The sequence below is a fragment of the Malus sylvestris genome, chromosome 10 (genome assembly GCF_916048215.2).
Source record: "Malus sylvestris chromosome 10, drMalSylv7.2, whole genome shotgun sequence".
In the NCBI taxonomy this organism is placed as follows: domain Eukaryota; kingdom Viridiplantae; phylum Streptophyta; class Magnoliopsida; order Rosales; family Rosaceae; genus Malus; species Malus sylvestris.
Window position 1 is genome coordinate 20527694 of NC_062269.1, and position 72089 is coordinate 20599782.

Here is a 72089-nt window from a genome sequence, read left to right on the forward strand (position 1 = left end):
TGGAGAAGACCGTTGGCCAAATAGAAAAGATTGGAGCTTACGGTTGGATGATGCATTATGGGCGTATCGAATGGCTTACAAAACCCTCATTGGTATGTCTCATTTTCGACTTGTGTATGGCAAGCCTTGCCATCTTCTCGTGGAATTAGAACATAGAGCTCATTGGGCCATCAAGACCTTCAATTTGAATGTGGACCAAGCTGGAATTCATCGAAAGCTTCAATTGAGTGAACTTGATGAGATAAGGCATGAAGCTTATGAGAATGCTAGAATTTACAAAGAGAAGACCACGGCATTCCATGATAAGATGCGTCGAGGCAAGACTTTCGAAATTGGGCAGAAAGTGTTGTTGTTCAACTCCCGTCTTCGTCTATTCCCTGGTAAGTTACGTTCGAACTGGGTTGGCCCGTTTGTTGTTACTAATCTTTTTGTGCATGGTGCAGTCCAAATTAAGAGCTTGAGAACCGGGCAAGAATTCAAGGTGAATGGACATCGCTTGAAGCCGTACTACGAGCACTTTGTGGAGCATGTTGTGGAGGAGATCCCACTGCATGTCGTGGCCTCCAATGAGAGCTGAATAAGCTCTTCGTCCGGCTGCAAGACGTAAAAGAAAGCGCTCTGTGGGAGGCAACCCATGAGTACAACAAAGGAAGCCCTAGGAATCACTCCAATTCCAGATTTGCGTTCCTAAAACCCTTCTCTTTGTTGTTGTTTATAATCTGCCAGTTTATTTGTTTACTTGATGTTTATGTGTTTCCTTTTATTTGGTGTGATTTTATGCTTGAAACATTGAGGACAATGTTTGATTTAAGTGTGGGGGGGGGTAACTAAGTGTTTTTGATGCAAATTCGTGGGATTGTACCACCCATTACTTAGAGACTTGTTCCTTGTTGTTTTTAAGTGTTTTTAAGCAGTTTTGGTGTGTGTTAACATAAAACTCCGAAAATCACATAAAAATTTGAAAAAAGTGTTTTGAAAAGCCTAAAAAGAGTGTTTTGAGTCGTTTTTGTGTGTTTGTGTCTAGGGTACCTTCCAACACAATGATGAGGATTCGGTTTGTAATTGCATGGCTGTTAAAGAAAGTTATTAACATGATGAAAGTTTGAATTACTCTTTGCTTATGCTTGGTTGTGGTTATAGCTTATGAATTTACATGCAATCACAAAGGATAAAAATTAGTTTTTGTAACATGCTTGAAGGAAGGAACTCAAACAAACACTACAACCTTGTGAGACTTGAGCCTAAACGTTTATTTGGAGAGTTAAAATCTGTGCATTATTGTTTTCTAAGTCGTTGCATGATCTCATTATTCCTTGTTTGGTTACTACTTAGAAGGCGTTTCATCATTTAGTTCCAAATGCTAGAACTCATGCCCATTTCATTCAAAGCATGTTATTGATTTGCATAACACATATTCAAGATAAAGTTGTGTAGTGACCACCACCATAACCAAAAAGCCGTGAATCCCCTATGTCATTATGTTTTGTAGGTTTTAACCCCATTGAGCCTTGTTTAGCCTTCATTCTTTGTTAACCCACTTTAACCTCACCTAGCCTAGATCAGGATCATCCTTACCCTTGTTCTTGAAGCATAGTAAAGCATGATTCAAATTGAATTCCTTTTGATTTATATTTGGCAGAAAACAAGTGTGGGGGAAAGGTTTCAATTTGGGTATTTTGGGTGCCATAGAACACGGCAAGAAAAGAAAAGAAAAAAAAATGAAATTCGTGGAAAAAGAAAAAGAAAAAGAAAAGTGTGTGAAAAGAATGAAAAGGAGTTGAAAAGATGTGAAAAAGAGTCCCCAAGTATTGTTTGTTGAAGAAAGGGTCCAAAACTTTGAATTCGGCCCTAAATATTGCTTGAATCTTCCCCTTATGTCTAAAAGCGATTTCTGCATTCTAAAGTGAATTCTAAGTCTAGATTTCATTGCTTTGCTTACTATTGCTTTAAGAACGTTTGTTTTCCGTTACCATTCTTTGTTAACCAATACCCCAAGCCCCATTACAACCCTTGACTTCAATCTTGAGTGTTATGTGTTTCAATTTGTGGAGTTTGAATTTGGTATGAGCATATGGTGTCACTGGTTGTCGCGTCTAAGTAGTAGCATTCCATTCATGAGATCATATCTAAACATGTTTATTAACTCCAGAAATTGCTTTCTTTGTGATACATATATGTGAGCGTTCGTTTTCATATCTACATCAATCTTCTCACATATAACTAGTATAGGGTGTGTAGTCAGAAAATCTGAGTGAAAATAAGAGTGTATCTAGTAAGGAATTGAGCGAATTCTCTAAGGCATGTTACTACATCAAAAACATTGTTTTAATTGCTTAAATGTGAACTAGTAAGTAGTGACTATGATTAAGCATGTGCTTAAGTGTAAAGATGACTAAAATCTGTGGGGAATAACGATTTTTAACATGTCATGTGCATTGGAAATCCCTGAGGCAAATGTTGGAAGGTTTAGGTTGTGTTTTATTTGTTTTGTGTTGTTTTATTTCTTTGTTTTGCTCGAGGACTAGCAAAAGCTAAGTGTGGGGGAATTTGATAGGAGCATATTTATGCGACTTATTTGGCTTGTTCTCGTGCATTTACGTTGTGTTTCCTTAGTTATTTTAGTGTTTAAAGTCACTTTTGTGTATTTTCAGATTCCAAAGCCGAAGTGTGCAAAATGATGTAATTTGGAGCCTTTTGGAGCAAAAGGAATGGATGAATTGAAGACTTGAAGAAATTAGGATTCCTAATCAACGAAGGATTCCTAATTGAAGATGGATTCCTAATCACATGAGGATTCCTAGAAGAACAAGGATTCCTACTCCAACAAGGATTCCTACTTGAAGTAGGAAAGTTATGAAGGATGATTTTGTGAAAACATGTTCATTTAAGCAACATCTATAAGCATGCAATTAACAATTAAAGGCGGAATCATGCTTGCATGCACTTAAAAACAAAACATTAACCAAGAAATTCAAAGCCTAGTAGATTGGTGAACCAAGACTCAACTCAAATCAAAGTGAGTTGAAAAATATATACCTTTGTAGATTCCTCTTTGCATAAGCAAATGCTAATCACCCAAAGAGAGGGTCTTCATTCCTTGCATCTAAAATCTATGGATTTGGATGGAAGAATAGGTTTCTCCAAGTTCCCAAAATTGAGAACCTCTAAGTCTCCACACCAAGGAGAGATTGGAGAAGAAAATGAGTGACCTTGGAGTAGTAGTATGGCTAGATACACCCTCCAAGGGGCCGGCCTCTTTAGAGAGAAATGGAGAGACATGTTCTCTCCAATTTTCTCCAAAACAAACCCCTTAATGAATTTTAGCTATAAAGTCATATTTATACCTTAATTCATTGGAGTGGCAAACTTGTAAATAAGTCCAAGTTCACTACCCTTCTCTAAATGGCCGGCCCTAGGGTTTTGTTTGGGCTTTTGGGCCTTTGTGAATTAAGTTGTCATACAACTTAAGTCAATGGGCTTGACGTTCGAAGCCCATTGGCCCTTAAGGTCCAAAACTATCCCCGAGGTCTTTAACGAACTTATTCGTTTGATTAATTAACATATTAATTAATCCTTGCCATAAATAATTAAACCATTTAATTATTCTTACTCATCTCCATTGTTTCTTCAATCTTCACCTTACACGGTGTACGATCCATTAGGTTCTTTTTAGCGAGGCAGTGGGCGATTAAAACCATTTTACATCGATTGTGAATTGAAACTTACTTTCAATTCTCCCTTTAGTGATTACACACGTTTAGGGCTTCCACAAACCATGAGTGACACCTAGCAGCATATCATGGTTACCCAAGCTAATCAGAAGAGGTGGAGAACCTATTCAGTTTAGGATTACAAATGCAATACGGTCTTTCTCTAATCTAATACTCTTGACCACATTGTTTGGTTTGATAGTTTATTTATTCATGTCTACTATCCAATGTGATTCGTGTGCTTATATGATTACCTTGAATGTGATTTGGAACGCTTTCCTAAATCTCATTCATACTCTGATCAGAGGTTCTAAATCATATCATAGAGTATTCTCCCTCAAACGGTTTGAAGGTTAGAGATCCCTTGTTGCGCATTCACTTGCCTCCATGACTAAGTGGCTTAACCCCAACGATGCCGTGGACACCCGGATGGGGTGACTTTGACATAATCAAAGATCAAGGACTTAACCACAAGACAACTGTGATGCCTCAGGTCAAAGGACTACTTTGCATTATCCCAACCATGAGTTCTCATGTGACATGAATATGAGAACTCTTCGTTGATCGTGTTCAGTGAACTCATTCTCTATTGAGCACCTACGTACTTGTCTTGATGTTACACACACCAATGACTCGAGACTAGTCACTCTCCCTGAGAGAAGACACAGCACGTACTGATCTTAACGGACTGTCAATGCCCAATTGGCAATCCTATGATCAGGAACGTTTATGATGTGTCTACGAAAGAATGGTCTCATGAATCTAACTTCTTTAGATTGCATTCTCCCAATCACATATTCCTTGGACTTTACCGTTTAAGCATATAACATTTATATGAGACAACTCAAACAATAATCTTTGCCCTTTATAGTTAAACTAGATTAGTTTAACATGTGAAATGTCCGTAAAGTATCATCATATGATTGGTTTTAGGGCACATTTCCAACAAGTTAAGCCAAGGTTTCCTATTTTGGTTTGACCTTTCCTAATTCTAAAAGTACTCATGTTCCAGCCACTTTGAGGACTACATATGCATTTGAGGACACAAAACAAAGGCCCTAGAACTCTTAGGGACCTTTGCCGCACCTTTCCCAATCCCCCATCCCCTTGCCGTGCAAGGGATCCCTTTTTCCATTAGTTTTAGGACACTTAGACCTTTCCTAAAACCTTTGCCGCACCTTGTGAAGGTTCCTTGCCCTTTCCTTTTCCTTGCCGTGCAAGGGAGATGGTTCTTTCCTGATTTTATGCATTAAAACACATTCCTAATGTGTTTCAAGGTGTTGCCGCATATCCCTTGACTTTCCCTTAAGTTTCTGATTTGATTTTCCTATTTCTAGAAGCTTTTGACTTAATTTCTGTTGACCAAAATAGTCTAGGGTTTTTAATTTCCTAATCCCTTTAAATAAACATCCTTGTGCAGCCACAAACATCCCCATTCATCCAGAAACTCACCATTCACTCCAGAAACTGAACTCCATCTTCAACAGCCCCATTCCTTCACCATTCACCATATTTTCTGACCCAAAACCACCCTAGCCGCACTACCCATCAACCCTAAACACTTCCATACGTCCTCCATCCATTCTACATCATTCAATAACCCAAGAACCTGCCCATAGTCCCTGTGCCGCAACAAAGGAGAGGAAGAAGAAGTACTGGAAGTTTCTAGCCGTTCAACATCGAATCGTTGGAATACTTAGGTGTTCTCTTTCTTATATTTACAATGTATAAATCTGTTTTCCTTTGTTTTGTGAACATAAGGAACTAAGCCTTTTGGCTAGGGGTTATTCAATACCATGATTATGCTTGCAAGATGAATTGATTACGTCTAATTGTTATTTCATGAATTGTGAATGCAATTTGCTTAACCATTTGATTGATGACTTATTTTTGTGTGTTAATTAAGATGGCCAACTTAGTTTTCATGCAGGAATTTGAAGCTAAAACATAAGGAAGTTTCACCTAATAGTTACAACTTTATGTTTGCAAGTAGTGGAGGTCGCTTATAAACGATTGTGTTAAGTGAATTCTTGGCAAACGTTTCATGCTTTTCATAGTAACAATTGCCTCGTCAATGCTTATAGTTTTCATGAAGCTTAATGATCTTTGATTGTATCTTTATTGTGCTTGTCACGTAAGGAACTTTTAGAGCATGTTTGAGTTGTTGCATGTGCATTCCCATCCAATTCAATAACGTAAGGAAGACTTGAAGGTTAAAAAAGTGCTATCACAGTTAACCTAGGGCATTGAGATTCATAATTCATTGAAAGAAACCATTGGAAATCAAAGTTGAATGCAAGTGTATCATGTGTGGAGAAGAACCCTCTAGTTGATCTATCACCCATCAATTTACTTAACTTTGTCTTAAAATCTGTTTACTTTGTTCTTGCTTTGTCTTAATTAATTTCGTCCAAAATCAACCCCACTTTATCTCTTTGAGTCATATTACTTAGAAGTTGTCTTAGAATATGTTTTTAGGTGTTTTAGGTCATTAGAAAACCAAAATTCGTCCAAGTTGTGTTAGAGTCCCAAAACTGCCCAGAAAGTGGTTTTTAGGCAGTTTTGAGTGTTTGGTTGCTGTTTTGATTCTTTTGGTTCGTTTTAGTGTTTTAGAGTTTAGTTTTGCATTCTTTGAGTCTAGTTTCGTATTTTAAACTTTGTTTTATAGATTTGAGTCAGTTTAGAGTGTTTTAGCAATCCCTCCTAATCCCCGGTTTAAGAACGATCCCTACTTATCCATACTACAATTGTCAACAAGAGGGTTAATTTGTGTGTTTAGTTATTTTACGCATCATTCATGTATGTGTACATATTTGTAACTTATTGGAGATATTAATAAATAAGCTTTGCTTCATTTCAACGTATTATGTTAAATACACCAAAGCCTTCTTCACTAAGTTCTTTGAATTTTTCCTTTTGTTGAAGCTTGTATGTGGAAGCTTTGTGAGTGAAGCATGTAGGTTGAGGTAGTGCTCCCTTAATTTCTTGAGTGAGGAAAACTTCTCGGTTAGAGACTTGAAAAAATCCAAGTCACTGAGTGGTCATGAGACTTCTGAGTATCAAGGTACAGTAGCATATGGTAGGAGTCCCCCAAGTCTCCGGTCTAGAAAGTTGACGAATGAGGCATTTCCTTTCTAAGTGGTAGCCCAAAACTTCTCCTTCATATATATTTGTTATCAAAATTGTTAGGCCCAAAGAAGAGGAGGCCTAGGCAATTTTTTTTTCGATTTTTGTTTTCGAATTTCCGTATTTAAGATTTGTAGGTGAAGCTTTGTAGGTGAAGCTTTGAGGTTGAAGCTTTGTTGGGGATCATGAATTTATTTTGCTTCACACTATCTTGATCAAGATAGTGTGAAGCTTTTGTAGGTGAAGCTTTTGTGTTGAAGCTTTGTAGGTGAAGCTTTTGTGATGGGTGAAGCTTTTGTTGGTGGAGCTTTTGTTGGTGAAGCTTTTGTGGGTGAAGCTTTTGTAGGTGAAGCTTTTGTGGTGGGTGAAGCTTTTGTGGGTGAAGCTTTTATGGGTGAAGCTTTTATGGGTGAAGCTTTTGTGGTGGGTGAAGCTTTTGTGGTGGGTGAAGCTTTTGTAGGTGAAGCTTTTGTGGTCGGTGAAGCTTTTATGGGTGAAGCTTTTGTTGGTGAAGCTTTTATGGGTGAAGCTTTTGTGGTGGGTGAAGCTTTTGTGGGTGAAGCTATTGTGGGTGAAGCTTTTATGGGTGAAGCTTTTGTGGGTGAAGCTTTTGTAGGTGAAGCTATTGTGGGTGAAGCTTTTATGGGTGAAGCTTTTGTGTTGAAGCTTTGTAGGTGAAGCTTTGGAGTTGAAGCTTTGTAGGTGAAGCTTTGGAGTTGAAACTTTTGTTGGGTACCATGAATTGATTTTGCTTCACACTATCTTGATCAAGATAGTGTGAAGCTTTTGAGAATTTGTAGTTGTCCTCCATTGATAAGGCTTTGTTGAATTTCCCAATTTTTTTTTTTTTTTTTGGGAAACTAGAAATTTGGAAATGTGGGAGAGACAACATATACAAATTTTGCTTCCACACTGTTGAGCAAGAGATTGTGATGGAAGCCACACCTTGTAGTAGTCGAAGGTTTGGACGAACCATATAAATTGAATTCGCTTCGAACAGTCTTGATCAAGAGTGTGTGAAGCTTTCTACAAGTTGCAGTTGCCCTTCATTGATGAAGCTTTTGTTGGCACCATAAATTGGTTTTGCTTCACACTGTCTTGATCAAGAGTGTGTGAAGCTTTTGAGAATTATGGTTGCCCTCATTTGATGAAGCTCTTATTGGCACCATAAATTGGTTTTGCTTCACACTGTCTTGATCAAGAGTGTGTGAAGCTTTTGAGAATTGTGGTTGCCCTCCATTGATGAAGCTCTTGTTGGCACCATAAATTGGTTTTACTTCACACTGTCTTGATCAAGAGTGTGTGAAGCTTTTGAGAATTGTGTTTAATCTCCTTTGATGAAGCTCTTGTTGGCACCATAAATTGATTTTGCTTCACACTGTCTTGATCAAGAGTGTGTGAAGCTTTTGAGAATTGTGGTTGAACTCCTTTGATGAAGCTCTTGTTGGCACCATAAATTGGTTTTGCTTCACATTGTCTTGTTCAAGAGTGTGTGAAGCTTTTGAGAATTGTGGTTGTCCTCATTTGATGAAGCTCTTGTTGGCACCATAAATTGGTTTTGCTTCACACTGTCTTGATCAAGAGTGTGTGAAGCTTTTGAGAATTATGGTTGCCCTCCATTGATGAAGCTCTTGTTGGCACCATAAATTGGTTTTGCTTCACACTGTCTTGATCAAGAGTGTGTGAAGCTTTTGAGAATTGTGGTTGAATTTCTTTGATGAAGCTTTTGTTGGCACCATAAATTGGTTTTGCTTGATACTGTCTTGATCAAGAGTGTGTGAAGCTTTCTACGAGTTGTAGTGTTTGCATTGTTACAGAGGGGAAATGTCTAAAGCAGATGCAAAAGGGCTGGATAGCTTGATCTTCGTATGCCATGCACTGAAGTTGTTGTTGGCTTGCAATAAGACTTTGTTGGTGACTATAACTCTTGTTGGGCATAAGTGCTCCCCTAGTTGAGTTGTTAAGCTTGAGGGTTTTTGATTATTTGTGAATGCTAGGAGTTCACATGTACAAGTTGTACCACTCGTCTTCTGGTAGGTGGAATGAATAGTGAGTTGTTTTCATCACTTGGTTGGTGGTACGAAGGTGAGTTCCTTCATCACTTTTCATCACATTTCATCACCTGGTTGGTGGCACGATGATGAGTTCCTTCTTCACCTGGTTGGTGGCATGAATGGCAAGTTGCCAAATGATATTAAAGTACGGGTTGTACATTTCATCACCTGGTTGGTGGCATGAAGATGAGTTCCTTCTTCACCTGGTTGGTGGCATGAGTGGCAAGTTGCCAAATGATATTAGAGTACGGGTTGTACATTTCATCACTTTGTTGGTGGCATGAAGGAAAGTACGGGTTGTACATTTCATCACCTGGTTGATGGCATGAAGGAGAGTATGGGTTGTACATTTCATCACCTGGTTAGTGGCATGAAGATGAGTTCCTTCTTCACATTTCATCACCTGGTTAGTGAGAATAAGGGCAAGGTGTCGAGGCACATTGTAGCAAGTGTCGAATGACACAAAGTATGTTGAACCCTTTCGAAGCACAGTTGGCTTATGCATGAATGTGTTGGAATGTATGATTGAACGAATATACTGTGAAGCTGTTCATTTATTTGTATAGTCTTGTTGACATAGACTTTGTTTCATTGGAAGCATTCATGTTGAAACTTTGAACCCGAGTGTTTCATTGCTAGGAATGTAAGAGGATTAGGACCGAGTTGTCTAAATCACCTTTTTATTGAATTCATGCCAAATAGTCTTCGTTACATAGGATGCCGAACGACTGAAGCTTAACACTTGTACAATGTGAGTTTACTTGTAATAGTACTTCAAGTGATCAGCGTTCCATAGATGGCTAAGGGTCTTGCCATCAGAGTTTCTAAGCTTGTAGGAGCCAGGGCAACTGATGCCAACAACTTCAAACGGTCCATCCTAGTTTGGACTAAGTGTTCTTTTACTCGAGACACTGTCACAGAGTAATCTTTTCTTCAATACCCAGTCCCCCACTTTGAAAGAACGAGGTTTGACCCTTGAGTCATAGTAGTTGGAGATAAGCTGCTTGTAGGCGACCTTCCTCAAGTGAGCCTAGTTTCTGTGTTCCTCGACTAGATCTAAGTTGAGGGTAAGTTGTTTGTCATTTTCGCTTTGCAAGTAGTTCTGGACTCGGAACGTTGCTTGCTTAAGCTCAACTAGGACAATTACCTTTGTATCAAAGGCAAGTGAGAATGGGGTTTCTCTTGTTGATGTCCAATATGAAGTGCGGTATGGCCAAAGAACTTGGGATACAAATTCTAGCCAACAACCTTTAGCCTTGTCCAAGCTGGTTTTCAACGTTCGCTTGATTAGTTTGTTGATGGTTTCAACTTGTCCATTAGACTGGGGATGAGCTGGGGAGGCAAAACATAAATTGATGTACTTAGAGCAGAACATCCTGAACTTATTGTTGTCGAACTGTCGTCCGTTGTCAGTGACTATCGCATTGGGAATGCCGAATCTACAAAGGATGTTCTTCTATACAAAGTCTTCTATTTTTGCCTCAGTAATGGTTGCTAAGGGTTCTACTTCAACCCACTTTGTGAAGTAGTCAACTGCAACGATTGCATAACGGACCTTACCCTTCCCTGCAGACATTGGGCTGATCAAATCAAGTCCCCATTGTGCGAAAGGCCAAGGGCTGATCATAGGAGTGAGCGGCTCGGGAAGGGAGTATGAAATAGTTACGTAGCGTTGACACTTATCACATGAGCGAGATATTCTGATGGCACCTTAGTGGAGTGTTGGCCAGTAATATCCTTGGCGAAAAGCCTTATGTGCTAGGGATCGAGATCCAGCATGATCTCCGCAGACTCCTTTATGTATTTCCCGAAGGACAATTTCCGCCTCTGCGGGCGTAAGGCATCTTAGGTATGGTAGGTTAAAACCCCGCTTGTAGAGTTGGTTATTAATGATCAAGTAACGAGTAACCTTGTATCGAATCTGCTTAGCTTGGACTTTGTCATTTGGAAGGGTGCCATGAGCAAGGAATCTATAAATCGAGGTAATCCAACTATCCCCCTGTTGTAAGTTGCACATTTTCGCAGCCATGGTGCTTGGTGTTGCCAACAATTCAACCTGAATTTTTCTCCTAATCTTGTCTTCCACCGCTGAGGCAAGGTGAGCTAAAGCATCTGCATGATTGTTTGCCGCTCGAGGAATTTGGGTGATCTGGTAGTGGAAGTGCTTGAGCAATAATTGTGTTTGTGCCAGATATGCTGCCATGAAGCTATCCTTAACGTCAAAGTTGTTGGTGACCTGGTTAACCACCAATTGGGAGTCACTGAAGATATCAATTCGTTTAACCCCAAGGTGTTTGGCCAAACCTAAGCCTGCTAGGAGGGCTTCATTCGGCCTCATTGTTCGACCCCTTGAATTTAAAACGAAGAGCATACTCCATCGCCACTTTGTCAAGGGTCGTAAAGACTAGTCCTGCTCCACAATCGTGTTGGTTGGACGAACCATTAACATATAGACTCCATGATAGGGCTGTTGGTTTTATTTTCTGAGCTTCCAAGGGTAATGAAACCACTTCTTTAGGCGTAGAAACAATGTCAACATGATATGTGAAGTCAGCGGTGAAGTCTACCACTGCTTGGCCTTTCTCAGTTGGCTTTGGTTGGTAAGAGATGTCAAACTCACCCAATGCTATCGCCCATTTTATCATTCTTCCCGAAGTCTCAGGACTTTGGAGTATTTGTCGAAGATGATGATTGGTAAGCACGATGATGAAGTGTGCTTAGAAGTAAGGGCGAAGTTTTCGAGCAGCCATGACCAATGCTAGAGCCAATTTCTCAATGTTGGAATATCGTGTCTCTACATCTTGTAGGGCCTTGCTAGTGTAGTAGACAGGCCGTTCGACATTACCATCATTTCGAATGAGAACGAAACTTACTGTTGAAGCCGATACTGATAGATAGATAATGAGAGTGTCATCAACCTCAGGTTTGGAGAGCAGAGGGGCTTTACTCATGTAGTCTTTGAGGTTTTTGAATGCCTCGGCACATTCATCAGTCCATGTAATGTACTTCTTACTTTCCTTAAGTGTTTTGAAGAAATGAGCACATTAGTCTGTGACCTTAGAGATGAACCTAGTTAAGGTTGCCACCTTGCCAGTAAGGCTCTGGATGTCTTTTGAAGTTACCGGTTCCTTTATGTCAAGGATTGCTTTGATCTTCTTGGGATTAGCCTCAATGCCTCGTTGGCTTATCATGAAGCTTAAGAATTTGCCAGAGCCCACGCCGAAGGCAAATTTGTTGGGGTTCAACCTTATTTGATATCTATTCAGAATGGTGAAAGTTTCAGATAGGTTAGCGATGTGTTGGTCAACATGTTTGCTCTTGACTAGCATATCATCAACGTAAACTTCCATGATCTTCCCAATCTGTTCGGCGAACATTGAATTGACCAGTCTCTGATAAGTTGCTTCTGCATTCTTTAGGCCGAAGGGTATGACTTTATAGCAATATAGTCCCATGTTAGTAGTGATGGCTGTGTGTTCTTGGTTCAGAGGGTTAATGAGGATTTGGTTGTATCCTGAGTAAGCATCCATGAACTTCAGAAGTTCACACTCTGCAGTAGAGTCTATAAGTCTGTCTATGAGAGGAAGAGGAAAGCTATCATTCAGGCATCCTTTGTTTAGGTCGGTGTAATCGACACACATTCTCCACAAGACCTTTTGGAGCAGGAGACTTTCCTTGGTCGGATTATTCTTAAGAAGGACAACATTTGCTACCCACGTTGGATAATTGCCTTCGCGGACGAAGCCTATGCCTTTGAGTTTTTCAACTTCTGCCTTCATTGCCTCGTACCGTTCAACGTTATAAGATCTTCGTTTTTGTCTCACTGGCTTGGTTTTGGGGTCAATACTTAAGCGATGATAGATGATATCGGGAGAGATGCCTGACATGTCCTTGTATGATCAGGCGAAGACCTCAGTGTTCTCTTGCAAAAAAGAGATCAATGCCAACCGAATGGGTGGTGACAAGGTGGTGCCAATCTTCACCATGCGATCCGGATAATTTTTTGAGATAGAAACATTCTCCAACTTTTCAGCGGGTTGTGCTTGCTGGGTGAAAGAGTCATCTCGAGAATCGTCGGGTTGACTGTTGCCCCATTAAGATCCAAGTTAGCTTCGTCTGGGTTGGTCTTTATGACTTGGTCATGTATAGAAAGGGTTTCCTTAGGCACATGCAGGTGTTGTTGCTTGACCAAAGTGTTGTAACATGATCGTGCACTAAGTTGATCTCCTCTTATGTAACTATTGCCATAGGGGGTTGGAAATTTCATCAACAACATATGTTTGGATACCATGGCCTTGAGATCATTGATGCCTGTGCGTCCGAAGATGACATTGTATGTCGTTGGGTAATCAACCACCAGGAAGTTAGTGGTAATGGTAGCTGTGTAAGGGCCTGTACCAATGGTGAAAGGTAAGTGTATGCTCTCCAAAGGTTACACGATATCACCGGAGAAGCTTATTAGAGGGAAAATCGAGCGATCGAGCAAGTGTTCAGCTACATTAAGTGCCCTGAAAGCTTTAGCAAACATGATATTGATCGAAGCCCCGTGTCTACCAGGATTCGTCGTGCTTCAAAGTTGGCTATGTGAGCTTCCACGATCAGTGGGTCGTTGTGAGGGTAGATGATACATCTTTCTTCCTCAGGGTAGAAACATATTGGATCCCATTTAGGCTTTTGATACTTACCTCCCCTGATGTCTTACACATGAAACACTTGGTGGCCAGACCTTAAAGCTCGTTCACAATTTTTCATGGCCATGTTGGAAGATTTAGATATGGGTGTGTCACCACTTATGGAATATATCACATTCACCTGGCATTGGTTACGATTACCCCTTGGAGGGTGAATAAGGAATTGATCAAATTTTCCTTTACGTGCCAAAGCTTCAATATGATCACGAAGGTTGATACACTTCTCGCCGTCATGGCCGTTATGCTCATGGTAGCAGCAAAACGTGCCTGTGTTCTTCGTGGGCTTGTAATCCGAGTGCCTCGGCTTTGGCTTTGGTATCAGGTATGCTATGCTGGGGTAAATGGCCACGCATGTAGCGTTCAAACGTGTGTATGCCTCATACCTCGGGGTAGGGGCTGTCCTGACACGTGCTTGACCCACTGTGTTGACTGGTTGGGGTTGAGGATTATTATGGCGATACCTTTGGTTATCGCGGTAGTGTCCCTTACTCTTTTTACTAAAATGAGACTGGTGAGGATGGAAATCTTTCCTTTTTCCCTGAGATTGATATGTCTGTTGACTTGGCAAAGTATTAAGTAAGGCAGGGGGAGGCACCGTTGCCGTTTGGAAGGTCGAGGTCTTCTCATTTGGTTGGATCTGGCTTCCACTCCCTACTTGTTGATAAGGGGTGGCTGTGGGGGGTTTCCCTTGATATGTCTTTGCCTCGGCAAAGGCATGGTTGTATGCATGTGCCATCACCTCAGAGTAAGTCATCCAAGTGTTGGCATTGATCATGTACTTGAAGAAACAATCACGTAGGCCTGTCGTGAAGGCCTTGAGGGCGGTCTTGTCATCTGCCTCAGCGCAGCAAGAATACCCATAGTTGAAACGACCGGTATACTCTCGTAGTGACTCGTTTGGCTTCTGGAGAATAATGTACAAGTCATCTGCAGAATGCAAGCGATTGGTCTGGAAGATGTTTTGAGAGATAAACAGTTTCCTCAGTTCCTCAACTGAGTCTACTGTCTCAGTTCCTCAATTGAGTCTACTGTCTCAGGTGGAAGACCGCAATACCAGTTTAAAGCTCTGCCAGAGAAGGTGGAGGGGAAGAGAAGACATCGTTTTTTGTCGGTATGCATCTGATTTGCCATGGTGGACTCCAAGAGGTTAATGTGTTCAATTGGGTCCTCCCTTCCAATATAGAGTTGTAAACCCAGCTTTTGTTTTGTCTTCGTTTGAAGGGGGTGTCGAGGATCTTCTTTGTGAGAGGGCCAGGCCTGGGTTGGTTCCAGTCAGGTATCTTGGCCTGACGTTCGGCTTTCAACTTGTTTACTTCCTTAAGGAGCTGTAGGACAAGGGGGTCCTGAGTGGAGTCATGTACCACTGGGATTTTCTTTCGTAAGTCTCCATCGCCTCTTGGAAGTAGGAAAGTTTGAGCAAGGGCGTGTGATATTTCCTTGGACTAGTCGTACTGACTTCTAAGGCGAGTCTGTGGAATACCTCAGAGTCCCCTGTACCTTCATGTTCCTCTGGGACCTGTCGTTCATTCCCTAGATTGGCAGCTGGCCTGGGTCGTGGGAGGGGACCGAGTCTTTCAGAAACCATTGGGTCATTGATCTTTGAGCATATGTGGAGGGGATTCTCTCGACATTGCTTTAGGAAGTCTCGGCAGTTACGATAAACGGCTTTCGATCTTTCCAACCCTTTTACAAGGAGGTGTCTTCCTCCATTTCTCCTGCTTCGGGTCGAAGTAGCTGGGTTGAGAGAAGTCTCATGTTGATCAATGTTTTGATGATTAGCTCGCTCCTCATCAGGGATACCTATGTCGAAGGAAGGTGACCCTCCGTGTTTGGGGGCACCCAGATGATGGTTGATGTCTACAAGGGCAACAAGCTCGCGTGTTTGAGTACGCCTAGTTTCGTGGAGCGTCTCAAAGAGCTTCTCATACTGCTCCTGGATGACCTCATTCTTCATTGCTATCTCGTTGTTCTGAGCTTTTAGCTCATCGACTTTAGCTTGAAGAATAACCTTTTTTCCTTCCTTCTTTCGTTGCTTCGCACTAGGTGCAAGATGGGTGTCATTCTGTGTGCTGTGGCCTCCTTCGCTCCCCATGTTGGAGAGGGATGCCTGGTCAAAAAAGAGTGTACGAATGGTGGAAACCAGCTTGACAAAGCTGAAGAGAGTGGGAATAAGTGTCGTTCTCCCAGATGGTGCCAAATGTTGATGCACAAAATCAGTGGGGACTTTGGTACAATAGAAAGTGTTAAGTTTGTAACCTTCGCTAGATTGCTCCGGTCACTAGTGTGGATAAGTATGTAAATGGATAGGGACAGGGAAGCAAACACAAGATGTACGTGGTTCACCCAGATTGGCTACGTCCACGGAGTATAGAAGTTCTCATTAATTGTGAAGGGTTTACACAAGTACATAGGTTCAAGCTCGTCTTTAGTGAGTACTAGTGAATGATTTAGTACAAATGACATTAGGAAATATTGTGAGAGAATGATCTCTTTTTATAGAAGAGAGTTTCAAGTTTCATTCTGACATTGACACGTGTCGTGTTGTGATTGGCTTCTGATGTTGACACGTGTCGTGCTATGATTGGCTTCTGATGTCGACACGTGTCGCACTGTGATTGGCCTCCTGGTTGGAGGGAAATTCTTCTGGGTCCTTGACAGTATAATGTTGATCGGTGCTCAGTAGTTTCAAGATTGGTCAAGTATGGTACAAACATAATTTTTCTATCATTGATTAAGTACACGATATCACGTGACGGTATACACATGGGTACAAACACAAATAAAACTTTAAAAAATATGGGCACAAAAAGAAACTAATATATGGGTACAAATTAAAAATGAAAAGAAAATTGGTACAAATTAAAAATAGGTACAAACTAAAAATAAAAATATATGATAAAAAATTTAGCCATAAATATAAATATACTAATTGTAACATTTTTAACACTAAAAGAATATATTTAAAAATAAAAATATTTTATTATTCAAATAATTAATGATGTTATTAATACTCAAGGACCTTGATCAAAAATTAAAAATGAATAGATTTTAATCAATAGAGTAACAAAAAAAAGGATGTGAACCTAATTTCTCCAAAATAAAAATAAATGGATATAATTTAACATTTAAATCTTCAAATAAAATTTAAAAGTAATTGATCAAGCGTTTTTTAAATTAATGTGAAATAATGTAAGTAAGTTTTTCTCTATCAGTCGATCTGCTTATTGATTATAGCACTTGGCCTTTGATTGCAGTCTGCAGCTAGAAACCATTTCAGAGAATAGTCAAAGTAGCTTATGCATGGTATATTGGTCGTTGGAGGAAATATAAACCATTTCACAAGCAATTTAAAGGAGCCATTCTTAAGAAATGTGAGTTCTTTAATGTTGATGGGCATGCATTATTTGTAGATCAGTTGCAGCTTTTATGATAGTGTTTGTCTAAAGAAATGAAGACATCCAGTTGCAGCTTTTAAGATAGTGTTTGCCTAAATAAATGAAGACATCCACTGACGTATTGAACTACTTGAAGACGGTGCGTTGTTTCCCAACTGCAAGTATTACAGATAAAATTTTGTTAACTGTACCTGTTATTGTTGCCTTTGTGGAAAAGAGTTTCTCAAAGTTAAAAGTTATTAAAATCATATTTGTGATCAACCGGTTGCATGAAAGATTAAATGGACTTGCTTTGATATTAACTGAAAGTGGCTTTTTAGACAAAATTAATATGAAGGTTAAATTGGTGATTTTGCAACAAAGAATACATGAAGAATTATCTTTAAGTAAAACTTCAATGCTGGACTTTTTGAAGCTTTTGTTCATTTGATTTCTCAAGATTGAATTGATTGTTGATTATTTAGTAATGTGGTTATTTTTGTAGCTTTTCTTTACATTTAATATATTTGAAAAATGATAATTAGTGTGACTGTAAAAGTGTGTTTCAGTTTTGTTCAATTTTTATGGAAGACTGTCTGAAGAATGGCTCCTTTATAAATTTCACACAAGGCATCTCGAATCTTAGGGACGGCCCTGATGAGGTATATGGTTGCCCATTTCTTCTAGTCTCTCTACTTTGGTGCAAGTAAGTTTTTATTCATTTCGAGTGCATTTTCAGCAGTATCTGAATAATATAATTATGTTATAGTATCAGACAGTCGGATAATAGATCATGTCCTATCATGTGAAATCTGCAAAATGATTAAGCTTTGAATTAGCTTTACTATCCTAATATGTAGAAACAAAAAGGTAATTAACATAAAACGAATACAGCACAGAGCTTTTGTTTGCTAAGTGCCTTCGCTATCCCTGGAAGCGAATGCCTACCCCGGGCTATGTATGATAACATTCAAAACTGACACAGAAATATCCATAAAATACATAAAAACTAATTCGCTTAAGCCGCCATTGTCGTAGTACTTAAGCTCCGTCTCAAGCTTCTTCACACCAGGCAGTACGGCAATGACCTGAGATCCTTCAGGTCCTTCTCAAACGAATACATAGATCTCAGTCACGAAACGGAGCGTTTTTATCTGTAATCTGGCCAAGTTGGTTAATGTTGATGGCCTGAGCTCGATGTAATAAAAGGAAAATGAAAAACATAGAACAATACAGAAAATATTAGCATGAATTCTGCACAAAGATGCCACGCATAAATCGAGAAATACATAGATTAGCATAAAGGAATTGAGATTTTATTTTTATTGAATATATATTACGTTTCTTTAGGGTTTAGACTTTAGAGCTTTGTCTAGCAATAAAAGATGACATAAACGAGTTCAGTCCACAACGCAGGTTTTTGTCTGCTCAACTCTTCCACACTATCCTTGAAGCAAATCGGATGCGATGACAGTCAAATTTATGGTCTATAAACCTTCAAAAGAAAACCACAATAAACTTTCGGCGAACCACAATAAAATTTCAACGTTCCAGCGATTCTTCGAGGGGTCAGGGTCCTTGTCAAGCTTCTTACTGTACGCAGGCGTACCAACTATTAACACTACACTATGAATCGAAGAAGAAGAGCAAAATAATACCAAGTTGTAAAGAAATATATATATATATATATATATAGAGAGAGAGAGAGAGAGAGAATGAATAAGGATTTGTATATTTCAGAATGAAATCGATACAAGTCTGAGAGAGAAGCTTTCTATTTATACATGCTCGTTTTTGTCTTGGTAAGTTTCTAACAAACTAATAACCACCTTATAGCTTCTTACAATCCCAACTATCTAATTGACAGATTAGCTGATGTGGATTGTTGATGTGGTATGTTGCTTATGTGTATATCATTCAACATCCCCCCTCAATCTCAACTGGGTTTCCTAGTTTGAGATTGAAAGAATGCTTGAGAAATGATGGACTATGCAGCCCCTTAGTTAGAATATCAGCAGTTTGTTCTTCAGTTGACAAGTATTGAACTTGGAGATCTCATTGTTGAACTTTCTCCCTTACAAAATGATAATCTGTGTCTAAGTGCTTAATCCTGGAGTGAAACACTGGATTTGCACTTATAGCAATGGCCAATTTGTTGTCACAATAGATCACAGGAGAAGAATTCAATACTACAGCCATATCTTTTAGCACACTTCTGATCCATGCTATATCAGCAGCTGTATGAGCTAAGGCCTTATATTCAGCTTTGGTAGAACTTCTTGACACAGAATCCTGTTTCTTTGATTGCCAAGAAACTGGATTGCATCCAATATAGACTACATATCCAGTGACAGACCTTCTGGTATTTAAATCTGCAGCCCAATCTGCATCACTGAATGCATGAATCCCCACTTCTGTATTAGCTAAGAATGTGATTCCATGATGCATAGTTCCTTTTAAAAACCGTAATATCCTTTTAACTGCCCCAAAATGAACCTCACTTGGTTTAGCCATGAATTGACATACAGTGTTTACTGCATATGCAATATCTAGCCTTGTAAATGTTAGATATTGCAGTGATCCAACAATACTTCTATATAAAGTGGGATTTGATAATGGCAACATACCACATCAGCAAGGTTGTTATCCACATAAGCTAATCTGTCAGCTAGATAGTTGGGATTGTAGGAAGCTATAAGGTGGTTATTAGTTTGTTAGAAACTTACCAAGACAGAAATGAGCATGTATAAATAGAAAGCTTCTCTCTCAGACTTGTATCGATTTCATTCTGAAATATACAAATCCTTATCCATTCTCTCTCTCTCTCTTTCTCTCTCTCTATACTTCTTTACAACTTGGTATTATTTTTCTCTTCTTCTTCGATTCATAGTGTAGTGTTAATATGGTATCAGAGCCCACGGTTGCGGGCCCGTGCAAGCCAATGAGCTTGTCACCAAGAAGGAAACAAGTCTGAACTCTTAACAAAGAGACGACCGCTGAGTTCCATTGAAAACAAGTGGGCCCAACGTGAGCCGACCTCTAAGTTTCAATTACCGATGTGGATCTCCACGTGTGAACCACTAAATGAGGTTACACATGAGGGGGAGTGTTAAAGTCCCACATCGGTGGGTGCAAGAAAACCAAAGGGGTTTAAATAGATTATCCCACTCTAACTAATACCGAGGCCTTTTGTGGTAAAACCTCACACCTGAGGATTTTGCAGGTGGTTAGTTGGAGACAATATCGGTGTCGTTAGAGTGGGGCCGACCCGACGATCCAAAAAATCCAACACCAACAACCTTTGTTTTACTAGACCAGAAGAGTGGTCTTTGCCACAAGAGGAGTGGAAGTTGGTTTGCAGGAGACCATGCGTCAAAATTTTAGAGAAAATCATGAACATATTTAAGTTGGTGAATATGAAGCCCAGTAAAGTCACGAATAACTTGTAAACCTAAGAAATAACTGAGAGGGTCCAAATCCTTGATGTCAAACTGTTAAACGATACATGAGTTCACCTCGCACCACCCACATGATTGTTGCCAGCAGATTCTTTGGTTTATCAAGGGCTACCTTGATTTCAGCATCACTTTGCACCATCCTTCTTTCACATCCTTGTCCGCCTACCTCGATGGATTGGACGGGTTGTCTAGACAGTCGGCATTCTACCTCCATCTAACTTGTCTACCTTGGCTCTAATCTTATAGCCTGGTATTCCAAGAAATAGGCAACCGTATTTAGGTCTAGTGCCGAGTATATTTTATTTTCTCATGTTTGTGCTAAAGTCGACATGGCTTTGTTTTCTTTTTGGGAAGCTTGGTGTTCTTGTACATTCTTTTTTTCTTTCTTAAATTATGATAATTTGGGTGCCACCTATTTAGCTGTTAATCCCGTTCATCATGCTCGTTTGCGCCTTATTGAACTTAATTGTTACTTTTGGCGTGAAAAGGTGGCTCTTGGAAGTTATCAGATTTGCTATATTTTGTATACTGATCATTTTGCTGATCTCCTCACCAAGCCTTTTCTCAAGACCCGCCATTAGTTACTTAGCTCCAAACTTGTTCGATCAGACTCGTCCAGTTAACTCTGGATTCTTCTCCATCATTATTGTTAATTATATAGTATGTAAGTGATATTTGTAATTAGTGTATGATTTCTACCTTAATATTAATGCATGCAATTATCTAACCATTAATACAAGGAGTCATATTTCTACATACATAACCCACACTACTCCTTTATAAAAGAAAAATGATCTTGACGTGGGAAACAAATTGTATCATGTTGAAATAATATGTATAGGAGACACGAGAAAAAGTAGCATCAAATAATTGGATAAAGATAAGTGACGGATACTTGGAAGAGACGTTCCTATACTTTTTTAACAATGAAAGAAACGTATCACTAAAGAAATAGTTTGTTGAATATTTATTATTGTCTCAAAAATTGAAGAGTGGATAAATAAGACACCTACAATTATTGAGTAAGATGATGCAACTGTAATATTGTTAGAGTATATAGCCAAATAGATATGGCAGTTAGGATTGTTGCTAAGTGTTAGATTTAGGTAATCTTCTATATAACTGTATCATTGTAACCATTGAATCAATCAAGAAAATACAAATGAAATTCACACATTCTCTCTCTCTATCTCTCTATAAACATTCTCTGTTTTCTTCTTCTTCTTCCTTTGCGACCTCTCTATTCTCTTTCTGCATATTGCTTAACATGGTATCAATCACCCAAATAGCTTCGACCGCTTCTTTGATTTTGGTTTTCTGTGCTTCCGCTTCATCTCTCATCTCTCTGTGATTTTCTGGGCGTTTCTCTTCCTTCCTAGGTCCTTCACTTCGGTTGGCTGGTTCTTGCACACCAAGTGTTTGGTTTTATTCCTCAGTGAAAATTCTTCACAATGGTTACTGCTTCTCAACTGCAAATCTTGCAGTCTCCGATTTCTGGGTTGATTTCTTCTGTCTCATCCTCTGTGTCGGTTAAGTTGGGTGCTTCCAATTATCTTCAATGGCATTTTCAGATGCAATTGCTACTCGAAGGTTATGGGATCATGAATTTTGTGGATGGTTCGAGTTTATGTCCTCCTCAATTCTCGTTTACCTCTTCTAGTGATTCTGACATTTCATTACTGGATATAATTCAAGAGTTGAGTCTGATGATTACAAAGTATGGAAGATGCATGATAGGGCACTTATGCATCTCATTACTGCAACCCTATCCTCTTCTGCAATTTCTTGTGCTATTGGTAGCACAAGTGCACGGGATTTATGGGTTAGGCTTCAAGATCAATTCTCTGTCGTGAGTAGGATTGCAATCTTTCAAATGAAATCAAATCTTTATACCATCAAGAAAGGCACTGATTCTATGACTCAGTACCTGTAAAGAATCAAGGAAGCAAGAGTTTTTCTTGCTGCTGCTGGAGTCACATTTGCAGACGAGGACATTGTTATTCTTGCTCTTAATGGCTTGCCATCTGAGTACAACACCTTTAGATGTGTGATCCGTGGTAGAGAAAATGTTATTTCTTTCAAAGATTTTCGATTCCAATTGCTTGTAGAGGAAGTTCTTGTTCAAAACAATTCCTCAATACCATTCCTCTCTACTATGGTGGCACAGGATCAAGGACAGGGTTCCAAAGTCTCAATACCTGCCAATTATGGTCATGGATCATCTGCGTCAAATGGCTCTACGCAAAATCTGGGTTTTCAAGGCAATGATCATTCTAGTTTATATGCCAGTTCTGGATGCAATGAAGGCACTGGACATAATCAATTCTTTTACTCAAAATCAAAGGACACATGCAAGTTTCAGTATAATCAAGGCCAAAGGTATTCTAATCCTAAACATGTTGTACATGATTTCACTTCACAGTTTAACAATGGAGCTTCTTATTCTACAATCACTTGCCAATTGTGTGCTAAACAAGGTCATAATGCAGCTAATTGTATTTACAGAATCACTGATTCACCTGAGCCATGTCAAATCTGTAATAGAAGGAACCATAGTGCTGTCCCTTGCTTGTACAGAAATATGACCTATTCATTTACACCTCCATCTCCATATCCTAGTTCTCTACCACCTGAAATCACCACACATCAAATTTGTTCACAGAATGATCATTTTGATGCTGATTGTCTCTCAGCTTCTAGTAATGTAGTTGTGGGATTTGTTGGATATCCAAATGTGGGAAACAGCTTATCTGAGTAGCATAAATCAGACTTCTCTGAGTGTAGATGATGAAGGTAAAGACGAGCTAGAGCTTGATCAGGTCCTCGAAGACTTCAATTCATTTGATTTAGCTAATGGGCTGGCTACCACGAAGAAAGTCACTGTCAGACAGCCCCATGCGCCCCATAAACAACACAAACATCATGAACCTCTTTTACAGAGCAATTCTAATGTTGAAATTCATACAGCTTATGATTGCGAGTCTGGTTTTCTTTCTCACTTCATTGTTTTAGAAGATGACATGTGTTTAGATGATGCAGAAAAACAAGTTTTGGAATGCATTGATAAGGAAAGCGCAGACTCTCAGTTGATTTCAGTGGGTTTACAGTTGTGTATTCAAGTGATATTTCCAGTTCTTAACTCTGACAACAAGGCGAAAATTGGTGTTCATACTCAAACTGTTGTACATGAGTTCCGAGGATTTTATGTACTTCGGTTATGCAAAAGTGGAAGTATATTTGATATTCAATTAGGCTACCATATGAGAATTTCTGATAAGGGTGGGGGCACCAAGTCTACACTGATTTGGTTACTATGGTATACACAGTATAATGGTAAAATACAAGGATTGTTCAACCACAAGCTTCAAGAAGGATCCCACTTGATCAGGTCTGGAGATGATACATGGGAAAACTTGGAATATTTTGCTCTAGCTATTACAATTGTAGTTATTGCTGTTCCAAAAGGTTTGCTTTTGGCTATGACATTGAGTCTTGCTTTTGCCATTAAGAATATAGCCAAATAGATAAGGCACTAGTCAGGCATTTGGCATTATCAGCAGTGAAGAGATACTCTACTCTCTAATTGAAACAATCTCATGCTTGAACCACCATGAGCTTGCGGGGGGATGTTAGAGTATATAGCCAAATAGATATGGCAGTTAGGATTGTTGCTAAGTGTTAGATTCAGGTAATCTTCTATATAACTGTATCATTGTAACCATTGAATCAATCAAGAAAATACAAATGAAATTCATACATTCTCTCTCTCTCTCTCTCTCTCTCTCTCTCTCTCTCTATAAACCTTCTCTGTTTTCTTCTTCTTTTTCCTCTGCGACCTCTATATTCTCTTTTTGCATATTGCTTAACAAATATCACAGTCACACCTACAATGATTTGTTTAATCTTATATAGTTTTCTACTCATTAGAAGTCTTGGTAGATCAATCTTAAAAGATAGTTTTTATTTTCAAAAGCATGCATAATTGAGGCTCCAAGTATATTTGTTTAAGTAAAGGCAAGACGTTGCCACCTACCAAGAATTTCATGTTATTGGCCTGAAGCCCAAAAGAAACGGATCTGCTAAAAAAATGCTCTCTCAGGTCTGAAGTTTGTAGGTTCTCAATTACTTGAAAAGGCAAACTAGAAGCCAACAGGTGAGAGAATTATGTATCGTTTTCTTTTGGAAGTTTATAGTCACATGATTTGATCTTACACGCCACAGATGCCGTGGATTTTGTTATATATTGTGGTCCTATAATCCCTTTCATTTTTAATGAAAATGGAAAATGAGGTCTGAATCTAGATTTTGCTTTGAAGTCACTCAATCATACAGGTGAGTGTGTGTGTGTGTGTATGGGTCCTTTATTTAAAGGGACCTCCATTTTTTGAAAAAATTAGAATTAGTTGTGGAAGCCACTCTATATCGAATTTCAATGATGCGAACCACCTATTTTTTAAGTTGCACTTGATGCGGAATATATAAGCACACAAATTAAACCTTCTTTTTATCAATTGTAGCAAAGTATGTAAGTAGGGATCGTTCTAGGCCGGGGATTAGGAGGGATTGCTAAAACACTTAAAACTGACTCAAAAACGTAAAACAAAGTTTAAAACACTAAACTAGACTCAAAGAAAGCAAAACTAAACTATAAAACACTAAAACAACTCAAAAGACTCAAAACAGCCCAAAAACACTCAAATCTGCCTAAAAACACAAACTGGGCAGATTTGGACTCTAAACACAATTTTGGACGAATTTTTGGGTTTTCTTGACTCAAAACTCTTAAAAACACAATCTAAAACATATTCTAACTAGTTAGACACTCTAAAGTAAAAGGGGGGGGGGGTTTGGTTTTGGACGAAATTGAAGTAAAATAAAACAAGAAAAACTTAAACAGATTTTAACGAAATTTGGTGAATTAGATGGATGATGGGCTAGCTAGGAGGTTCTTCTCCACACATGTCACACTTGCATACAAAACGATTTCCAATTGCTTTCAATAAATTATGAATTCTCAACGCCCCAGATTAACCGTGAATTGCACTAATTAACCCTCAGATTTTCCTAAAGTTATTGAATTGGATGATTGCAAATGACAACCCAAAGCATTCCCCACAAGTTCCTTACATGAATTGCATAATAGAGATACAAGCAAGAATCATTAAGTTCTATGAAAATCATAAGAATTGACGAGGCACTTGTTACTATGAGTTGCATGAAACTTATGCCAAGAATTTACTTAACGCGATTGTGATTAGCAACCTTTACTACTCATGAATATAAGTTCATAACAATTAGGTGAAACTCCCTTATACCCTAGCATCAGATTTATGCATGAAAATTAAGCGTGCACTCTCAACCAACACACACAAATCAGTTTTAATTCATATAGATAACCAAATTGAATTCACAACTTATGAAACGCAACTGAAAGTAATCAAATTATATAGCAAGCATGAACATGGTTTCGAATCCCCCCCTAGCCAAGGGGGGTTTAGTTCCTCATACGCACAAAGCAAAGATAAATAAATTTAGACATTGAAATCCAAAGAAAGAGAACACCTAGACGCTCCAACTTGGACAGCAGGTGCATCCACGAAGTCCCCCTTCCTACTTGCTGCGGCACAAAGCTTGGGGACAGGTTTTTGGGGTTATGAATGGTGTAGAATGGATGGGGGATGATATGGTAGTGTTTAGGATGGATGGAAGGTGCGGCAAAGAACAAGGATGTGTTTCTGGTGTGAATGATGAATTATGAAGGGTAGTCTTTTGGCCAAGGCTAAAAATTAAGTATATATAGGCACATAAAACCCTAGGGAAATCAGGTTAGGACTTGGACTTAGCAAAAAATAAGGATTAGGGCCCAAGAAATCAGAATCCAAAGGAGAAAAGGGCTAAGGGGTGCGGCTGATATGATAAGGCTTCTAGAAAGCCTTGCAAGGCAAGGAAAAAGGGTTCTAGAATGGCTTAGGTGCGGCAATGATAGGGAAGTGCTCTAGAACCTTCCTTTGTGTCCAAAAATGCTTAGGTAACTTTCAATGTTGCTGAAACTTAAGGCCATTTAGGTTTAGGAAAGATCAACCCAAAATAGGAAACTTTAGGCTTAACTTTCCTACTTCAAGTAGGAAACCTTATTTGAGTAGTAATCCTCATTCTTTTAGGAATCCATCTTTAACTAGGAATCCATCTTTAACTAGGACTCCTCCGTTGATTAGGAATCCTTCTTCAATTAGGACTCCTTCGTTGATTAGGAATCCTTCTTCAATTATGTCCATTCCTTTCGTTCCAAGCATGTGATATCACTTCCAAGCTCAATTGTGCTCCAAAATGCACTACTTTGCATACTTTGCCCTTAAAACCTGAAAACACAAGAAAATGACTTAAAAGACTAACTTAACTAAGAAAACACAACGTAAATGCACAAGAACAAGCTCACTAAGTCGCATAAATATGCTCCTATCAGCACTTCCTAGATCATTCTTGTAAAATATTAGCCAAATTGAAAATGTTTGAGACATGTAATTGAGTTCAAAGAAATTAACAAACATTATGTTCTAAGAAACATTGAAATTTCATCAATGCCAATAAAATGAGTAAATGGTTTTAGATTGAATTGATTATTTGGAAAGATGATTTATGAATGAATAATTTAAAAATAGATTGTTCGGATTATTGAAGTTCGATGTGGAGTGAATCTCACAATTAATCCCAATTTTTTGAAAAGAAATGAGAATTCCTTTCCTTAGAGAATATTACAACTGTTAACTTGCTTATGAAATGAATATTACACATTTGCTATATCATTTGGGGGAGTATTTTTTTTATTATTGGTAACTAGTGAACTGAGTTTGTTGTCACTTACTTTTGAATTTGATATTGAAAATAAAAATATATATGGGTGCGATTTAACCTTAAATCTTGAAATAAAATCCACAGATAAATGATCACACATATTTTAAGTTAATGTAAAATATTATGAAACGAGTGTAAATAAGTTTTTCTTTATCGGTAGATGTGTTTATTGATTATTATTATTATTATTATTAATTTTTTATTTTTGGATGTCAAGATGTGCTTATTGATTACAGCACTTGGCCTTCTGTAGCAGTCCGCAGCTAGAAACCATTTCTGAGAACAATCAAAGTAGATTATGCATGTTATATTGGTCGGCTGGAGGACATATAAACCATTTCCTAGAACAGATATAGTGTTGTAATCATTTCGAGTAGGGATTATGCTAAAGAGATTAAAATTTTAAACTAATAATGTGGTTTTTTTTAAATTTTTTTGAAAAAACAATGTTATCTACATTAAAGGGGAAGGGAATAATGTCGTTGTTGATGATTTAATTATACTTAAGTGTTGATTAAAGTTCTTATTTTTTAAGAAAAACTAACAAAAAGTTCAAAAAAACTTAAGTTTTAATGAAAAATGACAAATAAAGGTGTAGTGAATAGTATCAGGGAAAGGTAAAAATGTGATTTTTAGTTAAAAGTGAACAGTACCGAGAATGTTTCGTTAAAACTCCCTATTTTCTATTGATGACAAATCATTTGGTGTGCAAATTTGTTTTAAAATTTAGTCTTCCTAGCATTATACACTAGTACAAAAAACAGTATGCGCAACGCAGGTACCGTTGTCGTGCAAAGTCAAAAAGCGTTGCCTGAAAATTAGCCCAACAAAACCTTCGTCGTGCATCAACCGTCGTGCAAGGGCAGTGAAAGCAGTTTTGTGCTACGCGATCTGTGTGTCGCACAAAGTTTTGGCGCCAAATCAAGACTTTTATTGCTTTTTCCCAACATTGTGTGACAAAGGTGTATGTTCGTTGCGTAAAACTGTTTTGCGCGACGAAGGTTGGGGTCGCGCAAAACTGTTTTGCATGATGCCAGCTTTCATCGCGTAAAGTTCCATTGTGCAAAATGTCTTTGCGTGACGTTTTGTTGTCACCGTTGCGCAAACATACTTTGTGCGATTTGTCGCGCAAGTATGTTTTTGTACTAATGATAAAAAATAAGCACGTTAATCAATATTTAAGTAATAATTCAATTATCAATAACTATATTATTTTAAAAAATAATTAGTATCCCTGATATTACACATTATTATATCATAATGTGACTGAAAAAAATAAAATTCAAGTAGGACTGACAATTGCCTCTTTTCCAACTTTTCTACTTAGAAAAAAATTACAAATTGTATATTATATGAGGCCTCATCCACCGCAAACATTGTCTTCATAACTTTCTTAAGAAATGTGAGTTCTTTGATGTTGATAGGGATGCGTTATTTGTAGAATTGAAACTTTTCAGAGAGGATTTGCTTAAAGAAATGAAAAGATTTATTGACGCACTAAACTACTTGAAGAAAATGCGTTGTTTCTCGACTGTAAGCATTGCATGCAGAATTTTGTTAATTATAGTTATCGTTGCGTATGTGGAAATGAGTTTCTCAAAGTTAAAAAAATATTAAAATCATACTTGTGATCAACCAGCTTGAAAGGTTAAATGAGCTTGCTTTGATATTAACTGAAAGTGGCTTTTTAGACAAGATTAATTATGAAGGTTTAATTGGTGATTTTGTGGCAAAGAAAGTAAAAAGAACCATCCTTAAGTGAAACTTCAATGCTTTAACTTTTAAGCTTTTGTTCATTTGATTTCTCAAGATTGAACTGATTGTTGATTATATTGTAAATATAGTTATTTTGGTGGTTTTTTTTTTCATTTAATATATCTGGTAACTGATAATAAGTGTGAGCGTAAAAGTGTGTTTCAGTTTTAGTCATTGTTTTTTATCATTAATACTTATTCAATTTTTTCGGAAGACTGTCTGAAGAGGTATACGACCTTCTTCTAATTTCTCTACTTTGGTGCAGAAAAGTTTTTCTCCATTTCAAGTGCTTTTTCAGTATTTCACTAATATAATTTCTTATGTATCAGACAGTCGGACAATCGATCGTGTCCTATCATGTGAAATCTGCAAAATGATTAAGCTTTGAATTAACTTTACTATCCCAATTTGTAGAAACAAAATGGTAATTAAAATAAGACGAATACAGCACAGAGCTTTTGTCTGCTAAGTGCCTTCACCATCCATGGAAGCGAATGCTAACCCCGGGCTATGTATGATAACACCCAAAACAGACCCAGAAATATCCATAAAATACTTAAAAACAAATTCGCTTAGGCCGCCATTGTTGAAGTACTTAAGCTCTCCTTCTCAAGTTCTTCACACCAGGCAGTACGGCAATGACCTGAGATCCTTCAGCTCCTTCTCAAATGAATACATCGATCTCAGTCATGAAACGGAGCGCTTGTATTTGTAATATGGGCAAGTTGGTTAATGTTGATGACCTGAGATCAATGTAATAAAAGGAAAATGAAATGCATAGAACGATATGGAGAATATTAGCATGAATTCTGCGCAAAGCGCCACGGATAAATCGAGAAATACATAGATTAGCATAAAGGAATTGAGATTTTATTTTTATTGAATATATATTACGTTTCTTCAGGGTTTAGACTTAGAGCCTTTTGTATAGCAACAAAAGATGACATAAACGAGTCTATCACACAACAGTGTTTTGTCTGCTCAACTCTTCCACACTATCCTTGAAGCAAATCGGATGCGATGACAGTCAAATTGTCTAGAAACCTTCAAAAAAAAGAAAACGACAATAAACTTTCGGCCAAAAACAATAAAATTTCAATGATCCAGCGGTTCTTCGAGGGGTTAGGGTCCTTGTCAAGCTTCTTACTGGACACAGACATGCCAGCAACCTTTGTGAAGGCCTCACCACACTTAGCAGCAAGGTGAGCGATTTGAGAGGCAAGAAATGGGACATGCCCATTTCTAAGCTGGCCAGCGTGGCTGATGACGATGACCTGAGATCGAAGTAAAGGGAAAAATGAAATGTACGTAGATTATTTTAGAGGAATTAAATTTCGATTTCATGTGGTGTTATGGTGAAGGAGATGGGCATCATCTTGGATGGTGGGAAATACGTGAACAATTATTTGGATTCTTACATGTTAGAAGTCATCTCTCATTGGGAACGGAAAAACAGGGAAAAAAAAATATAAGCGGACATACATCTACTGTCAAATTGTTATTAGGGTATGAGGAGGAATGGCTCCATGTAAGGAGCCGAGCATATTTCATATGGCAGGAGGAGGCGTGTTGGGAAAAGGAGGAGTAAAAGCAAAGGTGGAATTTTACTTTCCCTAAATTGAGTTCAGTTGAGGAAAGATACACAACTTAAGGTGTTATTGGAATGCGGACACATATCAGGCGTTTGATTGATGAACTAGGACTGGATTGGGCTATTTATTACCAATCTCATCATGGACCAAACATGGAGTTAGTCAACAACGGAATAAGCTGGGATTAAAAGTTTCCTATGTGGGCTTATTTTAGGCCATTTAAAACAAGGGGTCTAAATGGAATCAACCTAACCCAAGGCTATACTTACATTTAGTCCAAGCCAAGACAATTCTATGTATCAAACATTCCGTTCCAGTACTTCCATGGACTCTAAGATTCCAGTACTATGTTTTGTTTAGTACTTGTGAAGATTGTTTGTGGTTATACATTACCATGAACGAAAAAGAAGTTTTCCTCCTAAGCAATGGTCTTCACCTGGATTGATTGGGATGCCATTGGAGTAACGCGGGAAGGAGGGACATCCGAGACCACCAAGACCCAATCTCCTTCTTTCACCAATCCTTTTGATTTTATGAGATGGATGGTGCTTGAGATGTTAGACTCCATATCATCCGATAGATTGGCAAGAAGAGGGATCACTCCCCACTGCAAATTAAGAGCCATACGGGTGCTTTCATCATTTGTGAAAGCAAATACGGGAGGGTTTGGTCTGTTTCGTGACAAGAGCGATGCCATGTGCCCGTGCTTGGTGTACACAAAGATTGCATCCACAGCAAGGTTGTTAGCTGCACATACAGAAAACGTTGACTAATTGTAACTTATGTGCACAAATACATAATATTTAGACTCTGAAAATTCTTCCTTGATTGGTTTCTACTTTCATAGATTCAAAAAAGTGAACATCATTTGTATTTTTTTCAATATCATGCCCTTATTATTTCTCGGATTCAACAATCAATTACCGATACAATTCTGACAAGTTGGTACGAAGTTTTTAACGTTTTAATAACGTAAACCAGCATAGCAGAAAATTCAATGTTCTTCAGCAGGACTATTAATTTATTATAAATCAAAGTCGCTCGTTAGTTGGCTTTCACAAGAGATTTAAATTTAGGAAAAAAGATGATGTGGAAGAAAAGTGAAAGTACCCATTTCAACAGCAGAATTGCATATCTGCTCAGCAATGCGGTCAGGCAACAAGACTCCTAGTTGGCGCTGAAGGAGAGAACCTTGCCGGTTTTCCACATGACTCCATGTTTCCATTCTACTGCTGGTCGTTTGAAGGACAGAAAGAGCCTTCTCTCCAAATAATCCAATTGCGGATTCCCCAGCTAACATCAACGCGTCTGCATATTGTCAAACAGCTTCAGAAACATCTGCAACCTTTTGAGAAAGTAACCATTATAATGTGATTAATTCTCTCTTGCGGCTCCCCATGCAACAACAATAATCATCATAATTACGGTAGTTCTAGGAGCACCCTAATCGTACCTCAGCACGCGTTGGAGTTGGATACTCGATCATTGACTCAAGAAACTGAGAAGCTACAATTACTGGCTTGTTTAGCCGCCTGCAGAGATTGGTTATTTCTTCTTGGACTGTTGGAATCTGTTCAAGTGGGACCTCAACTCCAAGGTCAACTCGCGCAATCATAATTCCATCCGAAGCCTCTACGATTTCTTCCAAATTCTGAAGGGATTCCAAGCTCTCAATCTTAGCCAAAACTCTTAGGGTGCGTTTGTTGCGCTGGACTGTCTCGGACTGGACTAGCTGCCGGGACTAAGCTGGACTGGCTTAGACTGGACTAAGCTGGACTAACTTAGTGAAGCGTTTGGTGCAGTCTCGGACTAAGAAGCAGGATAAGAAAAACAGTACTGTTCACCAGATTTGTGTTTGCTTAGACTAGGACTACAAATTTTTGCCATTGTGTAATAGAGTAATGCTACAAATCTCATGATATGAGTTAATTGGAGCATATTTTTGCCATGTATATTATGAATCTTAAAAAAAATTGACAATTGTTTTGTTTCTATTACCTGCTAATAGAATTGGGTTTAATTTGCAAATGTAGCTTGATTTAAACTCTATCACCCAACAGAAGAAAAATCATAGTGGCCAATACATGCAACTTCAACAAATACAAGTACATAAGATCTCCATAATTTAGAAAATCCTAGTTAACATTAGTTAACATTAGCCAAAATAGATCTCCATAATTTACAAAATGGCTAGTTAACATAAGCCAAAATACTAGTGCAAAGCTAAGTTATAAGTCATAACATAAGATTGTATGATTAATAAAATACATCCATGTTAACGTTAATAAAATACATCCATGTTAACATTAGCCAAAATCCTCATCCGCTTGCGTTGTCGCTTAAAAGCCTTTGGACGAACACTTTCTTGAGTTCCGGTTTGATTGCCCTGAACACTCCGACATTTTTTGGTTTATCCAAAATAAGAGACAATGCATCAATTTGATCCATAGGAGAGAGACCCATTGCTTCAAGTTCATTAGCTATGTCAGTATGATCTGCAGTACCTTGAACTAAAGCTTCAGTTACCATTTGCATCCTCTTCCCACTTTCAACATAAAAATCTTTCAGTCCACTGATAATTGCCTCAGTTCCATCACTTGAACTTCCCACAGCTCTTTTCCTCTTTCTTTGGCTATTTTCAGATGGGGTGCTTTGTTGGCTTTGTTGGTTCATTGAAGAAACAAAATTTTCACCTCCAATATCACTTTCACCAACATGATCATGACTTTGTTCCTCCACCATTTGAGCAGGGGTTTCGGCTACATTACCCGTAGCCCGATCTTTTCCAAATATATATGCAAATCTATCAAACAGTGGAAAATGTTTGCTTCTCCATCCATCGGCTTCTTTATTTCTCTAAGATTATATCAACATAGCAAAACTAAAATTTAGCATGCGTAACAAATATAGCAGCAATAATATAACTAATGCATAAATAAAATAGGATATGAACCTGCACATAAGTTTGCCATGCGTCATCACTGTCAACTTCAACGCACTTTTTGACATCATTCCATGCAAATCCACTTGTGTTTATCATGTCAACGACCATACTATATGTTTTTTTCCATTTCTTAAACTTGGACTTAATATGTGGATTTGCCTTTATATTTGAATGAGGACATAAAACATTGACAGCTTTTGCTATTTCAACCAAAGTACCTTGTTTGAAAGCACCGGTGTCACACCGTTGCTTCCGAGCAACAAAATCCTCAAGAACTCCTAGTAATACTTCTTCCTCAAATGCTTCTCATTTACGCCTTCTTCCTTTTGGCTCTTGAGTAGCATTCAAAAAATTTTCGTTATCCATACCTAAACAAAAAATATTTTAATGAAGGAAAATACCATACAAATAATCAATTTGCATAATATCCAATCAACTTGCATAATATCCAATTAATTTGCATACCATCCAATCATTGTGCTAATATCTAACAAATGCATGATAAAAAGGAATACTAAAATAAAATGTTATCATTAACACATATAGCTAGTTCGGTTGCTGGTTCCTAATTGCTCTCCACTCATTATACATTTTCTGAGCCATATCATTCCTCATTGCAGTCCACTGGTCCGATGTTTGAACACTACCAACATATTCACCTTCTTCTGTATTTTGTCCATCTTCTATTATTGGCAAATTCTCCATTGGATCTACAGACATCTCTTGCCTAATAAGATTGTGTAGTAGGCAATAAGCGGTAATTATTCGACCTTGTGTCCTTATCGGATAGAAAGATGGACTCCTTAGTATCGACCACCTTCCTTTTAGCAAGCCAAAACAGCGTTCAATTACATTCCTTGCCTTAGAATGCTTCATGTTAAAATATTCTTCCTTATTAGAAGGTGTTCGTCCCTCCCATTCAGATAAATGATAAGGTATTCCTCTATAAGGTGCAAGGAATCCTTCACCATTTGTATAACCACCATCTACAAGGTAATAATAACCTAATGAAAAAAATAAAAATAGACCTTATTAGTGTTTTGTAGTTGACAAACAGAACTAAACCTAACTTACAAAGTTGAGACTAAGTAATAGTCTTACCCGCTGGTACCTTAAAACCATTAGGCCTACTAATTGCATCATGTAGCACTCTAGAGTCTGATGCGGAACCCTCCCACCCCGGAAACACATATATGAACTGCATATCTCCTGAACACACACCTAACACATTAGTTGCGACTCGACCCTTTCTTGTTCGGTATCTTGGTTTGTCAATTTCAGGTACATGCACATCAATGTGTGTTCCATCCAATGCTCCCAAGCAATTCTTAAAAATAAAAAATAAAAAAGTTGTTGTTAATTTATACAAAGGGAATGAAGAGTTAAAACTTAGGGAAAATGAAAAAAAATTCTCATCATACCTTAAAACATCGCCACTTAGGATCTGTAGAATCAATAGGCACAGGCTGGGGGACTTTTAGTATGATACCTTGTAATCGCAAAATTCCTTGCAATACGCTATTGAAATACCTACTTATAGTCTCTCCCGACCTATAAAATCTACCGCCAACACTACGATTCTTAGTATGATGTGCTAATATTTGTAAAGTCATACACACATGTTCCTCTACAGACACCAAACCATCAGTTTTTACCCTCCCATCTTGACGAAGTAAGTCGCATAATATGCCAAAAGTCCTTCTATCAATTCTCAATTCGTTGACACATTCAGTATCAGTATTCCCTATTATACCATTCAGATAACACAAACTAATCTCTCGTCTAATAAGTGAATGGTTAGTCAATGTGGGTCGTTCAACATGTCTCTGTTTGCCACGTAGCATCATCACCACAAGAATCGTACAAATACAAATTGTCTCCAAATAAGACATCTCTAACAATAAGATCAATAAAAGTTTCCTTCGATCCATATCTATCCAAACAAAAAAAAAAACAAAAAACAAATTAAGGACATCTATAAACATCTATAAACATGTGTCTAAGAACACTAGTATGAGGATTGCTGTCATTGCTAGGCATTGCATGTGAAGAGGGAAATTAAAGGACACCTTTAATGCAGTAGCCTTAGCCTTAGCCTTAGCCTTAGCCTTCTGTTTATGCTCCTCTTCTCTGCAACCAACAACCACAAAAAATTGCAATTCAGCATCAACCCCACACAATACAAAACATTCACATTGTAATATCATGGTTATAAACCAAGTACATACACACACACTCATGGACAAATGTGCAAAATACACATACATACTCACACTAACACACACACGGACATACACACTCTCACACACTGACAAAGACTCACACACACCCTGCATACATACATACACACACACACACACACACTGCACACACACACACACTGCATACACACTCACACACACACTGCACACACACACACACACACTGCATACACACACACACTGCACACACACACACACTGCGCACACACACACACTGCATACACACTCACACACACACTGCACACACACACACACACTGCACACACACTGCGCACACACACACACACTGCACACACACACACACACTGCGCACACACACACACACACACACACACTGCATACATACTGCATACATACACACACACACTGCATACATACTGTGTTTTTATACTCTGTTTTTATACTCACACACACACACACACACTCACTGCATACACACACACTGCACACACACTCACACTCACACACACTCACACTCACACTTACACTCACACTCACTCACACTCACACTCACTCACACTCACACATACACACACACTGCACACATACTGCATACATACACACACACACACACACTGCACACACACTCACACTCACACTCACTCACACTTACACTGACTCACACTCACACATACACACACACTGCACACATACTGCATACATACACACACACACACTGCATACACACACACACTGCACACACACTCACACTCACACACACTCACACTCACACTTACACTCACACTCACCCACAAACACAGTCACACAAACACACACACGGGGACAGAATGCAACACACTAACACACACACACTGCATACATACACACACACTGCACACACACACACACACTGCATACATACTGCATACATACACACACACACTGCATACACACTCACACACACTGCACACACACACACACTGCATACATACACACACACTGCATACATACTGCATACATACACACACACACACTACACACACACACACACTGCATACATACACACACACACACACACTGCACACACACACACACACACTGCATACATACTGCATACATACACACACACACACACACTGCACACACACACACACACTGCATACATACACACACACACACTGCACACACACACACTGCATACATACACACACACACACACACACTGCACACACACACACACACTGCATACATACTGCATACATACACACACACACACTGCATACACACTCACACACACACTGCACACACACACACACACACTGCATACATACACACACACTGCATACATACTGCATACATACACACACACACACACTGCACACACACACACTGCATACATACACACACACACACTGCACACACACACACACACACACACACACACACACTGCATACATACTGCATACATACACACACACACACTGCATACACACTCACACACACACTGAACACACACACACACACACTGCACACACACACACACACATTGCATACACACACACACACTGCACACACACTCACACTCACACACACTCACACTCACACTTACACTCACACTCACACACAAACACAGTCACACACACACACACACGGGGACAGAGTGCAACACACTCTTACCCTCACACACACACTCTGTTTTTATACTCACACACACACACACACACACACACACACTGCATACATACTCACACACACACACACTGCACACACACACACACACACTGCATACATACTGCATACATACACACACACACACTGCATACATACACACACACTGCACACACACACATTTTACACACACAACTCACACACAGGTTACACACACAACTCACACACACACACTGCAAATAACACAGGTTACACACACACACACACGGATAGATTACACACACATTTTACACACACAACTCACACACACACACAGATATTACACAGGTTACACACAGATTACACACACACACACACACACAAACACACTCACACACACACAAACACACAGACAAATTACACACGGTACACACAAACACACACACAGAGAGCACACACCTGAGACTAATCTCAATTTCATCTTATGAAAACCCCAAATTCTAATCTCAATTTCACCTAAATATCAAAACCCTAATTTGTTCAATTGCAAATCCACTTGTATATTATGAATTTCTCAAACCCAAAACAACAAAATCAAATAAACCTCAGTTAATATCACAAACAAATCCACACAAATCGACGAAAAAAATCCAAGATTCGAAGCTTACCAACTTGAGGCAGATGACAGCGACCAGATGCAAGGACGACGATGAGCGTGAGGACGATGTCGGAGCACGGCAAGGACGACGACGAGGGCAGACGCAGAGATGAGGACGATGTGGGATGTGAGATGTGGGAAGACGCGGTTTCTCTGGCTTACGAGTCCGCCCGAAATTGGGATCCCTTGTGAAGAACGGCTAAGCCCCCCCTTAGTCCTAGCGAATCCCACCTAAGCTCATTAAAGCTAATCCCGGTGCCCACCAAACACTGGACTATAGTCTAGTCCAGTCCAGTCCCAGCGAATCCTGTCAAACAAACGTGCCCTTATGGATCTGCAAAGGGAAATCAGAAATCTAAGTTTTCATGTTGATATTCCAAATGATAATTGCAAGAGGTGCTGATATAATTAGTGGCTTCTAAAAAGAACGGTAAGGATTTATATCTGATGGAAAGACTGCTTGACTCAAATCGTTATTTGCTTGAGAATCTGACGCCATTATCATATTGTTCAAAGAATCCATCACATCATGAAAGGAAGAAAATTTCCAATGAAATAATAAAATGTTGAACCATAATTGTCTACTGCCTTACTTGGCTGATTTGGTGAAGAGATAATTCTTCAAATGCTTCACAGATTCCGCATTGTTTATAAATGACATGGCAATAAAATCAATGCCTTCAGAGATTACGAATTCAATGTCGGACCAATCCTGCAGACGAAAGCAGAATGAACATCCGCATCAAAATGTATTGTTTAAGATCTAAGAATGTAAGTAAACATGAACAAATAAACTTAACAGAGAAATTTACTTTCATTAAGAAAGGCCAGACCAGACAATTCGAAAAAAGGAAATGTAAGAACATTGTACAGATACCTTAGTAGACAGAGTTGGGAGCTCATAGTTCCTCTCCACAAGCTTCCCATCTCTCCAGAAGCTGAATTTGGCACGAGGCAGGAATTGACCGGGGTCTGTGCACTTACAACGCAGGTCGCTTCCTAATTTTTCTATGACTTCAAAGCGTGCCATTCCACCATCAATAACAAGTTCACCACCCACTTTGATACCTGCCACAAAAATTACATGGAAATCATCAATGCAAAATGCATTTTCCACTCCAATAAAACTGCAATTGTACAATTCGCAATTATGCCACTGACCATCAGAAAAACCTTCATAATTTGCTTGCACTGTGAATGGAAGAGAACCCTCAAAATTTTCATTTGTAAATAGCCAGACTGAATCCTCCTGATAATCCAACAAAAATACAATTCAATCAAATTAACTTCTTTTTTTTTCTTCGGATAAAAATTATGAAAGGGCAACTCTCCTAACCTGAACTTTAAGAGAGGATGGATCACCATGATCAACAACATGAATCTGAGTGCCTTCGGTATCGATCATAACTGAAACAGAAAACCCCTTTTCCTCATTCAATCTCTTGATCTTCCTAATGACGTCGCGGTGCCACTCCCGCGTGTTATGACACATATTGAGCCTTGCCACATTCATCCCTCCCAAAACCAACTTCTCCAAATCCTCCAAAGAAGAACAAGCCGGCCCAATTGTGCACACAAGCTTGGTCTTCCTCAATCCCAAAAACCCCTTCTCCCTCAACTCCCTCTCCGACACCGCATCAAGATCCAAACTCTTCAAAATTTTCAAACTCTCCGCCGCCTCTAAATCCACCTGCACTCTGTTACCAACTTTCCCTTTCAATTTATTCCCATTACAAGACAACCCATGATGCAAAACTGGCACCCCAAAAACCTTTTTCTCTAAATTGGCACTTGGGTTCTTAGCTTTGATACCAAAACACGTCTGGATCGAATGGCCCGCGACCGCCATGGATTCGATGAACAGATTGAATGTGAAATGAACTTTCTTGATCAAATACCAGAAAGAAAAACAAGATAAGAAGAAAGACTGAATCTTTGTGAGTAATGGAATAAAGAGTTGCGAGGAATCAAGTTTTTGTGATGAATATTGAGGATTATCGGATCGAAAACTCCGTACAGGTTTAGACTTTGTTCGGAGATTACAAGAAGAAGAGGAGGCAGAGGCAGAGGAGGAATTAGGCTACACAGTGTGTAAGAATATTCGTCAAGAAAGAGGAGAACATGGGATCAAAGACAAAGAGAGAGTTAGGTTTTTGATTTTCAGGCATTAAATATTTGAACAATGGGGACCAAATGAAAAGAGCGGTAGGGACTCACTACTGGGTGTCCTAATTTTAACGGTCAACTACCCTTCCCGAGTTGGGTAGGGGTTAAGTTGTGTTTAATAATTAATTCATCGGGGGTAGAATCTCACGTGAAGAAAACAAGAAACATAATTTGTGCGCATAAGTAGTTTGCGCTTATTGTATTGCTAATTAGTTTTATAGTGAAATTTTAACTCTTTTTCAGGGGAAATCAATGTATAATTTTAATGGTTTTAGCGATTTGTTTGTACCATACTTAGGGTCTTCGTATTTAGATCTCGTATAAATACTCGGGGGACTCAAATGTAATTATGTAATAAATGAAGGGGCAAATATGTAATAAGTGAGGAGCCCTTATTCTATAAAAGGACTCCTCACTCTCCTTATTTGAGGAGGCCAAGTTTTAGGCTATGGGAAGAGAGCACACAGAAAATAGGCTAGAGAGTACACTGCCTCTAGCCTTCTTGTATATTCGCCATTCAGAGTGAAACAATATCAACATCAGTGTGGACGTAGCCCAAACATTGAGGTGAACCACGATACATCTTGTGTTCTTTACCTTCTTGCAGATTCACGGTCGGATTTACATTGTTCCAAGACCCCTCCGGTTTTGTGCATCAACATTTGGCGCCGTCTGTGGGAAACGAAACGAAAAGCTATGTCGGTCCTTTCTCAATTTTTCACCTCCGCCGTGGATCTGCAAAACCCAAGAGACAACCAAAACTCTTTCTGCCTTGCTCTTGCTTCTGATCTCTTTCACCTCTTCAAACAAAACACCACAAGCTCTCTCTCTGCAATTAAAAAGAAAAAGACCTTTTGGTCACTCCCATGGCGGTTCTGAACCGTGTTCTGAGATCACAACAACCGGGAAGTTTCTTCTCGCTCCGGAGCTTCCGCTCATCTTCTTCTCGCTCCGGAGCTTCCGCTCCTATTCTTCTCGCTTCGGAGCTTCCGTTTCTTGTCTTTATTGGAAACAACAAATCTATGGAGAACTCGACAGCGACTATGAGATCTATATGTTTAAGGGACATGGGGACATATATGACCCCTACTGCAAGCCAGAAACCTTCAAGAACTACCACCCCTATTCGAGCAACAACTCCAGCCGCGCGCAGCCCTATATCTTCGGGGTCATTTACTCCGGTGTGGCCGTGCCAGCATGGGAGGCAGGGCGCTCATCAGGGGTATCAAGTATCAACTGATGGGGGAAGAAGTAGTCATGATCAGACCAGTCCTTGTGGGAGAAGGAGTAGCACAGCGAAACGTTATGCAGAAGAATCAAATGCTTGCAAGAATTTGTCTGAGAATCTGAGTTCAGATCAAGGTACTATGGAGGAGGTTTTCACCGACTTCAAGGGCTTTCGAGTCGGCTTGATCAAAGCTCTCACCACTGATGTTGAACGTTTTTCCCAGCAATGCGATTCTGAAAAGGAGAATCTTTGTTTGTATGGATTCCCGAATGAAGAATGAGAGATTAATCTACCTGCTAAAGAAGTTCATCCAGAGCTCCCGGAACCTGCTTTGGGCACCAACTTTGCCCGAGATGGAATGCAAGAAAGGGACTGATTGTCTCTGGTAGCTGTGCACAGCGACTCATGGTTGCTTTCAGTGGCTTTCTACTTTAGTGCTAGATTCGGTTTTGACAAGATTGAAAGCGCAGAGACAAAGACAGAGAGAGATGTGCGGTGGAAAAGTGAAAAGAAAAAGCAAAAGCAAGTCTGCAGGTGAGTATGTCTGGAAGTGGAGAGACAGAGAGAGGTACGGTGGAAAAGAGAAAGTAAAAGCAAAAGCAAAAGCTCAAAATCCCTTCAATTGTGCAAATGCTATCCCACTATCCAACCATCTGCCATACCCACATTCTGCAACAGTTTTTTTGAATGATGTGATTTACTTTTCTTATCTTTTGCAGACATCTGTATAAACCCACCAGAATGTAATCATAAGTAAAGAAAGAAGGCAGCATGCCAAAAAAAAAAAAAAAAGGGCAAGCCCAAAATAATGGGTTGGATTGTTATTTGAAAGGCAAAGGCCCATATGCCCAAAAGAGCCAGACCCTATGACTTCAAACTCCAACCTCCATCCCTCCACTTAAAGGTTCACCTTCTATTATCATCAACCAGGTGATCAAAAGTACGTCTAGTATTTCAAAATTATTCGGCAGCCTGCCGCTATTATCACCAACTAGGTGATCAAAAGTACGTCCAGTACTCCAAACTTATACATGAGCATCACTCATGTCAATCATACATAAACATTCGTGAACATCACTCATGTCAACATTCATGAGCATCACTCATGTCAACATCCATGAGCATCACTCATGTCAATCAGCTTCGAAAGCTTTATTTACAAAAGCTCCGACTTCAAAGCTTCATTTACAAAACCTCCAGCTTCAAAGCTTCACTTTCAAAGCTTCACCTACAAAGCTTCAGTGCATGGTATACAAAGACCGCCTCTGAACAACCGCCACTTCGGCCCATACATGGATTAAATTTGAAGTCTCCAGCCAACAGACTCTATTGATTGAAGATTTGGGGAACTACACTATATACCATCTATTGGGCTTCCACAACTGGGGCTCAAGAAAAATACTTGGGGGCTTAGCCTATTATTTATGTACTGAGGAGCGAACCCTTATTCTATAAAATGGACCCCCTCACCTTCATTAGAGAGAGACTCTTAGCCCATCAATTATGTATTGAGGAGCGAGCCCTTATTCTCTAAAAGGGACTCCCTCACCATCATTAGAGAGCATTGCCGCCTGCTGAGGAACCACCTCACGGCGAGCATCACTCATAACCCATCACTTATGTATTGAGGAGCGATCCCTTATTCTATAAAAGGGACTCATTCACCATCATTAAAGAGCATCGCCGCCTGTTGAGCAACCACCTCCCCGCGAGCATCACTCATAACCCATCATTTATGTATTGAGAAGCGAGCCCTTATTCAATAAAAGGACCCCCTCACCATCATTAGAGAGCATCGCCGCCTGCTGAGCAACCACCTCACTGCGAGCATCACTCCTAACCCATCACTTATGTATTGAGGAGCAAGCCCTTATTCTATAAAAAAGACCCCTCACCATCATTAGAGAGCATCGCCGCCTGGTGAGAAACCGCCTCGCCGCGAGCATCACTCCTAGCCTATCATTCATGTATTGAGGAGCGATCCCTTATTCTATAAAAGGGACTCCCCCACCTTCAATGCCACAAGTCGAGCCAACCAAGGTAACATGAGCCACAAGCCGAGCAGCCGCGCAACATATGCTACTTCTACTTGAGCATCATTTCACATTGAGCACCGCCCTATATTGAGTATTCAGTTCTAGACGACATCTAGTTACTTCGGCCCACACATGGATTAAATTTTAAGTCTGCAGCCAAAAGACTCTCTTGACTGAAGACTTGGGGGACTACTGTTTGTACCATACTTAGGGCCTCCGTATTTAGATCTCGTATAAATAATCGGGGGACTCAAATGTAATTATGTAATAAATGAAGGGGTAAATATGTAATAAGTGAGGAGCCCTTATTCTATAAAAGGACTTCTCACTCTCTTCATTTGAGGAGGCAAAGTTTTAGGCTATGGGAAGAGAGCACACAGAAAATAGGCTAGAGAGCACACTGCCTCTAGCCTTCTTGTATATTCGCCATTCAAAGTGAAACAATATCAACATCAGTGTGGATGTAACCCAAACATTGGGGTGAACCACGATACATCTTGTGTTCTTTACCTTTTTGCAGATTCACGGTCAGATTTACGTTGTTCCAAGACCCTTCCGGTTTTGTGCATCAACACGATTCATCATATGCTTGCAATGTGTTAAAAAATTATAACAACTTTCGAATAGGTATTTACCATGTGATGTCATAAGAACTATCTGAAAGCAGAACAGAGAACATATTGATAGATAGCAAAGAGACCTTGCCTTGTCTTCTTTGGATTTTTGTTTTGGAGAAAATCCATGCCACAGATTCATAACCAATACATAGGTATTGTACGTACATGGTGTTCAAAACTATATCTTGTAAAAGTAAAAGGAATAAGTGACATAACCTCTCAGTTTGTTTCCTAAACAAGGAACATAAGGGTTCCAACCAATCTAAGACCACTCCGATGAGTTAAAACCGAAGACCATCGGCAAAGCATGGAGTGACAACTCCACATTTGTCCTCCTCCACTATTACGTTGTAATGGAAAAGGACAGGGGGCACACATACTATATGGCATAAGAAGAAAAATTTCACGAATCTGAATGACTTCTGCATCACATGGTGGTTATGGATCCGGATTCCCACACATGAAGAAGGCCCATTCGATAGGTGAACAACCTTGGTCTAAACCATGGTACCGTTCCAAGAGATAATGTCAAACTCCGTCCTTAAATTGTCGTATTTTATATTATCGAACATATGCAATTACCAAATTGCCCTTAAGGTATAAATATATTTGTCACGCTGGTGCGCGGCTATTAGCAAGCGAGTGTCTTAAGTATGTCACTTCTTCTCTTTGGTGCTTAACTACGTTTCTTACATGCGCTTGCTTCATCACCACCTGCTGCAATCTGGAAGACGTCTCGATCGGAGGAACTCGATGAAGAATAGGACCCCATGAGGTGCCAAACCCGACCCGATCCTTGGCCACATAATTTGTTGCCTTTCCGTCCGCCCCCGTCCATCTGTAAGTGTAGGGACACCTCTGGATTAGGTGTTAGCTCCTCGATTGGCGTGTTTGTTGCTGCTGGGAGAGGTTGGCAAGGTAGTCGTCCTTCTTTTGCGACATAGAAGCTTACAAAAAAAACAAGAGAAACTAATTAAGATTATATATCATAATTTAAACCATTTTTTAGTGTAATGAAATTTGAATTTAAAACGTATAACGAAATACTTACATAAATGTTGTCTACAACCTAGTTGCCATAATTACCATGCGTATCCCCCAAAACATCCATTTATGGGAAATGCAAACCCTTCACCCGCCATTACTCGACCCTATATGACAGAGGTTGAGAACCGAAGAGATGAAGGTGCGGCTTCCTTTCCCATTTACCTTCATTCGCTGCTGATTTACGCTGTAAATAAAAAAAATGAATTAAACTCAAATAAACTAAAATAAAAAAAAACACAAAAAAATGAACTAAAATTAAAATATAATAAAACTTGACTTCCAAAAATTTTCTCTCTGAAAATGAGTGCACAACCACAACCACTTTCCTATCCATTCCAAAAATTCCTCGGGTGGATCAGCAGGTGCTGCATCAGGAGACTCACAAGTCTTGTAGTAGCAGTGCAGCTTGTACTTCCATTCCTTGTATCGCTCCCTTCACATGTAGTTTATGTATTAGGTAGTCCCCGGGTCCTGCATGTTGATCTCGAAGTTGGCTTGAAAAAGAAAAATAAAAACCAAATATATTAGTTTAAAACCACAATAAATAAGTAAAAGTAAAAAAATATTAAATTAAGAAAGTTCTACACTTATCAAAATCTGTCTCATTATCTACACTTATACCTGGGGGGTGTGCGTCCTCCACGAACATGGGACACTTGGTGGAGGTGATAGCATCGTTTATCACTCGATCACCGAGGACTCGGGTTGTAATTGACCTGGATCTGAGCATGTAATATTCGGGTGACCCGATTGGTCACCAACCCTTTACAAATCCCCCGCAGTTTGATTTTCGTCTTGGTGGGGAGTTCTCCGTCTCCTACCTACTAAGCGACAGCCTAATTGACCTCCACGTACACCATCAACATGGTAGGTTGGGGCTGGGGCTGCCACAAACTCGTATCATCTGTGGCTATAAGGCCACCTGGTAGATCAAGCCACCTGTTCCGATGACGCATAACTACTAGGGTCGGTCACCGATTCAGCAGTGGCCACTTAGGTGGTGTTGGGGAACGGTCGCCTTGACCTGAATGGGAGGCAGAGCAGCGTCCACTGGTGATCAAGTACGGTGACATCTGTGGAAAATAATAATAATAATTTCACTTATTTCCTACAATTTCACATATTTCTACAATTTTACCAAATTTTCATATTTCCTACAATTTTCACATATTTCATATTTTCCCATTCATGTAGTAACTTCATTGCTACTACATGAATGCAAAGACTTACAGTGGAGGTTAGTCAAGAGAGAGATTTGAGAGAGAGAGAGTAGAGAGACATAGAGCAAGAGAGACCGTCACGAGGAACAGGAAAGAAGAAGGCTCTTGGTGTCATAACATTATAAGCTTTAGTTCGACGAAATGGTTCATCGGGCAAAGGTTTTTAAAAATCATGTTATGTGTTAAAAACCTTAAAATTTCATCAGGGAACCTCCAAGTGTTCGTCAGGCAAAGATTGCCTAAATATTTAATTTTGATAAAAAAAAATTGGTGGGAAATAAATTCTTCCCAACAAAGTTTTGAAATATTTTTTCGGACAACCTTTTTTTCTAGGGGAAATTTTATTTTTAGAAAAATTTGGATGTTTGACTAACGGATTTAGTAATGTAGCCCGACAAATCTATTTATGTTTGCCCAACGATCTACACCTAATTCGTCGTGCAAAGTTGAAAATTATTTTTTCCCTTCCTTTTTAATTTAATTTCAAGGAGTTAAAAGATCATAGAATTTGATGATCATGTCAGTTCAGTGTGTGTGGTTCCCCTCTTAAATACTGTCCTTCACCAAATTATTAAAATCAAATGTCCTATAGTCGTTAAATTGTGATTATTTGTTTCTAACCGTTGAAGGATTTCGTCTCATTACCTAATCTCCAAATGTTTGTTTTTGGGGATTTTGGCGTATGAGATCTCAGAACATATGCAAACAAGTTTGACAGTTGGATCATTGAAACTAGTTTCGTAGAATGCGTATCCCGTCAAAACAATATATTTTACAAATACTAGTTTATTCTATACTTCCATTAAGTAGAACATAAGCTTTTGTTGTATCCGCTATGATCGGGTTCATGTATTGCATTCTTCTAGGGTCAAGGATTGTTTTTGTAAAAAAATCATCAAAATCGGGGCTGAAATAAACGTTATATTATGATTTTTCATTTCTAATAGTCGAAGGATTTCGTCTCGTTACCTAATCTATGAGCGTTTGTTTTTGGTGATTATTGGTGTATCAAATCTCGAAGTATATATAAACAAGTTTGATGGTTGGATCATGGAAACTAGTTTCGTAGAATGCGTATCTCATCAAAACAATAGATTCAACAAGCACTTAGAGCTTATTCTACTTTGATTAAGTAGAACGTAAGCTTTTGTTATATCCATTAGTGTAAATATTTTGAAGGGAGCGTTAACGAAAAGGGCTTGGGCTAACTTTTATTTAATGAAAAACCATCTTAAACTATTATTTTAATAAAAAGGGCTTAAGTTTTAATCATAAGGACAAAACCCAAGCCCTTAAAAAACAAAAAATGCGGGCTCAACTAAAAGCCCAACCTGCATGACATTTATTATCCCAAAAATCACCCTAACAGAAATAACCCAAGCCCATTAAAACATAACGGTTACTACATTCAATCCACCACTTCACCGCCATTAATTGCACCAACCACCCCTACAATTCAAATTCCTTTCCACAAAACCTAATTCCAACTTCAAACTCCAAATTTCAAACCAAAATCTACGACATGCCGAGAGCTACAAATTCTGACGAGCAACAAGTTCCTAACGAGCAACAATGACAGAAGAACAACAAATTCTGGCCGAACAACAAGTTCCCAACGATCAACAAGTTCCTGACGATCAACAACTTCGGATTGAACAAGCAGCTCCTAAGGAGCAACTAGTTGCCTCCAAAAAAAAGGTACTAAACTGAAATCCTTGTTTGCATGTTCTTGATTCCATATAATCTATCAATTTTAAATTAGAAACTGCATTTTGATAACTAATCAATTGTTTCCGTAACTGAAATTCTATGTGTTCACTACTATTTTTCAATTTCATGTTTAGTTTAGGATAGTTCAAGAAATATTGTGTGTTATTTTTGCCTCAAATCCACAGTTAGTTTGGGTCATATTGTTTTAGAGCAATAAAAAGTGTATATTTTCTTAGATCTCATAAAAATCGAGGGTTATTTTTCATCAATTTCACAAAATAGTTAGGCTATTACGCTTAAACTCCAGAAATAATTTTCGGTTTTGATCCCTTTCCATATAAACTGTGTGGGTATATACATAAACAGTTCTTAATTGTTATTTCTCATAAATATTGTGTGGGTATATACATAAACATTTCTTAATTGTTATTTCTCATAAATACTGGAGTTTCCTCAAAATTTGTACGAACTTGCAGTAGATAAGCAAGTACATTTGGGCCAAAGTAGTAAGGGACTATCTGTTCAAGATGCTTGGAAAAGCAAATAAGAAAAAGATGGAGGAAGGAGAAGAACCAACCATTAGTGGATGCACCATCCTTGTTTTGGTAAGTAACCAACATAGTTAATAAAAATAACATGAATTGTTTCTTACAAAGTTTTGCACAAACTAACATCACTTACTTAATTCATATAGTACTGGATATGTCTTCACACAAATTTAGTGGAGACAATAAAAGGACAAGAAAACATTATTCCGGCGATCGCAAGATGAGACACATGCATGATCTACAAAGTAATCAAGGATATCTCAGTGGAACAAATCAAGGTAATCACCAATAATCAATATATTTCACTTTGAAAATAGTATTTCCAACACAAAAATAATTACTTATCATATAAAATGACACCTATCTAATGTGACTGTTTGCAGATTAAGGATGACATTCCTTCTCAACAGCCACATGAAGAATCTACAGAGAAATGACTGCAAAAAAAGAAGGCGAATAAAAGAAAGCAACCTGATACTCAAGAAGATGAATCAAACAACGAAGATGAATTACACAGAGATGACATACCACAAAAGGTACAACACAATATCCAAACAAAAAACTATTATATATGACCAAATAACATCTATAAACAATTAACTGATTCTCCAAAAAAAATGGTTCATTCAATGTGTCTGTCATACTCTTCCATAAATAACCGTGACTTATTATGTGTTTGTTAATAAATAGTTTGAGTAATTATGTTGTAGTTGACACACCCCGACCGAAATCAAGGCATGTTGGCCGTCATGTGAGGGTGACGTAGCCATGTGCACAGTGCGGAAGCAATTAAGATAAGAAATATACAAATAATTAAAACCGAATGTACTAGAGTGCACTAGAAAGCAGGAAGTGATAGGAGTTAGTTACAAAAGTAAATACTCCTAATTAGAGCATATTAAGTCTAGGTGTAGTCCAGTAGGACAAGTATTAATTATACAGTACCAGGAATATCCTACTATTACTTAGATATGTCAGAACCGCCGAAGTTCTCGAACCCAGCAACAACAAGCTTACCTAAAACCTGGAAGGGCACAAAACAGAAAACGTGAGTGGGCAAAAACAAATGTTTTACAAAACCATTTCATTTATCAACATATCTAACCCCTCACTGTAAAACATGTATAATTTTCCCCAGAATCAAGATATAAGCATATACATAAATATATATGTAAATATAACTTCAAATCATGCTTCACATAATCATATTCATATGTATGCCATGCCAAGATATAACAAAGTAAGCAATTCAGGTAAGAATAATTTCATAGAAATATAACATGTTAGCCGGAACCCCTATGGTAGTATGTATGGCTGAATTCATAATTCAAAAGTCAATCTAGCCGGAGTCACTATAATGACCTATACGGCAACATACTGCACAAGAGTTGGAACCAAAGGAAAAGGTCTGTACAACAATAATGGGTGTAATATAATTATGCTCAATACTACTCTCACATAATAGCTGGGTGATAAATCTCTAGTCACCTACGAGTCGGAACCATAAATAAGGTCTGTACGACAACACTGTGCACATAAATTGGATCCAATATGAGCATATGATGCGGGAGGTGACATAATAAACAAGCCTGTGCCATAACTCTGGCTAAATCACAATCACCCTAGGTGCAGTTTTATAAGCTCAACATTATTCAATCATATATCACATCATTGACAATTTGTTGGAAATGTGCCCTAAAACCAATCATATGATGATACTTTACCGACATTTCACATGTTAAACTAATCTAGTTTAATATCAAGGGCAAAGATTATTGTTTTAAGCCGTCTCATATAAATGTTATATGCTTAAACGATAAGTCCAAGGAATATGTGATTGGGAGAATGCAATCTAAAGAAGTTAGATTCATGAGACCATTCTTTCGTAGACACATCCTAAACGTTCCTGATCATAGGATTGCCAATTGGGCATTGACAGTCCGTTAAGATCAGTACGTGCTGTGTCTTCTCTCAAGGAGAGTGACTAGTCTCGAGTCATTGGTGTGTGTGACATCAAGACAAGTACGTAGGTGCTCAATAGAGAATGAGTTCACTGAACACAATCAACGAAGAGTTCTCATATTCAAGTCACATGAGAACTCATGGTTGGGATAATGCAAAGTAGTCCTTTGACCTGAGGCATCATAGTTGTCTTGTGGTTAAGTCCTTGATCTTTGATTATGTCAAAAGTCACTCCAAAAGGAGGGTGTCCACGACATAGTTGGGGTTAAGCCACTTAGCCATGGAGGCAAGTGAATGCGCAACAAGGGATCTCTAACCTTCAAACTGTTTGAGGGAGAATACTCTATGATATGATTAAGAATCTCTGGCCAGAGTATGAATGAGATTTAGGAAGTCGTTCCAAATCACATTCAAGGTAATCATATAAGCACATGAATCACATTGGATAGTAGACATGAATAAACTATCAAACCAAACAATGTGGTCAAGAGTATTGTATTAGAGAAAGACCGTATTGCATTTGTAATCCCAAACTGAATAGGTTCTTCACCTCTTCTGATTAGCTTGGGTAACCATGATATGCTGCTAGGTGTCAGTCATGGTTTGTGGAAGCCCTAAATGTGTGTAATCACTAAAGGGAGAATTGAAAGCAAGTTTCAATTCACAATCGATTTGAAAGAGTTCTAATCGCCCACTGCCTCGCTAAAAGGAACCTAATGGATCGTACACCGTGTAAGGTGGAGATTGAAGAAATAATGGAGATGAGTAAGAATGATTAAATGGTTTAATTATTTATTTATGGCAAGGATTAATTAATATGTTAATTAGTCAAACGAATAAAGTTCGTTAAAAGACCACGGGTTAGTTTTGGGCCTCAAGGCCCAATGGGCTTCGAACATCAAGTCCATTGACTTAAGTTGTATGACAACTTAATTCACAAAGGCCCAAAAGCCCAAACAAAACCCATGGCCGGCCATTTAGAGGAAGGGTAGTGAACTTGCTTTAATTACAAGTTTGCCACTCAAATGAATAAAGGTATACATATGACTTTATAGCCAAAATTCATTTAGGGTTTTGTTTTGGAGAAAATTGGAGAGAACATGTCTCTCCATTTCTCTCTAAAGAGGCCGGCCCCTTGGAGGGTGTATCTAGCCATACTAACTACTCCAAGGTCACTCATTTCTTCTCCAATCTAACCTTGGTGAAGATACTTAGAGGTTCTCAATTTTGGGAACTTGGAGAAACCTTTTCATCCATCCAAATCCATAGATTTTAGATGCAAGGAATGAAGGCCCTCTCTTTGGGTGATTAGCCTTTGCTTATGCAAAGAGGAATCTACAAAGGTATGATTTCAACTCACTTTGTTTTGAGTTGAGTTTTGGTTCACCAATCTACTAGGCTTTGAATTTCATGGGTAATGTATTGTTTTTGAGTGCATGCAAGCATGATTCCGCCTTTAATTGTTAATTGCATGCTATATGATGTTGCTCAAATGAACATGTTTTCCCAAAATAATCTTTCAAGTGGTATCAGAGCCTAGGTCTAGTAGTTGGTGAATCCTTTTGGGTTTTGTGGTTCATAGTTTGTGATTTAAAAGTTGTAATATGTTACAAGCTTTATTCTTGTTTCTTTGAATGTAAATTTTGTTAGAAAATTTGCCATCTCAAATGTTGTAGATGTAGTTCATATGAGCATGAATATTGGAGCTAAAATTTGGTGCCATGATTTTGGGATAATTCGGCCAAATACATAGGGTGAAATTTTGGGTTCTTGTTTGACTTGTTAAAAGTGTTTTCAAGTGACTTTTGGAACTCCTATGTACCCTAGTTTGGTTAGATGTTATTTCCCTAAAGTTTGAATGGTTTTGGAATGTTTTTGGATGAAAAATGTTCATGGAAAATTTTTGGGTTTTTCATGAATGTTCTTCATTGTTCTTGACATTTTTGCCAAGAACAAAAAGGTTTGTGTTTTGATTCAAAGTTTTGGTTTATTTCATAAAGTTTATGTTTTATGTTTTTCAAATGTTTAAATGTTTTAGATATTTGTTTAAATGGTGATAGAAATAATGGTGGGTGTGAAAGGATTAATTCCCTTTCACACACACCACTTGTGCACTTGCATGCTTTATGTCAAAACTCACAAATCAACACACACATCACTCACACTCCTCTCCAAAACCGGCCATCCCCTAGTGGGGATACTTTTGGGGCCTTTTATGCAATTACATAAAGTTTTGATACTTTTGTGTATTTGCACTTTGGCCCAAAAGTTTACGTTTTTACGTTTAGGTCCAAAAACGCTAAAGGACGAATTGTTTTGCTCCTTTAATGAAGTTTTTGCATTGTTTAAATTTTGGGTTCTAGTGTAATTACATGAAGTAGTGGACTTTTGTGTTCTTACAAAGTGACCCCAAAAGTTTATGTTTTTGCAATATTGCCCAAAGGTTGTGGTAATTGCATTTTGGCCCAAATTAGGTTGAGAACAAAATTGTTTTGTCTCTTTAAATGAGAATTGGATTTTCATTTCATTTAGCTCCATTTAAATCAATTTTATGGATACAAAAACCAAATGAAAATGTTGCATTCAATTTAATTAGTTAAAGTGTTAATTAATTAAAGGGTGATTATGAACCTAAGCCTAATATAATTGAGCTATGTGAAAGGCCGTTTCAAATTTGTTTGAACCATGGGAATGTGTAGATTAGATTTTTGGTTGTAATTTGATTTGATCAAATGTTGTAAAAGGGCTTAAGCTCTTCTTTACTTTAAAGTAATTTGTTTTATGCAAATGTTGTAATGAGCATAAGCTCACCTTTACTTTGAAGTACTTGTTTCTTGCTTTATTTGATATGCATGAAAATGAAGTAGTTGGGTCCAACGCCCCTAAGACAACACGCCTTAATGTGATTAAACGCGTAACTAAAATCAATCACCATCTCTAGACCAAGATTCAACACCAGGCTCGTGTTGAATCTAAACAAAGGTTCATAGTCATCCTAAGGCCCTAAGGAAACTATATAGTCCATCAAATGAATGCAAAGGTTATGTTAGTAGTATCATATACTCTTGCTTTAAAAACGTTTTATAAGCATAGTGGGAGTATTATATACAACTAAAAACAATCATATGGACCAATAGTTGTAATAGGACCAAAATTGTTTTAATAGAGATTAAAATGTATGTTTATATGTGATGAGACCTAAAACCCTCAACCAAACCATTATTAAGTTGATAAGCATGAGAGTGCTTTGAACACTCTTTCGTGGCCTTCCACCGTGGTAGGCTCCGATCGTATGTGACTCGTACACCGGCTTCACCCTATAATGGGGGAGTACAAAGTGCGTGCTTACACTCAGGAGGAGTTCTATATACATACATGATGAAGTGAGGTAGGCAACGAGTTTAGCCAACATGATATAATTCTGAGGCTATGCTTGAACCCCTACACGAACTAGGCATGGTGGGAATGACTTAACTAAGTGCAATGACGCCAACATGATATAATTCTGAGGCATCATTCTCTAGAGGCTAAATTAGATGGGTACTTGCAAGAGATGCAAATGAGTAAGCGTACTCTCTCATTATTATTAACGCTAGCCAATATGATATAATTCTGAGGTGGGCTTGGTAATAGTGAGTCTCCCCTACCCTACTAAGAGTTTCCTCCAAAAACTCTCGGATTCCAATGAGGGATATGGAATTTGCCAAAAATAGTGGGTGGTGCTATTTGATTTAAAGACCCGAATCAAATGGCTTAAAATCAATCAATTTATATTCGTTATGTATTTGTTTACCAATATATTTGCAAACGCTATCCAACACTTGACAAATAAAAGCCGAAAGCTTTAGTTTCCGGACTTGTTACTACAAAACCATAGATTGTCTTTAATGGCTTGTAAATGTACCTAAGTAGTCTCATCCTCACAATCTTCCTATTGATAATGTATCATTAGAAGAATATGTTAGAAAAAGTCTATCATAAAGAGGACAACACTTTTAAAGTCATAATTCTTCAATTACAAATCGTTGTATGAAGAAATAAGAGTTGGTTTGAACAACCCTTAGTCAATGCAAACACTAATGCTTGTTTCTTTGTTAAATGAACAAAGAACTTGGGAAGAAAGCACAAAGGCATGGACACTTAATGTGCCATGATTCTTCACTTACAATTTGTTGTATGAAGAAATAAGAGTTGCCTTGTACAACTCTTGAAAGTTTGTAATTATGTTTAGAACATAATGGTTGGTTGACAAAAATAGTCCATTAACAATGGACTTATGATGATTTTGAATCATTGAGTGTTGAAGTGATAAACCACTTAACGAGATGGAAACTAGGCAAGGACTTCACCTAAGTGTCCCTATCCTAATGGTTCACTAAGTTTATTGTAAACTATGTAGTGAACAATAACCACATGCTCTCCAAAATGTTTGATGTGTATAACACAATTGAAATAAGTTTCAAGAAAGATAGTGGGAGTTTAGGGACCATGACTATTGTAGTCAAAGGAGAAGTCAAATGAAGAAGATATAATTAACTCCAAGGGAACAAACTTTCTTTATGAAAGGATGGACATTGGAAGGGGTATTTGTAAGAAATGTCTTGCAGGTGTCAAGAACACACCTTTCGAAGGTGTTGTAAATTGTTCTTGAATAGTTCAAAACAGTTGGTTCTTCTACTTGAATGCTTGATTCCGCATTAGTAACTATGTTTTACAATCGTTGTAAAAGTGTGACTAATAAGAAGTAGAAGATATATGAGAGAAGAAAAGGTGCTTCACATTCGGAACGTGAATAAAATATAGATCTCTGCGAAAGCAGATAGTACTTACTTCCTCATATGAACTACCAAAGAAATTGGAAAAACCAAAGATAGTCTTTACATTCCAATTTTAAGGAACTTAATTCCGTCACTATAGTAGAGATGGATGAATGCTTTGTTTGACAAAACATTGTTCTTTATTAATCAATGATTGGATTATAGTAATCTAATTGATTGTCTCTATAGTAGAGATGATATGGTAGTGTTAACTGTTTAGAATATAATGATGCTTAAAACCCAAAAGGTTGCAAAGTAGTGACTAATCCCAACTAAAGTTGTGATACCTCTAAAACATAAATTACGAGTTGGTCATAGATGGATGCTTTGGATCGTTAGATCCGGATCCAATACCTTCTTGTTAAAATTGTATAGAGGCGAAATGTTCGAATCTTTATTCTTTTGGAAAGAAGAAAGAATCACAAAGTTGTTGAGGTTAATTCACTTAGATGTTAGTGGCACTTGTCCACAAACATAATACTACTCATGTTATATGACATTCACCGAAGATCACTCTCGGTTGGACTATAGTTTATTTTGAATAAACACAAGTCCGAATACTTTGCAAAAGTTTTCAAAGAATTCAAGAAATGTAAGTTGATGAGTAAGATGTCTAAAGTATTTACCTCCTTAGATTTGATCCAAGGAAAAGAAACACTTTAGATGAGTCTCCTTGAAAGATATCAAGGAAAGAAGCATCATAAGATAATAAATTTCTCCATTAAGGAGAAGAACGAACTTGAATAAGATTTAGTTCGTTAGATGTTATCTATTACCCATATATAGGATATATACTTCTAAAACAATATGATTGTCAATTAGAAGATCTTCCAAATTTTTCATGACTCCATAAGATGTAGTTGGAAAGAAAGACAAATCTTAAGCATGTTAAGATTTGGGGTTGTGAGCTAATAAGCAATATTTGTTTGATAACAATCTTGTGGGATATCCTTAAATTAACTTTTGGATATCACTTCTATAAACCAATTAACAAATGTTGTTTTGTTGGGTAGTTCATTGTAATCCTACAATGTGATTTGCCTAAAAGCAAATGAACGAGAGATAGAATTCAAAGAATGGGTTCTTTGAGAGACAAGAAAGTAATCAACAAATATAACAACCTAGTTCCTATACCAAAGGCTCCAAGGTAGTCGAGAAGGATTTATAAACCGTCTCAGTTGAATGGTTTGAACTTTATGACTATGTCATAGAGTTACACATCTTAATTCGAAAGAAATAAGAATGAAAATCCTTATGACTACATTGAGTGTATATATGATATATACTCAAGGAAATGGTAAAGTACCATTTGACCCGAAATAATGAAACCTTTATAAGCTAATTGGTAGCTTAAGGTGACTACAATCAAAGAGAATGGTTGACTTTGAAGAAACCATCTTTGAGATAGTCTAGGTTTCAATTAATTCAAAGATTGCTAGCTACAACTAAATTGTGATTCAATGTTTGGACATTATATGGGTTTCCGAAACCATTATTAAGATAGTCTTGATAATATATGTCTAAAACTATAAATCACAAGACATGTAAGTTGTAGAGATCCATCCATCATGGATCTTAGCAAGCTAGTGGGAGCTATAAGCATCTTATGAGAAAAGGATCAAATCGTTTGATTTCTCATAAAGATGTAAATGAATCTTTTGTTTACTAGGTTTACAAAAGATTAGTGGGAGTTAATAATGTTCCTAAAATTTAAAATATATATATGATATATTAATTTTGGAAATGAAAAGAATACTTCTCCATTAAAGTTATGACTTTAATACATTATATGAAGATAGAATGTATATGGAAGTTAATCATGTTCCTAAAATTTAAATATATATATGATATATTAATTTTGGAAATGAAAAGAATACTTCTTCGTTAAAGTTATGACTTTAAAACATTATATGAAGATAGAATGTATATGGGAGACATAGTCTATGAACAAGGGATGGAAATCTATATTGATAGATTTTAGGATATAATTGGATTATATCATACCCTAATAATAGACAAAATATGCTAGGAAGTTTCTCATATGATGATAAACTTCAATTAGGAGGACAACTCTAGTGAGACTAAGAAGTTGCTCTTCTCAAAGAGAACGTACTCTTTGACTCCCAAAGAAATAATGCGTAAATATAATCCTTTATGCATACGCAAAAAGGTGATTTATGTATTTCATATTGTATGAAAAACATTGATATGAGTTGTACCTAGAACGGTACAAGACGATATCAGTGCAAGCCCAGGATCAGAACCATGGCAACTGTCAGGTGAGTCCTTAAGTATTTAAGAAATACTAAAGGATAGATTCCTCAAAGATTGAGGAAGAATTAGAGTAACGTAATGGAAGCATAAATGTATTAGATTATGAATCTAATCCATCATTGGATGTTTCTTCATTATGAATGAAGAGATAAACGGATATCTCTTTATTATGACTAAAGAGATATTTGGATGGAAACATTAAAGTAATGACTTTAGTGTGTTCCATTATGAATGCAAAATATATTGCCGTATAGAAGTTTACAACAATGTTGTTTGGATGGGAAAGTTCATTTATGAACTCTCTATTCGGTTCCAACCAGAAAGTGTATCTAGTGTACTGACACTATGACACTAATGGGGCGATAGCTCAAGCCAGGGAATCAAGGTCTCATCAAGGTCCGAACATAAATGAGAGACTGAACCACATGATTGAGAATCATGTATAATGGTGACGTCGTTATTCTCAAGGTTGCTTCTATGGATAACATATAGATATCCATTGTCTAGGCCTACTATTCAGCCATTTATGAAATGACTACAGAAGAGGTATCATCACTGACGACTAAGCTGATTAGCTCTAGTGCAAGTGGGAGATTGTTGGAAATGTGCCCTAAAACCAATCATATGATGATACTTTACCGACATTTCACATGTTAAACTAATCTAGTTTAATATCAAGGGCAAAGATTATTGTTTTAAGCCGTCTCATATAAATGTTATATGCTTAAACGATAAGTCCAAGGAATATGTGATTGGGAGAATGCAATCTAAAGAAGTTAGATTCATGAGACCATTCTTTCGTAGACACATCCTAAACGTTCCTGATCATAGGATTGCCAATTGGGCATTGACAGTCCGTTAAGATCAGTACGTGCTATGTCTTCTCTCAGGGAGAGTGACTAGTCTCGAGTCATTGGTGTGTGTGACATCAAGACAAGTACGTAGGTGCTCAATAGAGAATGAGTTCACTGAACACGATCAACGAAGAGTTCTCATATTCATGTCACATGAGAACTCATGGTTGGGATAATGCAAAGTAGTCCTTTGACCTGAGGCATCATAGTTGTCTTGTGGTTAAGTCCTTGATCTTTGATTATGTCAAAAGTCACTCCAAAATGAGGGTGTCCACTGCATAGTTGGGGTTAAGCCACTTAGCCATGGAGGCAAGTGAATGCGCAACAAGGGTTCTCTAACCTTCAAACTGTTTGAGGGAGAATACTCTATGATATGATTAAGAATCTCTGGCCAGAGTATGAATGAGATTTAGGAAGTCGTTCCAAATCACATTCAAGGTAATCATATAAGCACACGAATCATATTGGATAGTAGACATAAATAAACTATCAAACCAAACAATGTGGTCAAGAGTATTGTATTAGAGAAAGACCGTATTGCATTTGTAATCCTAAACTGAATAGGTTCTTCACCTCTTCTGATTAGCTTGGGTAACCATGATATGCTGCTAGGTGTCACTCATGGTTTGTGGAAGCCCTAAACGTGTGTAATCACTAAAGGGAGAATTGAAAGTAAGTTTCAATTCACAATCGATTTGAAAGAGTTCTAATCGCCCACTGCCTCGCTAAAAGGAACCTAATGGATCGTACACCGTGTAAGGTGGAGATTGAAGAAATAATGGAGATGAGTAAGAATGATTAAATGGTTTAATTATTTATTTATGGCAAGGATTAATTAATATGTTAATTAGTCAAACGAATAAAGTTCGTTAAAAGACCACGGGTTAGTTTTGGGCCTCAAGGCCCAATAGGCTTCGAACGTCAAGTCCATTGACTTAAGTTGAATGACAACTTAATTCACAAAGGCCCAAAAGCCCAAACAAAACCCATGGCCGGCCATTTAGATGAAGGGTAGTGAACTTGCTTTAATTACAAGTTTGCCACTCAAATGAATAAAGGTATAAATATGACTTTATAGCCAAAATTCATTTAGGGTTTTGTTTTGGAGAAAATTGGAGAGAACATGTCTCTCCATTTCTCTCTAAAGAGGCCGGCCCCTTGGAGGGTGTATCTAGCCATACTAACTACTCCAAGGTCACTCATTTCTTCTCCAATCTAACCTTGGTGAAGATACTTAGAGGTTCTCAATTTTGGGAACTTGGAGAAACCTTTTCATCCATCCAAATCCATAGATTTTAGATGCAAGGAATGAAGGCCCTCTCTTTGGGTGATTAGCCTTTGCTTATGCAAAGAGGAATCTACAAAGGTATGATTTCAACTCACTTTGTTTTGAGTTGAGTTTTGGTTCACCAATCTACTAGGCTTTGAATTTCATGGGTAATGTTTTGTTTTTGAGTGCATGCAAGCATGATTCCGCCTTTAATTGTTAATTGCATGCTATATGATGTTGCTCAAATGAACATGTTTTCACAAAATAATCCTTCACAATTCACATAACCATAACTCACATGAGCTTACCTAAGTCCACAGCACCACATTTATATATATAAAGCATCATATACCAATTCATATACGAATTATACTTATATGCATGGCATTTACGGCATACTTTCATTTAAACACATATTTCTGGGAAAATATCAAGTATATAAATATATACTGAAAACCAAAAGCCCATTCACTGGTATGTCGAAGGGTTGTAGCCCCCAAGTCACCCTTGAACGAACTCGTCCTCGGGATAAGTCTTACCTATATGCGAATTAACTATAAAAACGTTATTTTAGAGCACATACACAAAACTAGCTAATAACTTCTCACACGTAGCTCGTATATGAATATATCACAGTGACCAACACAACCTCAGGATCATCCCCAAATTTTTAGAATAATTTTTCATCCACCCACGTGCCACCATGCGCCGGCGAGTGCACGGCAAGACGTGCGGCCACACGCAGGAAACCCTAATGGAAACAGTAATGGTAGTTAGGGAATATTCCGCTAAATCCTAATAGATTCTGTTAAACTTAAGTGACAGCGTCAGAATACTCCATCAAAATTGACGGAATATTCCGTTGTCTTTAACCTCAAACTCCGACGACGGTCGCCGTCGCCGGAAAACTGGGAATTTTTCAAATCGCTATATCTCACTCATTTTTCATCCATTTCCTAGGAAATTTGCACCAACATGAAGCTTACAACTTGAAGAACATTTCCTTACCAATTTGAAGCTCCAAAAGTCATGGAATCTCGCCGAGAAATTCCACAAAATCCGGCCAAGCTTGAAACTCACGATCCCGACGTCCAATTTCACCCAACGAACCACTCTGAGCTTCCTTAGGACCTCCTAAAGCTTCCTATGTCCTTAAAATTCCCTAAAATCAACATTTTACGTGAGCATGAATAGTACCTCAAATCGGGGTTCGGATTTCACGAGTTTTCAAAGGAGTTCTTACCTGAAAATGGTACCATTCAACTTGTATGGTTCTCACGAACACAATGGTGTGCTTCGCACCCTCGATCTTCACATTTTCGATGGGTTTTGGGTGTAGTCCATACAAGAGAGAAGAGAGAGAGAGTAAGTCTGTGAGAGAGAGAGTACGGGAAGGAAGAGAGAGGATGTGTGTGTGTGGCCTAGGATTGGTCAACAACCAAAATACATAATAACCTAATCCTAATTGGTTCCATACAATTAAGATTTAAGAATATTGACCCAAAAACAACACTTAAACCACATCACACAATTTAACGTCCATGGGCATTTTCGTCAATTTACGTCAACAAAAATTATTTTCCGAGACGGGCTGTGACAATCTCCTCACTTTATTAAATTTCGTCCTTGAAATTACACACAACCAATACATCTACTAATAATCATAAAATAAGCATGGATACATCTCTTTCATCAGATCTTCTGTCTCCCAAGTAGCTTCTTTCACTGAATGATTTCTCCACAATACTTTCACCAAGCGCACGGTCTTATTCCTTAGTTCCTTATCCTTCCAATCCAAAAGAGTCACTGGTTTCTCATCATAAGTCAAATCCGGATTAATTTCCTAAGGTTGAGGAGGAATCACATGTGAAGGATCTGAAACATAATGTCGAAGCATCGAAACATGAAACACATCGTGCACTTTGGACAACTTTGGAGGCAACCCAAGCCTGTAAGCAACCTCACCGACTCGCTCGGTGATCATATATGGTCCAATGTACCTAGGACTCAACTTTCATTTCTTTCCAAATCGTACAACACCTTTCCAAGATGATAGCTTCAGAAATACCCAATCACCTACATTATACTTCCAATCAGTGGCATGCTTGTCTGCTAAGCTCTTTTGTCGATCCTGGGCTGCTTTCAGGTTAGACTTAATTACCTGAACATTTTGAGTAGTCTCATCCACAATCTTAGGGCCCACTAAAACTCTTTCGCCAACCTCTGACTAACATAGAGGCGTACGACAAGATTTCCAGTAAAGTGCCTCGAATGGTGCCATACCAATACTCGAATGATAACTGTTGTTGTAGGCGAACTCTATCAAATCCAAACAATCATGCCAATTATCTCCAAACTGCAGCACTGACGATCTCAACATATCCTCTAATGTCTGAATAGTCATATCAGATTGTCCATCTGTCTGAGGGTGATAAGTCGTACTATAAAGTAATCTCATACCAAGAGCTTCCTGAAATGCTACCCAGAACTTGGAAGTAAATCTAGGATCCCGATCCGAGATAATAGTAACTGGCACGCCATGGTACTTCACAATTTGTGATATGAATAACTTAGCTAATCGGCTTAATGAATACTTCTCCCTCACTGGAATGAAATGTGTTGACTTAGTAAGCCGATCAACTATCACCCAAATGTCGTCATAACCATTCTATGTATGAGGAAGCTTGTACACAAAATCCGTAATAATATTTTCCCATTTCCACTGTGGAACGGGAAGTGGCTACATCAACCCAAACGGCTTCTTCCTTTCAGCTTTAACCTGTTGACAAATGATACACCTACTCACATATTTGGTAATTTCTCTTTTCATACCCGGCCAATAATAACATGGTCTAATGGTGTGATACATCTTAGTGCCTCCTAGATGCATTGCATATGCCGAAATATGTGCTTCATCCAAAATTTCTTTCTTTAACTCTGCATTATTCGGCATATACATTCTGCTTTCCTGCATAAGCATACCATCAGTTTCTCGAATACTGAAATCTTTCTTTTTGCCTTGATTCCTTGCTTGAATTATTTCCTGGGTCTCTTCATCATTCATCTGGGCCTTGAGCACATGATCAATTAAAATTGGCCTAACTTGAAAATTAACAAGTGAGGCTTCCTCTCAATCTTCCACTCCTAACTCCACTCTAGTGGACCTCAAATCTACTAGAAGAGGAACATGACAATCATAGATGGCATTAAGTCTGGCTGGAGTCTTTCTACTAAGTGCATCTGCCACTGCATTTGCACGACCAGGGTGATACTAAATCGTGCAATCATAATCACTAAATAACTCAATCCACCTCCGCTGCCGAAGATCAAGTTCTCTCTGAGTAAAAAGATACTGAAGACTCTTATGATCTGTGAAGATCTTACATTTCTCGCCATACAGATAATGTCTCCAAATCTTCAAAGCGAAGATGATAGCTGCTAACTCCAAATCATGAGTAGGGTAATTCTTTTCATGAGGTTTCAACTGTCTCGAAGCATAAGCAATCACCCGACCATGTTGCATCAATACATAACCCAAACCATTCAAAGAAGCATTACTATAAACCTTAAAATTTCCGCTATCATCTGGGAGTGCTAGAACAGGTGCATGAGTGAGATAATAATTCAACTGCAGAAAACTTTGCTCACAAATGTTATCCCACTCAAACTTAACATCCTTTCGAGTCAACCTCGTCAATGGCAAAGCAATCACTGAAAAATCCTTAACGAACCGTCTATAATAGCCTATTACGCCAAGAAAACTCCACACCTCGGTGATGGTTGGAGGTTGCTCCCAATTCTCTACATCTGCCACTTTCTGAGAATCCACTTGAATGCCTTTAGCAGAAATGACATGTCCTAAAAATGCCACTTGATTAAACCAAAATTCACATTTGCTAAATTTGGCATATAACTGGTATTCCCTCAAACTACTCAACACCAATTTCAGATGTTTAACATGCTTAGCCTTAGACTTAGAATATACAGAATATCGTCAATAAAGACAATAACAAGCCTGTCCAAATATGGCTGGAATACTTGATTCATTAAATCCATAAAAGCTGCTGGTACATTAGTTAACCTAAACGGCATCACAAGAAACTCATAATGACCATATCGAGTCCTGAATGCGGTTTTAGGGACATCTTCATTTTTAATCTTCAACTGGCAGCAATCTGACCTCAAGTCAATCTTAGAAAATACACAGGCACCTCTGAGTTGATCAAATAAGTCATCTATACGAGGTAACGGATAACGGTTCTTAATGGTTACCCAATTCAATTGCCTGTAATCAATGCACAACCTCAAAGTTCCACCTTTCTTTCTCGCAAATAAAATTGGAGCTCCCTAAGGTGAAGTACTAGGCTGAATAAAACCTTTATCCACTAACTCTTGCAACTGAACTTTCAATTCCCTTAATTCAGCAGGAGCCATTCTATAAGGAGTCAAAGATATAGGATTCGTTCCTGAAAGCAGATCAATAACAAACTCCACATCTCTATCTGGCGGCAATCCAGGCAAATCCTCTGGGAATACGTCTCGAAAGTATCTGATCACATGTACTTCCTCCACACTACTAGGAGCATTATCATTCAACACAAGATGTGCCAAATATCCCTGATAACCTTTCGACAACAATCTTTTGGCTTTCATGGCAGAAATAATACCATGCCTCACCCCACTAGGCTTTCCTATAAATGTAACTTTAGGTAATCAAGGACAATGAAATATGACTGTCTTTCCATAACAATCTATCTTGGCACGATTATAGTGCAACCAATCAGTGCCCAAAATCACATCAAAATCCACAATATCCAATGGCATAAGATTAGCCGGCATAACAACATCCTCTACTATCACTGGACATCCTGGATATACCCGATCCACAAAACATCGATCCCCTCTAGGCATAGAAAACTCTAAATTATATCTTAGAGCTGTAGGATGAGGTTGTGTCACTTGAGCAAATGTATGAGAGATAACAGAATGCGTAGCACCACAATAAATCAATACTCTAGCAAAATGACCAAGAATATTTAATGTACCCATGATTAAATCAGGATTGTTCTAAGCATCTTGCAGTGTCATGTTATGAATACGCCTCTGGTTCTGTTGTCGTCCACCACGTCCCTGTGTCGGTTGACCAGACTGCCTCGAAGATCCTGCACTATCAGCAATAATCTCGACCTGCTGAGACTGTCCTCCTTGGTACCATTGTGATCAACCGGCTGAACGTGGCTGATAATGATAGGCACCTCATTGTCCAGTCTGGGCATATCCACTAGATCCTGAAGCTTGCTGGGTCGGTGCATGTGGTGGAAAGGAAGATTGATGGGGTCTTTGCTGATTCTGAGGGCATTGAGCAGCCCTATGACCCATTTGTCCACAAGTGTAGTGATGCGAATTTTAACTTAACACACAAATTAAACCATTTTGTTGTCAAATTGTAGTATAAATGCAAGTAGGGATCGTTCTAAACCGGGGATTAAGAGGGCTTGCTAAAACCTCTAAACTGACTTAAAAACATATAAACAAAGTTAAAAACACTAAACTAGACTCAAAGAACTTAAAACAAACTCAAAGGACTCAAAACAAGCTAAAAACGCTCAAATCTGCCTACAAACACAAACTGGGCAGATTTGGACTCTAACACACTTTTAGGACACCTAAAAACACAAATCAAAACAGATTTTGACTAATAAAACACTTTAAAGTAAAGGGGGTTTTGGTTTTAACGAATTTGAAAACAAAACAAGTAAATTAAAAAAGTAATGAAATCTGCACGAGTTTGAGTAAATTGAATGGATAGAAGGCTAGCTAGGAGGTTCTTCTCCACACATGACATACTTGCACATAAACCAATTTCCAGTTGTCCTTTCGATCAATCATGAAACTCAACACCCCAGGTTAATTAAGTCCGCTTAAATTAACCTTCATGTTCTCCTTAAGTTATTGAATTGGATGAGAAATCACATACAACAATTTAAGCATTCTTCAAAAGTTCTTTACGTGAACAGCACAATAAAGATATAATCAAAGATCATTAAGCATTATGAAAACTATAAGTATTGATGAGGCACTCGTTACTATGATAAGTATGAAACTCTTGCCAAGAATTTATTTAACGTGATCGTTTATAAGTGACCTCCACTACTTGTGAATATAAGTTTGTAACTATTAGGTGAAACTCCCTTATACTCTAGCATCATATTCATGCATGCAAACTAAGTGTGCACTCTTAATAAACATACACGAATAAGTTATCAATCAAACAGTTAAACAAATTGAATTCACAACTTAGGAAATCACAACTGAAGGTAATCAAATCATATGGCAAGCATGAACATGGTTTCGAATTCCCCCCTAGCTAAGGGGGGTTTAGTTCCTCATACTTACAAAGAAAAGATAAAAAAATTTAGACATTGAAAACAAAAGAATGAAAACACCTAAAAACGCTCCAACAATCCAACTTGAATGGCAAGCACGTCTAAGGGTCCTCATTCTCTTTGTTGCGGCACAAGGTGTGGTTTGATGGATGAGTGGTAAATTATGGTGGTGGATGGATATAGGTGAGTTATGGTGAAGGGTGGATGGGTGGATTTTGTTCTCCCTTGTTATGGTGAATGGTGGATGTATTTATAGGCTAGGGAGAGGACCACCATCTAATTAAGGTGGTAGTGATAAGTGTTGTGGTAATGAGTGGATGTAATGGGTGTGGTGGATGAGTGTTTGGTAATAAGTGGATGTAATGGGTGTAGTGGATGAATGTTTGGTAATGAGTGGATGTAATGGTTGTAGTGGGTGGATGTTTGGTAATGAGTGGATGTAATGGGTGTAGTAGATGAGTGTTTGGTAATAAGTGGATGTAATGGGTGTAGTGGGTGAGTGTTTGGTAATGAGTGGATGTAATGGGTGTAGTGGATGAATGTTTGGTAATGAGTGGAAGTAATGGGTGTAGTGGATGGATGTTTGAAGTTGTAGGTCAACACACTTGCACACACACATGCTGATTTCTAGCCTTTAAATCTTCAAAAATGTCCATCCTCATGTCTCCATGCTTGCACTATCCAATCTTGGCCCAAAAATGCTCCAAAATGCTCCAAATAGCACTTTGTTGCTAACTTTGTTATTTAAACCTACAAACACACGAAAATAGCTTAAAGTACTAAAATAACTAGAATTAAACTAAGTAAATGCCAAGAAACAAGCTAACTAAGTTGCATAAATATGCTCCTATCATGTAGCATCTACCGCTGCCTCTCTTACAATTCCCAAAATGCCTATTATTACACCTGCGACATAAAGGAGCATATGAACTACCAAAGTTTCTCTGCCTCTGAAATCTAGAGCCTCCAATAAATCTACCACCTCTCCTCTGCATATTAGAACTCAGTCCTCCGCTAGAAGAGCTGGAACTGCCACCGCTTCTCTTAAAATTCTGGGTCTTACGAGGTCCCTGAGAAGCTTGCCCTTTTCCCTTATCATCTCGCCTCTGGTTCCCATTATTTTCTTCCTCATCCTCACTTTCACTGGGCATGTTCTCTGAGTCCTCAATCCATGGTAAAATCTCATAAAACTCCTGGTAAGTGACACAAGAAGTCAATGTCACTATGGAACGCCATTTCTTCTTAGTACCCAATCTGAAGTGACGAAGCATCTCAACCGGATTAACAGCAACCTCCGGATCATATCACGACAAATCAGTAAACATCCTGTAATACTCATTAGCTGACATCTTTCATTGCTTTAAATGAGTAAACTCTTGTTTCTTACGATCAATGTACTCAGGAGGAATGAACCTTTTTCCTAAACAACTTTTTAAATACTTCCCAGTTTGCAATCTCCGTTGGGGTTAACTGGTAATACTCCTGTCTCTATCAAGATGCAGGCTATTTTCCCAAAAACCAGGTAGTCGTCTCGACCCACCTATCAGGAGGAAGGTTCTCCTGACTCTACATCACAAGAAAGGTTTTCTCGATATGATTAAGCCATTTTTCTACCCCCTCATGTCCTTCAATTCCCATGAAGTGATTCAGCTTCAGGTTATACACAGTTTAAAGAGGTGTCATTTGAGGAGCACGGAATGCAGACTGAATGACAGTAACTACAGCGTCCCCTAATTGAGCAATATCAGGGAAACTAGGCTCTGCTGAGTGACGGGACTCTTTACGAGGCGGCATAGTTCAGACATAAGACATCACAAGGATTAGAATATTCAAGAACTATACAAGACTGCTAAACCTAGGCTCTGATACCAAACTGACATACCCCGACCGAGATCAAGGCATGCTGGTTGTCACGTGAGGGTGAGTAGCCATGTGCACAGTGCGGAAGCAATTAAGATAAGAAATATACAAATAATTAAAACCGAATCTACTAGACTCCACCAAAAAACAGGAAGTGATAGAAGTTAGTTACAAAAGTAAATACTCCTAATCAGAGCATAATAAGTCTAGGTGCAGTCCAGTAGGACAAGTACTAATTATACAGTACCAAGAATGTCCTACTATTATTTAGATATGTCAGAACCGTCAAAGTCTTCGAACCCAGCAACAACAAGCTTATTTAAAACCTGAAGGGGCGCAAAACATAAAACGTGAGTTGGCAAAAACAAATGTTTTACAAAACCATTTCATTTATCAACATATCTAACTCCTCCCTATAAAACATGTATAATTTTTCCCAGAATCAAGATATAAGCATATACATAAATATATATGTAAATATAACTTCAAATCATGCTTCACATAATCATATTCATATGTATGCCATGCCAAGATATAACAGAGTAAGCAATTCAGGTAAGAATAATTTCATAGAAATATAACATGTTAGCTGGAATCCCTGTGGTAGTCTATACGGCTAAATTCATAGCTCAAAAGTCCATCTAGCCGGAGTCACTACAATGATCTATACGGCAACATACTGCACAAGAGTCGGAAGCAAAGGAAAAGGTCTGTACGACAATAATGGGTGTAATATAATTATGCTCAATACTACTCTCACATAATAGCTGGGCGATAAATTGCTAGTCACCTACGAGTCAGAACCATAATAAGGTCTGTACGACAAGACTCTGCACCTAAATTGGATCCAATATGAGCATATGGTGTGGGAGGTGACATAATAAACAGGCATGTGCCCTAACTTTGGCTAAATCACAATCACCCTAAGTGCAGTTTTATGAGCTAAACATTATTCAATCATATATCACATCATTGACAATCCACATAACCAAACATAACTCACCTGAGCATCCACATCACCACATTTATACATATAAAGCATCATATATCAATTCATATACGAATTATACTTATATGCATGCCATTTACGGCATACTTTCATTTAAACACATATTTCTGGGAAAATATCAATTATATAAATATATACTGAAAACCAAAAGCCCACTCATTGGTATGTTGAAGGGTAGTAGCCCCTGAGTCGGCCTTGAATGTGCTCGTCCTCGGGATAAGTCTCACCTATATGCGAATTAACTATAAAAACGTTATTTTAGAGCACATACAGAAAAATAACTAATAACTTCGCATACGTAGCTCAAATTGGGTATATCAATATACCACAGTGATCTACACAACCTCAGGATCATCCCCAAATTTTTAGAATAATTTTTCATCCACCCATGAGCCGCCACGTGCCGGCGAGTGCACGGCAAGACGCGCGGCTACGCTCAGGAAACCCTAACGAAAACAGTAACGACAGTTAGGGAATATTCCGCTAAATCCTAATAGATTCTGCTAAACTTAACTGACGGAGTCAGAATATTCCGTCAGAATTGACAGAATATTCGGTCGTCTTCAACCTCAAACTCCGGCGACGGCGACCGTCGCCGGAAAAGTGGGAATTTTTCAAATCGCTATATCTCACTCATTTTTCATCCATTTCCTACGAAATTTGCACCAAAATGAAGCTTACAACTTGAAGAACATTTCCTTACCAATTTGAAGCTCCAAAAGTCATGGAATCTCACCAGAGAAATTCTACAAAATCCGGCCAAACTTGAAACTTACGATCCCGATGTCCAATTTCACCCAACGAACCACTCCGGGCTTCCTTAGGACCTCCTAAAGCTTCCTATGTCCTTAAAATTCCCTAAAAATCAACATTTTACGTGAACATGAATAGTACCTCAAATCGGGGTTCGGATTTCACGGGGTTTCAAAGGAGTTCTTACCTGAAAATGGTACAATTCAACTCCTATGGTCCTCACGAACACAATGGTGTGCTTCACACCCTCGATCTTCATACTTTCGATGGGTTTTGGGTGTAGTCCGTACAAGAGAGAAGAGAGAGAGAGTAAGTCCGAGAGAGAGAGAGTACGGGAAAGAAGAGAGAGGATGTGTGTGTGGCCTAGGATTAGTCAACAACCAAAATACATAATAACCTAATCCTAATTGGTTCCAAAAAATTAGGATTTAAGAATATTGACCCAAAAACAACACTTAAACCACATCACACAATTTAACGTCCATGAGCATTTTCGTCAATTTACGTCAACAAAAATTATTTTCTGGGACGGGCTGTGATAGTAGTACCATAAATAGAGTGTCTACTTAATAAACAATCTTAGTTAATTTCATAAATAGTGTGTATATTTCATAAATAGTGATGGTTAATTTCATAAATAGTGTATATATTTCATAAACAGTGTTGGTTATTATCATAAATAGTGTGTACATTTCATAAACAGTGTTGGTTAATTTCATAAATAGTGTGTATTTCATTAAAAAGTGTGCTCAATTTCCAGAAAAAAATATTGGACATTTTGTGAAAATTAACAGAATATGTAATGTTATTGTGCACAGGCTGGTTTTGAAATTCATTTTGCTCAACCACAAGGACAATCTTCAAAGGAAAAAATGCATAAAATGAGAGCAAAGAAATGCAAGACAACTTATGTCAAAATTGATAAGGTTCAATCTGAAAAATGAAGAAGGACAAAACATGGAGAAAATAACTGGGCTTGATCAGAATGCAATCAACAAAGATGAAGGAAATGATCAGAATGTGAACAAGCACACAAACCAAACTAATGAACCAGATAATATCAGCATCAACGAAGCCCAAACAGAATTCGAAAAACTTTTTTCTAAGGAAATGATCAAGCTTAATGCCATTGTCCAAAAACACATCATTGGCATGGATATAGTTATAAGTGAAGAGTTGTTCGATGAGTTCAAGAAAGCTAGCAGCATTGCTGAAAAAAAGTATATAACCTTCAGGGAAATGATGGCGTATGCGATGGATGCATCAAACAGAGAATGCCTGGTACTCAGCCAAACAATCAAAATGTTGAACAGTGAAGTTGAAAAGCTTCTCCGAAAAGTAGAGATTAATTAGAAGAATATCAATGCACTTAACACCGAAATGTTAAAGATGCAGACGAAGACCAATGCAAATAATCTGAATATCAATGACTATCTAAAACATATTATGAGCTTGAAAAAGAAGCTCAATCAAATGCGGCTGAAATGGAAGTTGAAAAAACACCGATAACGGCACCAATTATACCAATAGTGAAGCGTGTTCAGAATGATGTCAATGAAGGAAAACAATTTGTCATTGAGAGAAAGGGAAAGACGAGAACATTGATCCGGAATGTACGTTCCAGGAATGATCGCAAACAGAATCTTGATAGAGGATTCGAATATGGTCACCCAAAAAAAAAAACAAAAGAAGATTAAATACAAGTTTGTAGTGAGTAACAGTGAGAGTTCATCGGTCATGCAATGACAAGATCAAACTTTGGACCCTGTCAATGAAAAAGAGAAGGAATATGATAACCCTAAAGGTGAATCACCTTTAAAGACAAAAGTTCAAGCCACAAAAGTTGAAGAAACAAAAGGTGAATTACCTCCCAAGGCTTGTATGAAATCCGATTTGAAGGCTATCATTGGAGAACCACATAAGAAGCCTAAAAAGAAGGAAACTAAGAAGATAACAAAAAGGGGGACAAAAAGTAAATGCCCTTCTAGTACAAGGGCATACAAGCTGCTGGACCAATAGACAAAAAAAAAAAAAAAAATCAAGGAGTACTACAGACAATGTCAACTATAAGTTTACATTACTGACAATTTTTTTGTATATAACATTTAAAATTATGTACTTCATAAATATGTATATGTATAATGTTTTTTGTTTTATCTCTTACACAGGAACTACTTTTGGTTGATGCCAAAGACCAAAGAGTGATGACGAATACCTTGACCAATGTTTGAGGACAGTATTGAAAGAAAATGTGGACAAGGTTGGCAAAG

General features: G+C 38.2%; 3 protein-coding genes and 1 long non-coding RNA gene across 7 annotated transcripts; all 4 read right to left on the bottom strand.

Annotated features, from left to right (window-relative positions):
• Positions 1 to 17761: 17761 nt before the first annotated feature.
• LOC126586971 (uncharacterized) lies at positions 17762 to 18631 on the bottom strand. Its single transcript, XR_007610942.1, has 2 exons — positions 18296 to 18631; positions 17762 to 18143 (listed from the first exon to the last, which is right to left on the bottom strand). It is a non-coding gene; the product is annotated as an uncharacterized LOC126586971 (long non-coding RNA).
• A 10749-nt stretch (positions 18632 to 29380) lies between these two features.
• LOC126586966 (plastidial pyruvate kinase 1, chloroplastic-like) lies at positions 29381 to 32327 on the bottom strand. Of its 4 annotated transcripts, none has more exons than XR_007610941.1 (5): positions 32066 to 32327; positions 31723 to 31957; positions 31049 to 31359; positions 29915 to 30294; positions 29381 to 29763 (listed from the first exon to the last, which is right to left on the bottom strand). XR_007610941.1 is itself a non-coding variant. In XM_050251925.1 (5 exons), exons 2-5 carry the CDS (start codon positions 31910 to 31912, stop codon positions 30057 to 30059), a joined length of 636 nt encoding a protein of 211 aa, XP_050107882.1. In that variant the 5' UTR covers positions 31913 to 31957; positions 32066 to 32326; the 3' UTR covers positions 29869 to 30056. The 4 variants fall into 4 exon arrangements, 3 of the variants coding, with proteins under 3 accessions (XP_050107883.1, XP_050107882.1, XP_050107881.1); XM_050251925.1 differs by lacking the exon at positions 29381 to 29763 and having other exon boundaries at positions 29869 to 30064; positions 30168 to 30294; positions 32066 to 32326; XM_050251926.1 differs by lacking the exon at positions 29915 to 30294 and having other exon boundaries at positions 32066 to 32326.
• A 356-nt stretch (positions 32328 to 32683) lies between these two features.
• LOC126586969 (uncharacterized) lies at positions 32684 to 33699 on the bottom strand. The gene is made up of 2 exons (XM_050251933.1): positions 33566 to 33699; positions 32684 to 33468 (listed from the first exon to the last, which is right to left on the bottom strand). The coding sequence occupies exons 1-2, from the start codon at positions 33662 to 33664 to the stop codon at positions 32932 to 32934; spliced, it is 636 nt and encodes a 211-aa protein (XP_050107890.1). The 5' UTR covers positions 33665 to 33699; the 3' UTR covers positions 32684 to 32931.
• A 4952-nt stretch (positions 33700 to 38651) lies between these two features.
• LOC126586965 (pyruvate kinase isozyme A, chloroplastic-like) lies at positions 38652 to 40220 on the bottom strand. Its single transcript, XM_050251923.1, has 4 exons — positions 39399 to 40220; positions 39224 to 39311; positions 38940 to 39130; positions 38652 to 38774 (listed from the first exon to the last, which is right to left on the bottom strand). Exons 1-4 carry the CDS (start codon positions 39909 to 39911, stop codon positions 38652 to 38654), a joined length of 915 nt encoding a protein of 304 aa, XP_050107880.1. The 5' UTR covers positions 39912 to 40220.
• Positions 40221 to 72089: the final 31869 nt, after the last annotated feature.

What these genes read in the sequence shown, in the direction of transcription:
- LOC126586966 (XM_050251924.1), bottom strand. Translation starts at nt 31,912, where the DNA reads ATGTTAGCTGGGGAATCCGCAATTGGATTATTTGGAGAGAAGGCTCTT. An exon ending in CAATTCTGCTGTTGAAATGG is followed by an intron (nt 31,360 to 31,722) that starts GTACTTTCACTT and finishes CTGTATGTGCAG; the next exon opens with CTAACAACCTTGCTGTGGAT. An exon ending in TGGCATCCCAATCAATCCAG is followed by an intron (nt 30,295 to 31,048) that starts GTGAAGACCATT and finishes CTTCGATCTCAG; the next exon opens with GTCATCGTCATCAGCCACGC.
- LOC126586969 (XM_050251933.1), bottom strand. Translation starts at nt 33,664, where the DNA reads ATGGTCGTTGACATGATAAACACAAGTGGATTTGCATGGAATGATGTC. An exon ending in CATGGCAAACTTATGTGCAG is followed by an intron (nt 33,469 to 33,565) that starts GTTCATATCCTA and finishes ATATAATCTTAG; the next exon opens with AGAAATAAAGAAGCCGATGG.
- LOC126586965 (XM_050251923.1), bottom strand. Translation starts at nt 39,911, where the DNA reads ATGGCGGTCGCGGGCCATTCGATCCAGACGTGTTTTGGTATCAAAGCT. An exon ending in CATCCTCTCTTAAAGTTCAG is followed by an intron (nt 39,312 to 39,398) that starts GTTAGGAGAGTT and finishes TTGGATTATCAG; the next exon opens with GAGGATTCAGTCTGGCTATT. An exon ending in TCCCAACTCTGTCTACTAAG is followed by an intron (nt 38,775 to 38,939) that starts GTATCTGTACAA and finishes TTTCGTCTGCAG; the next exon opens with GATTGGTCCGACATTGAATT.